The sequence below is a fragment of the Chiloscyllium plagiosum genome, unplaced genomic scaffold (genome assembly GCF_037043375.1).
Source record: "Chiloscyllium plagiosum isolate Xiang-an unplaced genomic scaffold, Cpla_swu_hap1 HiC_scaffold_41, whole genome shotgun sequence".
Lineage (NCBI taxonomy): Eukaryota > Metazoa > Chordata > Chondrichthyes > Orectolobiformes > Hemiscylliidae > Chiloscyllium > Chiloscyllium plagiosum.
In genome coordinates, this window is record NW_028270179.1 from 11,285,184 (window position 1) to 11,357,272 (window position 72,089).

At 43.4% G+C, this 72,089-nt stretch overlaps 1 pseudogene; it reads left to right on the forward strand.

Moving 5' to 3' along the window:
- Nucleotides 1-1,209: 1,209 nt before the first annotated feature.
- LOC148138148 (uncharacterized) lies at nucleotides 1,210-34,652 on the forward strand (annotated as a pseudogene).
- Nucleotides 34,653-72,089: the final 37,437 nt, after the last annotated feature.

Sequence of the window (72,089 nt, forward strand, 5' to 3'; positions counted from 1 at the left end):
GAGCAGTGGTGTTCGGCTGGGATCGGTTCTGGGACCTCTGCTCTTTGTTAATTTTATAAATGACTTAGAAGTGGGTGTTGGAGAGTGGAATCTCAACGAGACATTGACAAGATGCAGAGTTGGGCTGAGACGTGGCAGATGGACTTCAAACCGGAAAAGTGTGAAATGATTCCCTTTGCAAGCTCGAATGTGAATACAAAATGCAAAATTAAAGTAGGATTCTTGGCAATGTGGAGGAACAGTGGGATCTTGGGGTCTGTGTCCACAGATCTCACAAATTTGCTATCGAAGCTGATGGGGTTGTTAAGAAGGCATATGTTGTGTTGGCTTTCATTAGCAGGGGGATTGAGTTTCAGAGCCATGAGGTTATGTTGAAGGTTTATAGAGACCTTGTTAGACCACACTTGGAATATTGTGGTCAGTTCTTCTCACGCGAATATCAGAAGGATGTGGAACCTTCAGAAAGGGTGCAGAGGAAATTTACCAGGATGCTGCCTGGACTGGAGGGCAGGTCTTATGAAGAAAGCTTGAGGGAGCGAGGGTTTTTTATCATTGGAGGAAAGAAAGATGCGAGGTGACTTGATAGAGGTGTGCAAGATGATGAGAGGCATAGATATAGTGAGTAGCCAGAGACTTTATCCCAGGGCAGAAGTACATATCACAAGGGGTCATAATTTTAAGGTTGTGGTTCTGTTCGCCGAGCTGGGAATTTGTGTTGCAGACGTTTCGTCCCCTGTCTAGGTGACATCCTCAGTGCTTGGGAGCCTTCTGCGAAGCGTTTCTGTCATGTTTCTCATGGTGTGAATCTGCCTCTTCCGTTTGGCAGTTGCAGCTGTAAGTTGCAGTTGTCGGTATATTGGGTCCAGGTCGATGTGCTTGTTGATAGAATCTGTGGATGAGTGCCATGCCTCTAGGGATTCCCTGGCTGTTCTCTGTTTGGCTTGTCCTATAATAATAGTGTTGTCCCAGTCGAACTTATGTTGCTTGTCATCTGCGTGTGTGGCGACTAAGGATAGCTGGTCAGGATGATCCAGGTAATGATTACAGATGCACACAACAGACTACACAAATACAGACAAGAAATTGCGCGCCAAAAATGTTTAAGTTCAAAAACCACCAATCAGGAATGGACCCGGACCATAGAACAGGCCGTCACCATAGGACAGAACAGGACTACACACCGCAAAAAAACAGGTACTAAAAGAAAAAATGGCCAAGCGAACACACAACAGAGAGGACACCACAACATATACCTGGGTTAGAAACCTCTCCTACAGACAGCTCACAGACACGGAAGGAACAATACTGGCCAAGAGACTCAAGTATAACTACAGGGACGCCAAGAAAGCAGAGTTCTGAGCAGCACTAGAATGCATACTCAGAAACAATGGACTGACAGAAGAGACACAACAAACAGTGAGACAAAGTATCGTACCCCTGATAACAAAGAAAAGACAAACACACAACCTCAACACCAATGAGAGGGACGCACTAAAAACACAAAGAAATGATAAGAACATAATCATACGACCAGCAGACAAAGGCAGAATGACGGTCATCCTGAACAAAGCAGAGTACTTCCAGAAAGAGCAACAACTACTTGCAGATACCAACACCAATCAAAAGAGAGAGTTTGACTCCACCCCACAGCTCACCAATAGGATAAACAACACACTGAGGAACCTGCAGAAAAAAGCACAAATAACCAGGTTTGACCTACAGAGAATAAAACATGAAAGCAACACCACCCCCAGATTGTATGGACTACCGAAAGTGCACAAGCCAGACATCCCACTCAGACCCATTGTATCGCTACCAGGGACACCATCACACAAACTGGCTAAGGAACTACAACAGAAACTGAAACACCTGATCAGCGGATCCAGACACTCTATACGGTCAATACAGGAATTCTTGGACATCTTCAGTAATATACAAAAAGACAAGGAAGAAACTATGGTATCATTCGATGTAACGGCACTGTTAACTTCTATCGACAAAACCCTAGCCAGAGAAACAATAGCCAACCTGCTGGACATACAGAACAGACAACAAGACGGGGAACCTATCAACAAAGACTGCATACTCAAAATACTGGACCTGTGCCTCACAACACACTTCACATTCAACAACTAAATATGTGAACAAATCAACGGCGCACCCATGGGCTCACCCATCTCTGGACTCATAGCAGAAGTTGTAATGCAAATATTAGAACAAACAGTCTTACCGCAACTTCAACCCAAACTCTCGGTCAGATATGTAGATGACATCTTTGTAATCATTAAAGAGACAGAAATAGAAAACACACACCGGATCATCAACGCCACACTCACAGGAATCCTCACTAGAGAGGAAGAAAAAGACAACCATCTCCCATTCCGAGACGTGATGGTACAGAGAACACCGAACGGAGAATTCACCACAAAGGTATACAGGAAAACCACACACACAGACCAAGTCCTGAACTACGAAAGCAACCACCAGAACACACACAAAAGAAGTTGCATCAAGACACTGTTCAAAAGGGCCACAACACACTGCAGTACACCAGAACTGCAAAAAGAAGAAGAAGAACACCTCTACAATGTATTCGCCAAAAACGGATACCACGGCAATTTCATCAACAGATGCCAAAGGGAAAGACAACGGAATGAGGGCATGCCACAACCCAAAGGACTAGCCACGTTACCATACATCAAGAACATGTCTGAACTGACAGCCAGACTACTGCGACCACTAGGACTCATAACAGCACACAAAGCAACAGCCACTCTCAGACAACAAGTCACCAGGACAAAGGACCCGATACCCAGCATGAGCAAAACCAAAGTAGTGTACAAAATTCCATGCAAGGACTGCACAAATACTACGTAGGACAAACAGGAAGACAGCTAACGATCCGTATCCATGAACACCAACTAGCCACGCATCGACATGACCAGCTATCCTTAGTGGCCACACACGCAGATGACAAGCAACATGAGTTCGACTGGGACAACACTACTGTTATAGGCCAAGCCAAGCCTATCCGAGAATCTTGGATAGGCATATGGAAGAAATTGAAAGGGAGCATGTAGGTTAGTCTGATCTTCCAGTAGGATAAACGGGCGGCACAACATCGAGGGCTGAAGGGCCTGAACTGTGCTGGACTGTTCTTTGTTCTGTGTTATATGGATGTTCTCATAGAGGCGGGAGATGAGTTTTGACGTGACAGAGAGTTGAAAAGCTATGAAGACTTTGACAAGAAAGAAGATTTGAGAGCTAGAGCAGATCAGCCATTAACTTAGTGAAGGGCAAGGCAGGCTTGGGAGGTGAACGATCTGCCCCTGTTTCTGATGTTCTCACATTCTGTTGTTCGAAATTTAGTCGGTGTTATTTTCCTGGAAGGTGTGTTATTGAATCTTGCAGTCAGGGAGAGCAGAGGATTTTGTGAACCATCTCGAGTCGACGTATGGGGGCGGTATTCATAGTGAAACTGGGTCGACAAAATTACCAACAAATGGAGCACACGTTACAGAGAGGGGAAGCTCTGTTTTAAGAGAAATGAGGGGCGTCTTTCATACCCAGCCTGGATTTTCCAATTAAATTTTCCAAACCTCACCAACCGTGCTGGACAGTCATGAGGGAGTGAATGGTCTCCTCTGTTTCTGTGCACCAGGTGATAGCAGTTTGTGGCCACCAATTGCACTTGTCGAGCAGGTTTGAGGGGCTGAATGGAACATGGAAACGTGTGACTAAGGAGCAGGAGTGGGTCATTAGACACTTTGAGCCTTCCCAACAGACACTAAGATTATGACTGATCAAGTTGTGGTCTCAGCCTCACTTTCCTGTCAGTATCACATTAACCCTGACTCACTCTCTGTGAAATCTTTAACGAACTCAGCTGTGAATACTTGTAATCAGAGAGGCACCTCAGAGATCTGGTGAAGAGAATTCCCATTCAGAAAACCTTTTAGAATTTTTCCTCATCCCTCTGATAGAGTCAGAGAATCATGCATGCGGTGGCACGGTGGCACAGTGGTTAGCACTGCTGCCTCTCAGTGCCAGAGATCTGGGTTCAATCCCCGCCTCAGGCAACTGACTATGTGGAGTTTGCCCATTCTCCCCGTGTTTGCGTGGGTTTCCTCCGGGTGCTCCGGTTTCCCCCCACAGTCCGAAAATGTGCAGGTTAGGTGAATTGGCTATGCTAAATTGCCAGTGGTGTTAGGTGTAGGGGAATGAGTCTGGGTGGGGGCGGGTCGGTGTGGACATGTTGGGCCGAAGGGCCTGTTTCCACGCTGTAAGTAATTTAATACATGATGGGAACTCAACCTTTTGTCCAAATTCTCCATACCGATCAGGCATCCTAACCTGATCTAGTCCCACTTGCCAACTTTTGGCCCATATCCCTCTGAAACATTCCTAGAAATGTATCGATCCAGATACATTTTAAACATGTAATTGTACTCACTTTCGCCACTTTCTCTGAGAGCACTTTCTGTGCACCCATCAGCCTCTGCATGAAAAAGTTTCCCCTAAGGTACCTTCTAAATCTATCCCCTGTCACCTTCCACCTATGCCATCTAGTTCTGGACTCCCCCACACTGGAAAAAAGATCTTGCCATTCAGACTATCCATGCCCCTCAGGATTTTGTAAAGCTCTTTCCAGACCATACTCAGCCTCCAACAGTCCAAGGGGAAAAGCCTCAAACTGTTCATCCACTCCTGTAGCTCAAACCCACAGGTTCCAGAAAATCCTTGTAAATCTTTTCTGCACCTTTTGAAGCTTCAGAACATCCATCCTTTAGCAGAGCTAACTCATTTGTAGGCAGTATTTTTAAAGTAGCCTCACCCGCGTCCAGGGAGAAAGTGAGGACTGCAGATGCTGGAGATCAGAGCTGAAAATGTGTTGCTAGAAAAGCGCAGCAGGTCAGGCAGCATCCAAGGAACAGGAGAATCGACGTTTCGGGCATGAGCCCTCCTTCAGGAACTCCAACTCCTATACTTAATATTCTGAGCGATTAAGGCAGCTTGCCAACCACGTTCCTCACCACTCTGTCTTCCACAACTCCACTTTCAAGAACTATGAACCTGCACCCAATAGGTCTCTTTGTTCAGTAACATTCCGCAGGACACTATCCTGCTTTAACTTACGAAAATGCAAAACCTGACAAATATCTAAATTAAACTCCATCTGCCAGTCGTTGACCCATTGATGGTCAAGGGTGCTGTTGTACTCTGAGATAATCTTCCTCACCGTCCTGTGTCCCACTTTTCTGATGTTACCTGTAAACTTTATAATCATACCTCTGATAATCACATCGACGTTGATTATATACATGATGAAAAGCGCAGCATGATTCTTTCAGCAAACCGCTGGCCACGCGTCTCCAGTCTGGAAAGCAATCCATTACCTTCAATCCAATTTTGTATCCAATTGGTTAGAATTTCCTGGATTCCATATGACATAACCTTAGTAATCTCTCTACACTGGGGAACCTTATTAAAGGCCTTACTCAAGTCTGTGTAAGCAATGTATACCATAGTGCCTTCTTCAATCGTGTTTGTAACCTCTTCAAAGTACTCAATCACATTAATGAGTCATGATTTCCATCACACAAGGCCATGTTGACTACCCCTAATCAGTCCTTGTCTTTCTAAATGGATGTAAATCCTATGCCTCAGAATCTGCTCCAACAAACCCCTCTACACTGACGTTAGACTGACTTTGTAAAACATTTCCTGTGTTTTGGATCACTGATTCCTTTTCTCGTCCCTGTCCTTCACTGGCCACAAAAATAATAATTACAACTAGGTTGGTGATATGGCCAATGATATAGTTCTCAGAATGTGTCAAGATCAGTGTTAGGAACAAGTCAGGCAAAGTTCTTCAATCTGCTAAAACAACACGTTTATCACCAAAACAAAATTACTCAAACTATGATGGAAAGAAGAATGAAGAAAGGATATCGCAAATTGTACATTGATATTTCCCTTTGAAAAATACTGTGGAACACACACACACACACACACACACACACACACACACACACACACACACACACACACACACACACACACACACACACACACACACACACACACACACACACACACACACACACACACACACACACACACACACACACACACACACACTCGTATGTTTGTTAACAAAGTGAAAAGGAAAATATCTGCTAAGTTAACTTGAAAGAATGTTGTCTAAATATTATTCAAACTCATGACCAAAGGAAAAATGAGAGTTTGACCCAAATGCTGTTCTCTTTACAGAGTCATCAAATCCTACAACATGGAGAGAACGCCTTTGGTCCAAAATGACCCAAATGTCCACCCACAGTCACCCCATTTCCCAGCACTTGGCCCATAGATTCTCGCCCTTTCCTGTCCATGTATCTGTCCAGATGCCGTTAACGTGTTGTTAATATAAATGCTTTAACCACTTCTGCTGGCGGCTCATTCGCTTTGTGTACAACTCTCTGTGTAAAACAGTTTCCATAAGTTTACCTTTTAGCCCGCCTGATCCCTCGTTTAATACTGGTCCTACTCTTCCGATTTTCCTCCAGGGAAATTGGCTGGGGCACTAATAGATATCGTTGTGGCACGGTTAAACACAGGCGAGCTGCCAGAGGACTGGAAGCAGTTTATGCTGTACCCCTGTTCTTAGCTGCCTGGACCTTATAGACCCTTCCCTTTTCCTTTTGGCTAGTCGTACGATTCCTCCTGTCATCCACGGTTCACGAATCTTGCCCTTCCTATCCTTTGCCTTCAACGTGACCTTCCTATCCTGCACGATCTTTAACCTGCCTTTGAAAGCCTCCCACACATCAAATGTGGACTTCCCTTCAAATATATGTATCCCAACCACATTTCCCAACTCCTGCCTAATTTTGATATAATTGGCCTTGGCCCAGTTTAATACTCTTCTCTTAGGACCACTCTCATCTTTGTCTACGAGTATTCAAAAACTTTCAGAATTGTGGTCACCGTCCGCAAAGAAATCCCCCACCACTACTTCTACCACCTGGCCTGGCTCATTCCCCAGTACCAGGTCCAATATGGCCCCTTCTCCTCGTCAATGTTGGGAAAATTAAAATCTTCCCCTCACCACTACCCTACTTCCTCTACATCTTTCCATAATCTATTTGTTCTTCTACCTTATGCTTACTGTTTGGTGGCCTGTAATACCGCCCCAACTTATTTCTCAGCACCACCCATAATGCCTCACTACTCAAGCTGTGCATAGCATGCTCCTTTAGCCGTGATATCATCTCTGACCAGCAATTCAACTCCAAACCGCCACCCCCCACCACACACATACACACACTTTTACTTCGCTCCCTCTCCTGTCTGAAGCGTCGACAGCCTGGAATATTTAGTTGCCAATCATGCCCTTCCTTCAACCAAGTCTCTGTGATTGCAATAACGTCATATGCCCAGGCACTAGTCCAAACCCTAAGTTCATCTGCCAACACTCCTTGCATTAAAGAAGATTCATTTCAGGCCACCAGCTCTTTTGCGCTCATCTGCTCTCTGCTTACTATTCCCTTTATTCATATTATCTTCATGATTCTTACAGTCACCAGTCTCCACCTCGCTGCCTACTTGTTTTCTCTTCTTCTGTCCTGCCACATTAGTTTAAAACCTCCCCAACAGCAGTACCAAAAACTCCCCCAAAGATCTTGGCTGCGGCCCTAATACATATCCTTGTGGCTGATCAGTGATCCACAACATGGTTTTATGTGGGGGAGATCGTGCCTTACCAAGTTAATAGAGTTCTTTGAGGAAGTGACGAAGTTGATAGATGAAGGAAGGGGTGTTGATGTCATATACATGGACTTTAGTAAGGCGTTTGATAAGGTTCCCCATGGTAAACTAATACAGAAAGTGAATCACATGGTGTGCAGTGTGCTCTAGCTAGATGGATAAGGAACTGGTTGAGCAACAGGAGACAGAGAGTAGAATTTGAAGGGTGTTCCTCGAAACGGAGAAAGGTGAGCATTGGTGTTCCAAAGGGATCAGTGCTTTGCCCACTGTTGCTTGTGATATCCAAAAATGACCTGGAAGAGGGCATAGTTGGTATGATCAGCAAGTTAGCAGATGACACGAAGATTAGTGACGTAGCAGAAAGCATAATGAGCTGTGAAAGAATACAGGAGAATATAGATAGACTGGAGAGTCGGGAGGAGAAGTGGCAGATAGAATTCAATCCAGACAAATGTGAGGTGATGCATTTCGGCAAGTCTAATTCTAGACCGAATTATGCAGTGAACGGAAGAGCCTTGGTAAAAGTTGATGAGCAGAGAGATCTGCGAGTGCAGGTCCATTGTACCCTGAATGTTGCTGCACAGGTGGATAGAGTGGTCAAGAATACATATGGCATGCTTGCCTTCATTGGACGGGGTATTGCATATAAGAGCTGGCAGGTCATGTTAAAATTGTACAAGACATTAGTTCGGCGGCATTTAGAATACTGTGTACCGTTCTGGTCGCCACATTACCAAAAGGATGTGGAAGCTTTGGAGAGAATGCAGAGAAGGTTTATGAGGATGTTGCCTGGTAAGAAAGGTGCTCGCTATGAAGAGAGATTAGGTTTGTTTTCATTAGAAAAAAAGGGGATTGAGGGGGACCTGATTGAGGTTTTCAAATCCATGAAGGGTATAGCGATAAACTTTTTTTTCCCAGAGTGAAGGATCCAATAACGAGAGGTCACGCTTTCAAGTTGAGAGATGAAACGTTTAAGGGGGATACACGCGGCAAGTACTTTTCACAGAGGGTGGTGGGTGTCTGGAACTTCTTGCCAGCAGAGGTGGTAGAGGCAGGCATGGTAGATTCATCTAAGATGCACCTGGACAAATGCATGAGTCGGTGGGGAGCTGAGGGATACGGATGCTTAGGAATTGGGTGATAGGTTTAGACAGATGGTGTGGATCGGCTCAAGCTTGGAGAGTCGAAGGGGCGGGCCCTGGGCTGAAAATGTTCTTTCTTCGTTATTTGTTCTTCTTTGCTCTTTTATTCTTTTCACTCTCACCTTAAATTGATACCCTCTCCTCCTCGAGTCCCCAACTCTGTAAAAAAAATGCTGAGTCAATTCACCCTATCCATGCCTCTCATTATCTTGTACACTTCTCTATGATCCCCCTCAGTTCTCTCCGCTCTAAAGAACAAAGTCCTCGCTTGTCTAACCTCTCCCTATATTTCATGCTGTTGAGTCCCTGGCAACATTTTTGAATATTTTGGCTGCACGCATTCCAATTAACAAAAACATCCTTCTGATCGCAATGTGACGAAAACTGAACACAACACTACAAGTGCAGCATTACCAACATCCTGTATAACTGCAACATAACTTCCCAACTTCTCTCCCCCATGTTGACCGATGAATGCCAGAGTGCCAAAAGCCTTCTTCACTGCCATGTCTACCTGTGACTCCAATTTCAGAAAATGGTGGACCTGAACTCCATGGTCATTCCGCTCAACTGCACTCCTTAAGGCCCTACCATTCACTATGAAACTCCTACGTTGTTCTAAGTTTGCAAAATTATTCCTCAGCCCACTTCTACAGTTGATCAAGGTTCTGCTGCAATTTCTGATATACTTCCTCACTGTCCACGATACCACCTATTTTACTGTAATCTTCAAATTTACTAATAGTGCATTGTACATTCACAAGAATAGCATTGATATAGGTAACAAACAGCAATGGGCCCAGCACCGACCCCTGAGCCACTTCATGTGTCACAGGCTTCCGGTCCAAGAGCATCCTTGCCCTATTACACTCTGCGAACTACCATGAAGCCAATTCAGTATCCAATTTTCCAGCTCCCTCTGGATTTTATGCGATTCTAACCTTCCAGTCCACCCTATTAAAGGGAACATGATCAAAAGGCCTTACTGAAAACCATGCAGACGACGTCTAAAGCCCTGCCCTCATCAACATTCCTCATCACTTCATCAAAGAACTCAAACACATTTGAGAGGCACGATCTCCCACTCACAAAGCTATGCAATATTTCCAGTTTAAAAACAACTATTAGTGATAATTATTAAAATTAATAATTACAAACAATAATGAGATGAAATTTTCAGTGGAGAAGAAATTAACCATGATATATGATATTGGAACGTGCATCATCGGTGAAGGGCAGATAGATTTTGTACCTGTGTCAATGAACTGTGTTGAAATAACAAAGTAATGGTGTTTCAGTGGTTAGCACTGTTGCCTCTAGTGCTACGAACTTGGGTTTGATTCCTTGGTTGACTCTTTGTGTGGAGTTTGCACATTCTCCCAGCGTCTACGTGTGCTTCCTCTGGGTGCTTCATTTTCCTCCCACAATCCGAAGATGCACAGGTCAGATGAATTGGCAATGCTAAGTTACCCATAATGTTATGGGCATTAGCCAGGGGTAAATGTAGGGTAGAGGAATGGGACTCGGTAGTTTACTGTTTGGAGAGTGGGTGCGGCCTTGTTGGGCTAAATGGCCTGTTTCCATACTGCAGGGAATCTGAAAAAAAATTATTTCTAATCAAACCCGTTCTTTCCAAATGCATGCACACCTTATACCTCAGAGTCTTCTCAAGTAACCTACCTACCACTGATAGACTTCGTAATCTATAGCACCCAGATTTTTCTTTGCTTCCCTTCATGAATAATGGCACAAATTTTGCTACCCTCCAACCTAACCTGTGACTAACAATGATGCAAACATATCAACCAGGGTCCCGTAGTTTATTCTGTTCACTCTTGCAGTGTTCTTGGATGCATCTGTTTTAACCAAGAGATTTATCCACCTTTATACATTCTATTGCGTCCAACACGTCCTCTGCTGTGATACTGACTAACCCCAAGATATCCCCACGACCTTCGTTAAGCTCCCAAGTCTTCATGTATTTCTCCACGGCAAACACATAGGAGAAATATTCATTGAGAATCTCGCACATCTCCTACGTTTCTCGACATGCATGATCATTTTGTCCTGGTGGGGTTATGTTCCCATTTAGTTATTCTTTTTTCTTTGATGCACTTAAAGAACCTCTGGATTAAACACTGATCTTCTCAGCCAAGGCTAACCTGTGCCCCCTTTTTGCCCTCCTGATTTCCTATTTTAATAAACTCCTGTATTTTCCTGTATACCTACAAGGGTTCCCTTGATCCCAGCTGCCTGGACCTGAGCCACGCCTCCTTTTTTCTGATCAAAGTCTCAATATTTCCTGACATCCAGGATTTAAAAATGTGTTGCTGGAAAAGCGCAGCAGGTCAGGCAGCATCAAAGGAGAAGGAGAATCGACGTTTCGGGCATAAACACATCTTCAGGAATCAGGGTTCCATATTCCTGTCAAGCTTGCCTTTTATCCTCACTGGAACATATGGATATTGAACTCTAACCATCTCACTTTTAAATGCCTCCCACTTGCCGGCGGTCCCTTCACCTACAAACAAACTCCTCCAACCAACCCCTACAAGCTCCTGTCTAATTGCATCAAAATTCGCCTTGCCCCAATTTAGAACTTGAACATGTGGATCAGTTTGTCCTTTTCCATAAGTGTTTTAAAATTAATAGAACTATGGTTACTGATCCCAGAGTGTTCCCGCACTGTCACCTAAATCACCTGTCCTGCCCTATTTCTTAGAGTAGGTCAGGTTTTGCCGCTTTCCGAGTTTCACCCTCTACATACTGGTTGAGGAAACTTTCCTGAACGCACTTACTAGATACACCCCACCTCAGTCCTTAATTCTATGTCATTCCCAGTCTATGTTGTGAAAATTAAAATTCCTACTATGGCAGTCCTATTGGCCCTGCAAGTCTCCCCAATCTCTCTACATATTTTTGTTCCACTAATTCCCCTTTTAGTATTTGGGGGCCTATAGTACAACCAAATAATATCACCATTCCCTTCTTATTTCTTAACTCCACCCCCCACAAATCCTCACTGGATGATCCATCTATTATTTTTTCTCTGAAAACTGCTGTGATACTCGCCTTAATCAAAAATAAACTCGCCCTCCCCTCCTTCCACCATCCGTGTCCCGCATAAAGCACCTTTATCCTGGTGCATTAAGCTGCCAGTCCTGTCCCTCCTTTAGCCGTGTTTTTGTAATGGCTATAGTATCCCAGTCCCATATACACATCCACGCCCTGAGTTCATCTGCATTACCTGTCTGTCATATTGCATTTATTGCAGCAGCAATTCCTTGCTCCCTGTCATGTTCCAGCCTAGCTAGTCTCTTCACTTTACTGTTTCTGATTACTAGTATCCCAGTTCCATGTACACATCTACGCCCTGAGTTCATCAGCCTTACCTGTCAGTCATATTGCACTGATTACTGTATCTCCTTCCAGTCTCGCACTTGCCTCCCTGCTGTTGAGGATCCTACCCCTCCTCAACCCCAGCCAATCTCGTGGAATCCCTCCTTTACAGCACGAGCAAACCTGCAGACAGGATATTGGTCCCCTTCCAGTTCAGGTACAATCCGTCTTTCCTGAACAGGTCACCACTGCTCCACAAAAGATCCTCTTGATCAAAAAATCTAAGTCTCTGCGCCGTCCACCAACACTTTTGCCACGCATTCATCTGTCATTGGGCCCTCTTCTTACCCTCACTAGCACGGAGCATTGGACGTAAACCGAATATTACCACTCTCCTTGAACATTGTACTAACTATATGTCTCCATCACATTCTCGACTCCATGCCGGTGTATTGTTGCTGTTGTCATGCATAGAATCAATTAATTAACAATAAATGACCCTACTTATTTTGAAGATGTGTTAATATGTGCCTGCATAATGTAAAAATAAACTTTTAATGTCTTCACAATATCTGTGTTAAGACGGATATATTTCATTCTTAAACAAATGCAGAAATTGCTGGAAAAGCTCAGCCTATCTGGCAGCATGTATAAAGAGAAATCAGAGTTCAATTTTTTGGTCTAATGACCTTTCCTTTGAACCTATCTTATTCTTAAATTATTTCCCCAGTTTTATTCTCCAACAGAAGAAGAAATATCCACCCAGTATTCACCAACTACACTCTTCTCAAGACCTTACATGGTCAACAAAACATCTCTCATTCTCAGGCCCTAACAGTTAATTCTTCATAACGTAATGCCTTCACCCCAAGAACGAGTAAAGAGAAACATATTTGAAACGTTTCGAAAGCAATTTTGTTTTTTTTCCCAGTTTAGGCGATTATAACTACACATAATACATGAGCTGTGATCTCAGCAATACCCTATACTTATGCAGAAAAACACATGGCTAAGATCACACACAACATCTGTTGCACGAAACAGAATCACTAATTTTACCTTCCAAATCACTTGCTACAACTTCAGAGTAATTTGATGTGATTCATGTACTAAGACAAACAAATCCCGCTGTACTACTGAGTTCTGCATTCTACTTGCATTGAAAACAATTCTGCTGTTTTGTCTTTTCCCAAACCACAGATTTCCCATCACACACATTGTACTGATTTTTTGTTGTTGAACGTTTGCTCACAGCCGTCCTCTATCTGTATGCCATTGCATCATGCTCTGCCCTCCCCTTGTCTGTGTCCCATTGCAGACAATCTGAACTCTCACCATCAGCATACCATTGCAGACGCTCTGCCCTCCCCTGTCTGTATCCCATTGCAGACGCTATGCCCTCCAATATCAAAATCCCATTGCAGACGCGCTTCCCTCCAATGTCTGTATCCCATTGCAGACGCGCTTCCCTCCCCCTGTCGGTATCCCTTTGCAGACGATCTGCACTCCTACTATCACCCCTCTGTATCCCATTTCAGACGCTCTGTCTTCCCTTGTCTATATCCCATTGCAAACGCTCTGCATTCCCCCGTCTGTATCCCATTGCAGACGCACTGCCTCCCTTTGTCTGTATCCCATTACAGACTCTCTACCCTCCCCCTGTTCCTATCCCATTGCAGACTCTCTGCCCTCCCCTGTCTGCATCCTATTGCAGCCACTTCACCCGCCCACTTTCTGTATCCCATTGCAGATGCTCTTCCCTCCCCCGTCTGTATCCCATTGCAGACGCTCAGTCTCCATTTGACATCTTATTGAATGACTATCCTGGTGCATGAGCAAACTCATCTCCAACCACTTCATCCAATTCATTAGTATGGATTGTAATTTGTTGATGACCTCACATAAAACCCTGAAGAATTCACGGTGGCACAGTGGCGAGCACTGCTGCCTCACAGCGCCAGAGACCCAGGTTCAATTCCGGCCTCAGGCGACTGACTGTGTGGAGTTTGCACATTGTCTGCGTGGATTTCCTCCAGGTGCTCTGGTTTTCTCCCACAGTCCAAAAATGTGCAGGTTAGATGAATTGGCAGAGCTAAATTGCCCGTAGTATTACGTGAAGGGGTACATGTAGGAGAATGGGGTCTAGATTGGTTGCGATTTGGCGGATCAGTGTGGACGTGTTGGGGCGAAGGGCCTGTTTCCACACTGTAATTGATCTAATCTAATCTAATCTAAATTCCACTCGGCTCAGCTTTCCAAACACAAAATGAGTAATGATCTCTACTCTGTATTTCCTGACAGCTACCCGGGGCGCCCCTGCTCCTGCATAACAGCCTGGGGTGGTTATATTGCGCCATCCTGTGCTGTGTAATTTACTGAAATGACTTTAATACTTCATTCTATTTCTCTCTCACCCCATGGAGGGGTATTATGGCCTCCCCCTGCTGCATTGGCTCAATGCTGACTGGCTGAATAGGATCTTTCTCTCCCTCGGTAACAGCCTCGAGGGGTGAATTGACAGAACACCGTGTGAGGTAGGAGCAGCAGTTGACCATTCGGCCCCTCCAACCTGCTGCTCAGTATAGAAATATCATGGATGGTCTGATTGTAGCTGACCACCACCTTCCTGTCTGTTCTCATTAGACATTGACTCCTCTGTGCATCAAAGGTCAGTCAAGATCAGCCTTAAATATCTTCAATGACTCAGACTTCACTGTACCCTGGGGATGACAGCACCACAGATCACACAATCCAAAGGAGAAAGAAACAACATTATCTCAAATGGAAATGGGAGACCCCTTTCATTTTAAAGAGTGTTAACCTCACTGCATGTCACCTCCTCTTTTCAGAAACAAGGGCACAGCAAATATGAACAAACATAGACCATTCAACCCCTCAAACATATTCCACAGTCCCATGTACTGTTCAGTCGAGTATTTATCAAACTTAGCTTCATTGGCACCCTTGGGAAAATAATCCTGATACCACGAGGCCACAGAGCATAGGAAACTGGAATTAGGCCATTTGACCCATCAAGTCTACTTTGCTGGTTGATCCTGCCTGGCGTGTTTCTCAACACAATTCTGTCACCTTCTCACTCCAACGCTGTTTTGTTGTTTTAATCCAACCTTTGTCTCGAAGACATGGTTGTGTCTGTCTGTCTGTCTCTCTCTCCTCTCTCTCTCTCTCTCTCTGTCTCTCTCTCTCTCTCTCTCTCTCTCTCTCTCTCTCTCTCTCTCTCTCTCTCTCTCTCTATTTCTATATTTTGTGTGTGATTATGTGTGTGTGTGTTTCTGTGTGTATCTGATTAATGGCAGTAGACAGGGTGGTCGTGGATGGATGTTTTTCAGACTGGAATCCTGTGAACAGCGATGACCCTCAGGCAAAATTGCTGAGTCCTTTTTTGTTTGTCATTTATATAAATGATTTAGATGAGAATTATTACAGGTGATTTAGCAAATTTGCTGGTGACATCCAGTTTGGATGTATAGTGGACAATGTTTGTGTAATGGTGAACAATTGAAAGTTACAAAGAGATCCTCATTAATTAAATCAATGATTCAGAGAGATGTAACACAGGGAAACAGAGCCTTCAACTCGTTCATGCCAACCAAACTTTTTAAAATAAATCTTGCCCCATTTAACAGCATTTGGCCCATATCCCACTATTCATATAGGTACCCTGTTGCATTTTAAATGCTGTAATTGCTCCAGCCTCCAACCGTTCCTCCGGCGACTTATTCCATAGAAGCACCATCCACTGCAGGAAAAAAAGTTGTCCTTAATTGTCTTTCAAATCTTTCTCTTCCCACCTTAAACCTATGCCTTCTAGTTTTAGACTCTCCTACCCTCAACCTATACATGCCCTTCATAATTTTATAAACGTCTAGAAAGTGCAAACGTGACTCCAATCAACACAAATGGCTGTGCTTTCAGTCATCCTGGGCCTACATTCTCAAATTAAATAGTGATACCTTTTCCTTTTCCATCAAGGCACGATTCCAAAAATGTTTAATGAACTTGTTCTGACATATTATGAAACAGTTCCTTGGGATTTGAAAGTAGAATTTTCGGCGCAGTGATAAGGGACACCACCATCTTCCAGCATTATCACCTAATGCTGCAATATGATGCGACTGTGTGTTTGTTCATCAGCCTGTTGTAACATGCTGTGACATACCTTAACAGGACATGAATACACAACACCTTCTCCAGAGATAGGGGCAACACCAGTCGTTCATGGACTGGAATCGGATCCAGAGTTCTGGTTGAGAAACGTGGGCACCACCCCCTACACAAGGCCTAAACCATGCCCTGAGACTTGGTCGTATTTTAAATGCATGGATTTCTTAAATTCTGATTAACATTATCAAATTATTCAGGCGACATTTCTCATTGAAAAAAAATGTACAAGTTATTAGCCTCAGCTATAGGATGTTGAGTGAATTCGCTGTGCCATTGAGATAAACTATGAATATCTTTCATTGCTTGGCTATGATTTCCAGTTTAAATAGCTATTATCAGTAGACAGATACATTAGGGAAAGAAATTCTGCAACATGCTCTGCACTGTGAAGGATCTCGAGTAGATATCAATACTGAACACCGGAAATGAGGAAAGAGCACAATTCTGGCCCAAAACACCAGTCACTATTTCCAAAATCTGACATGTGGCTTCTCTTTTCCTGAAATCATTAAGTGATACAAGGCAACTGTTAATTTTCCAGGCTCTCCTCATTCGCTCCTCCCTCTGCCTGCGCAAAGCAAACCAAGTTCTGCATTTTTATGGAACTCAAGGCTGCTGTTTGTAGGCCTTCTGGAGAGGGGAGTATCGTATTAATCCAAAGGGGGTTCTTTTGAGGGGGCAGTAATATCCCTCACTATGTAGAGGTGTGGCAGATGGAGTTAAACTTGGATAAATGTGAGGTATTGTATTTTGGTAAATCAAACAAGTGGAGGGCTTATACAATTAATGCGGGGCTTTCATAGCTATGTAGAAAATACGGACCCAGGTACGTTGGAAATGTTCTTTGAAATTTGTGCTGCTGGGCGTTTAAGGTTACTTCATTGTTCAGACCTTTGAGATTAGAAGTTGAGAAGTCATGCTGAGATTGTGCAGGATATTGATGAATCCTCTTCTGTCGTACTGTGTGCAGTTCTGGTCGTCCTGTTATAGGAAGGATATTATTAATCTGGAGAGGGTTTGGAAGAGATTAACCAGGATGTTACCAGTAACCCCTCATCTTCTGCTTCGGGAGCCTACAATCACACGGCATTGACATTGAATTGAACAGTTTCCAAAACATCCCTCGCCCATCTAGATCCCAAATACAATCCTCCAACTCAGATCCGCCTTATCGAGGGGAAATAACTGTCCATCTTCCTTTCCAACGTTCCGTTCCACACTCCCCACAGACCTATCACTATCACCTACTACCTTTGTTCACTTATCGCCTACCATTCCCCCAGCCTCACCCCACCACTAATTTTCTCTCAGCTCTGTTCGCCCTCCCCAGTCCTGACGAATGGTCCTGCCTGAAACGTCGACTCTCTTGCTCCTGATCTGCTTTTCTTTTTCCACCACCACACTTTATCGACATTGAATTCTCCAGCATCTCCCGTCCCCATTGTCTCTTTGGTACAATTCTCTGTTAACATAATGTCGTTGTCTGTTATAACATTTTCTTCTCAGGTCATGGATTATAGATGTTCTCTCAATGTTTTATTGATATTGTAATGTCTGAGCAGTAGTTACAGGATGTACGTTTCCATTTATAAACAGGGAAGCATGTTCATGTTCAGAGAAACCTCCAGCATTACTCTCACATCCAAGGCAGATTGAATAGTTACACTCAATTGATCTACCTGTGCCAACATTCGATCCCACAGTCACCCTCACATATCCCATTCAGAAGGTCTACATTTTAATTAGTATTTTAAATTTTAATAAGACAGTCTTGAATTGAAAGGTGTTAACTGGAGCTATTTGTTCAGCGAATGTGATTGATGTCAGTCTTCGTGGACCTTAAATGTGTTACGGGAGGATTTGCCTCTTCTATCAATTAGGGACTCAGCTCAATGTGTTATCCTATGGTATTGGTGGGAGCATCACTGACAGCACTAACAGGGATCAGCAGTTCCAGAGAGGTGAGGAAGAGATCAGAACCTGAGGACATTCGACTGGAATGTTCCAAAAAAGAATCAGGATCTGAGAATATTAAACTGGAATGTTCCAACAATGGATCAGATTCTGAGAACATTAGACTGGAATGTTCCAACAAGAGACAGAAGTTTATCAGAGGGTCTTTACTGGCGTTCTCAACCTTGGATCTCATTATAATTGCGGATCTATGATGTACTGATGGTTATTAAAAGTGGTTACTATCCCATCCTCGCTATAGTTGGTGTTCCTGGTAAGTCATTCTATCTGTTCATTAAGCCAGGTTAAACTGAATTGCTACTCATATTATTTAAAATCTAGAAATGTCGACGTTAACGTTTTTAATTCCAATGAAATATTCCATTCCTCGCAAATTTTCACGAGCAAATTACTCATGACAAATTACTGACCATTATGTGTGGAGGAACCAGACTGTTCTCAAACTCCATCATCCTTCCAGCCCTACACAGATCTCCATTTCTTTATCTTCCCCACTCACTCATCCTGTCCAATACCACCATCACGATATCCCCATTTCCTCCTCAGCCTCAGTGCATCTTCTGAATAAACCATCAATTGCGCCTTTGCGACATCTGGATACAACTTATCAAGTCCCTTCTACCCACGTATCAATTACACAATAATTGCGCTAGCCTATGTTGAACTTGTTCGCTGCACAGAATCTGTCAGACGGGCAGACACTGCATACTGCTTGAGCCATTGACACATAATCTAGAGGCACAGAATAATAATGTGTTGATATCTCATGAAGGAAATTGATGTAATTGAAATGAAACTATCATCATTTGTGTGAAAAGGTCCATCTGCTTGCTTCAGTTCATTCAGAGAAGTCAATGGGTTATCCTTCCCCAGTCACATCTATGCAAACCCATAACAATTTGTTTTACTCGTTACAGTCCTGTGGAACAGCTGAATCAGCCACTCATTTCAAGATCAGTATAACATGCTGTCCTGGCCCGGGCTGTACACGTCCCGTGAGAGAAGAACAAAAACAAAGTTAGCTCCCTTCCTGTGCCTGTTTTCCTTATTCATACACTTAATTTCCATTCAGGTGGGTGTCTATTCCCTATTTCAAGTGCAACCTTTCTGTCTGAGTCCCTCCCCAAGAGTGATGTTCATCTCCACGGGCACCTCTGGTGCTGGCTTTACTGATGCTGACGTACAGATTTTAAGGAACTTTTCAATTCCACGTCAGTGGCAGTGCACAGAGACGGGACGGGGTTTTACATCATAATAAATGTAGGGAGACCGGTAAGTGTGGGATAGGAATTATTGTGATCATCGCTGAGAGTGTGATTGAGGTATTATTTGGGATATTGTTGACATATTTTTTCTCCGTTAAAAGGATTGATCTCATTGCAACAGAGACAGTGTTAAGGAATTTCATCAGATTAATCCCTGAGCTGATGTTAAAAATGGAGTGAATAAAGGTTAATCAGCAGCACTGCCAGACAATAAGAGATTATTGCATTGCAACTTGATGGTGATGGACAATCACGCATTATGTTCTACACAGACACTGAGAAGATGATAAATTCTATGGCTTGTATTGTTATTATACTCGGATTCATGATTCTGGATATTTACGTGCCTCTGAGGATAAAATCTGTGTTCAATTCCTGCCTTAATATTTGGGTCAATCCCTCTTACCTGAGCAGGTCAGTTAACCCATTTTGTTAATGTTAATAGGTGATGGTGGCTTGTGTGGAGATTGTTTCCTTCCCACAAAGGGTAGTGAATGTCAGCTATTCTCATGTCTAGAAAGTTAGGGAAGCTAGATCACTGCAAGTATTTAAAGAGGAGGCGGATGGGTTTTTGACCTCTCAGAGAGCTGAGGGGTGGGAAAAATTGGGCATTAAAGAGGAGTTAATGCGAACAGTAGATCAGCCATGATCGAATATAATGGTGTGAGCATCCGAATTACTTACTCGTGTTTCTTATGTTCTCATATTCGGTCTTTGGAAAGTGAATGGATGTAATTTTCCTGAAAGTGCTGTTATTGAATGTTGAGGACAGTGAGAGAAAAGTATTTTGTGAGCCTTCTCTGGGCGAGATATGGGCCCGATATTCACAACGAATTTGGGTCTACAAGATGACTAACAAATGAAGCACCAGTTGCAAAGACGAGACACTCTGCAAAGAGATGGGAGGCCTCTTTCGTACCTAGCCTGGATTACATCACATTTTCCAACCCACACCAAACCACACAGTGCTGAGGGACTGAATGATAACTTGGGTTACTGCAGACCAGGTATTTGGAGCAAGTGGTCTCTATCTGCTCCTGCGCAGGAGGGTTTAAGGACTGAATGGAACATAGGAACATCGAACTGAGGAGCAGGAATGGGTCATTAGACACATTGTCATTGCTCGACCAGACAGTTAGATCATGGCTGTTTTGATTGTGGTCTCCGCAGCACTTTTCCCCTGTCTACAATTTTCTTCCATTCACGTGTCTGTCAACTTTTGAACAAACCCAACTTTGAATGAATGCAAACACACCGGCACAATATTAGAAAACTACACAAAGTCAAAGTACATACGCAGCACAACTATGGAAGGCAGCAGGCGTTTATCGATCAGTAGATGAGATTACTTACAGTGAGGAAACAGGCCCTTCGGCCCAAGTCCACACCAAAACGCCACCTAATCAGACCCATTCCCCTACACATAACACTACGGGCAATTTAGTATCACAAAATCTGCACTTTTTTGGACTGTGGGAGGAAACCGGAGCAAACCCACGCAGACACGGGGAAAATGTGCAAACTCCAAACAGTCAGTCGACTGAGACGGGAATTGAACCCAGGTCTCTGGCGCTGTGAGCCAGCAGTGCTAACCACTGCACTACCGTGCCACCCAGTCTTGTGCCCATTCAATTAATTCGGCTGCAGTTTATCATTCTTGATTTGTTCATGGAATGTGGGTTTTGTCGATAGGCCAACATTTATGGACCATGTCTAATTAAGCTGGAAGCTGTGATGTTGAGCTGCCATCCTGGGATGAAATTTCTAGGGAAGAGAATTCGCATTTGAACATCTCGTGAGAATTTCCCATTCCTGCTTTGACCAATGTTGGAGGATCACTGTTTGCTTTGCCAGCTCCACTTCTCCACTGGTTACATCAAATTTGAAGTGTAACCAAATCATTTTCGCGAGATATGTGAGACACAGAGTCACACACGTACAGACACATACACAAACTCACATGTCTTAAGACGAAAAAGAATAAGGAAAGCTTTCCAGAGTTTGATAGTAGTGGAACTCATATCAAATGGAAAAGCAAAAATGTATCCCAATTGCTATTTTGTCTCAGACTTTATTCTCTTAAACAAGCTGCTTGTATGAGATTTCTTTCTGGAGCGATTGGATTTGGCACAATTTCCTTTCCATCAAGCAGTGGAGCGATTCCCATGAATCCTCAACGTGAATTCTCCACGTTTGGTATAGATGACTCGGGATTTTTTTACTCTCACAATTTGCTGTCAGGAGGGACAAAGTAAGAGAGAGGGGAGCACTAGACTGCAGCTTCCGACCATAAGATCATCTGACATAGGAACAGAAATTAGCACATTCAGCCCATCGAGTCTGATCCAGAACTCAATTATGGCTGACAAGTTTCTCAACCACATTGTCCTGCTTTCTCCCCGTAACCCTTGATCCCTTTGTTACTCAAGAACCTAACTATCTCTGTCTTAAATATACTCAATGGCCTGACATCCGCTACCTTCTGTGAAAGTTAATTCCATAGTTTCTTCACGCTCTGGCTGAAGACGTTTCTCCTTATCGCCATTCCAAAAGCTCTTACTTTTACTCTAAGGCTGTATCCTTGGGTACTAGAGTTTCCTACAAATGGAAATCTTCTCAACATCCACACTGTGCAGGATACTCAGTATTCTGTATGTTTCAATTAAATCCCCCCTCATCCCTCTGAACTCCATCAAGAACAGACCCAGAATCCTCAAACGCTCTCATATGTAAAGCTTTTAATTACTGGGGCCATTCTCGTGAACCTCCTGTGATCCCATTCCAAGCCCAACACATCCTTCCTGAGATATGGGGCTCAAAACAGCGCACAATACTTCAAATGTGGTCTGACCAGTGCCTTACAAAGTCTACATACGTACGTCCATGTTTTTATATTCAAATCATTTTAAAATAAATTCCATCTCTGCATTTGCCTTCCTAACTACTGACTCAACCTGCAAGTTCACATTGAGAGAATCCTGGAGTAGAACTCCCAGTTCCTTTGCTCTCTAGACATCTCAACTTTCTCGGTAGTCCATAATAAACTGTACGTTCCCACAATTACACACTTTTTACTCCATTTACCACTTATTTGCCCAATATCCTAACCTATCCCCTGCCTTTCGACGTTACCTGTCCTTATACCTATCTTTGTATCTTCTTCAAACATAGCCAGAATGCCTTCAGTTCCTTCATCTGGATCGTTAATGTATAAAGTGAAAGGTTGTGGTCCCAACACTGAGCCTTATTTGTCATTGGCTATCATTCCGAGAAGGACACTTTTATCGACACTATCTGCAGAGAGCCAAACTTCTATCCATGCTAGCACCTTGCCTCTAACACCATGGGCCCTTGCCTTACTCAGTCGTCTCCTGTCGACACATTGTCAAAGACATTCAGGAAGTCCAGGCGACATCAATTGGCTTTCCTTGTTCTAAGCTGCTCGTTACGTCCTCACGTTTTTCTAGCAGATTTTCCAGGCATGAGCTCTCTTCGATGAAACCATGCTAACTTTGTCCTACTTTATCATCCACGTCCAAGTATGCAGAAATCTCACCCTTCACAATGGATTGCAGGATCTTACCCACAGCCACGTTTAGATTAGTCAGTCTGTAATTCTCCGTCTTTTGCTTTAATCCCTTTTTAAACAGAGGTATGTAGATAATTGGGATTCCTTCAGGGGAAGGTGGGACCTGTACAAGAAGGACGGATTGCATCTGAACTGGAAGGGGACCAATGTCCTGGGTGGAAGGTTTGCTCGACTAGTTCGAGAGAGTTTAAACTAGTATGGCAGCGGGGTGGAAACCTGAGTTGTATACCGGAGGTGAGAGTTGATCCAGACGAGGCAATAGCAAGAGGTAGACCGGCTAGTGGGAATGATTTTCCTGGGAAGGAACCAAGGGATCGGTTAAAGTGTGTTTGCTTTAACGCGAGGAGTATCAGGTATAAAAGTGATGAACTTAGAGCATGGCTCAGTACCTGGAGCTATGATGTTGTGGCCATAACAGAGAATGGATGTTCCAGGATTTAGAGCATTTAAAACGAAGAGGGAGGGTGGAAAGAGAGGAGGGGGTGTAGCACCACTAATCGGAGAGGGTATCACAGCTACAGAAGCTTCCATTGTCGAGGAAAATCTGCCTACCGAGGCAGTATGGGGGAAAATTAGGAACAGCAAGGGAGCAGTCACCTCGTTCGGGGTTTACTACAGGCCACCCAAAAGCAGCAGGGAAATGGAAGAAAGCATAGGTCGGCAGATTTTGGAAAAGTGTGGACGTAGTAGAGTTGTTCTAATGGGCGACTTTAAATTTCCGAATATTGATTGGAACCTCCTTCGAGCAGATGCTTTAGAAGGAGCTGCTTTTGTAAGGTGTGTTCAGGAGGGTTTCCTAACTCAGTACTTTGACAGGCCGACGAGGGAAGACACCATTCTAGATTTGGTGCTCGGAAACGAGCCGCGGCATGTATCAGATCTTGTGGTGGGAGAGCATTTTGGTAATAGTGACCACAGCATTTTACATAGCTATGGAGAAGGAGAGGATTAGGCAAAATGAGAGGATATATAATTGGGGAAGAGGAAACTATGATGCGATGAGACATGAGTTAGGAAGAATGGATTGGGAACAATTGTTCCCTGGTAAAGACACTATAGAAATGTGGAGACTGTTTAAGGAACAGTTGTTGCAAGTGATGAATAAATATGTACTCTGAGACAGGCAAGAAGTGGGAAGATAAAGGAACCTTGGATGACGAGAGCGGTGGAGATTCTCGTCAAAAGGAAGAAGGTGGCTTACATAAGGTGGAGTAAGTTAGGGTCAAGCTCAGATCTAGAGGATTACAGCAGGCGAGGAAGAAGCTGAAGAATGGTTTGAGGAGAGCCAGGAGGGGGCACGAGAAAGGCTTGGCAGAACGGATTAGTGAGAACACAAAGGCATTTTTCACTTATGTGACGAATAAGAGATTGGCCAAAGAAAGAGTAGGGCCGATCAGGGATAGCATAGGAAATTTGTGTGTGGAGTCTGAGGAGGTAGGGGAAGCGCTAAATGAGTTTTCTGCTTCTGTCTTTACGAAAGAAAGGAACTTTGAGGTGAATGAAACCTTTGAAGAGCAGTTGTGCTTGCTGGAATGGATAGAGATAGAGGAAGCTGATGTGCTGAAAATTTTGTCAAACATTAAAGGTGACAAGTCGCCAGGCCCTGACCAGATTTGTCTTCGGCTGCTTTGGGAAACAAGAAATGCAATTGCTTCGCTACTTGCGAAGATCTTTGCATCCACACTCTCCACTGGAGTCGTACCTGAGGACTGGAGAGAAGCAAATGTAATTCCTCTCTTCAATAAAGAAAATAGGGAAATCCCCGGCAATTACAGACCAGTCAGTCTCATGTCTGTTGTCTGCAAGGTGTTAGAAAGGATTCTGAGGGATAGGATTTATGACCATCTGGAAGAGCATGGCTTGATTAAATGCAGCCAACACGGCTTTTTGAGGGGCAAGACATGCCTCACAAACCTTATCGAGTTCTTTGAGGATGTGACTAGAAAAGTTGATGATGGTCGAGGTGTGGATGTGGTGTATATAGACTTCAGCAAGGCGTTTGATAAGGTTCCCCATGGTAGGCTCACTCAGACTGCCAGGAGGAATGGGATACAGGTGAACGTAGCTGTCTGGATACAGAATTGGCTGGCCAACAAAAGACAGTGAGTGGTACTAGAAGGAAAATATTCTGCCTGGAAGTATGTGGCGAGTGGTGTTCCACAGGGCTTGGACCTTGGACCTCGACCGTTTGTAAGTTTTATTAATGACTTGGATGAGGGGATTGAAGAATGGGTCAGCAAGTTTGCAGATGACACAAACGTTGGAGGTGTTGTTGACAATATAGAGGGTTGTTGTAGGCTGCAGCGAGACATTGCCAGGATGCAGAGATGGGTTGAGAGGTGGCAGGTGGAGTTCAACCTGGTTAAATGCGAAGTAATGCATTTTGGAAGGTCGAACTTGAACGCTGAGTACAGGATTAAGGATAGGATTCTTGGCAGTGTGGAGGAAAAGAGGGATAATGGTGTGCAGTTACATAGATCACTAAAATTGTCCACCCAAGTAGACAGGGTTGTTAAGAAAGCATATGTTGTTTTGGCTTTCATTAACAGGGGGAATTGAGTTTAAGAGTCGTGAGATCTTGTTGCAGCTCTTTAAAACTTTGGTTAGACCGCACTTGGAATACTGCGTCCAGTTCTGGTCGCCCAATTATAGGAAAGATGTGGATGCTTTGGAGGTGGTTCATAGGAGGCTTACCAGGATGCTGCCTGGACTGGGGGGCTTATCTTATGAAGAGTCGTTGACTGAGATCGGACTTTTTACATTGGAGAAAAGGAGGAGGAGAGGGTACCTAATTGAGGTATACACGGTGGCACAGTGGTCAGCACTGCTGTCTTACAGCACCAGACTCGGGTTCAATTCCCGCCTCAGGCGACTGAGTGTGGAGTTTGTACATTCTCCCCATGCCTGCGTGGGTTTCCTCCGGGTGCTCCGGTTTCCTCCCACAGACCAAAAATGTGCAAGTTAGGTGAATTAGCCATGCTAAATTGCCCGTAGTGTTAGGTGAAGGGATAAATGTACGGGAATGGGCCTGGGTGGGTTGCGCTTCGGCGGGTCGGTGTGGACTTGTTGGGCCGAAGGGCCATTTTCTACACTGTAAGTAATCAAATCTAAAAAAAACAAGATAATGAGAGGCATAGATAGAGTCGGTAGCCAGAGACTATTTCCCAGGGCAGAAATGACTAACACGACGGGTGATAGTTTTAGGAAGGGATGGAGAGGATGTCAGAGACGGTTTCTTTACACAGAGAGTTGTGAGAGAATGGAATGCGTTGCCAGCAGCAGTTGTGGAAGCAGGGTCATTGGGGGCATTTAAGAGACTACTGGATATGCATATTGTCACAGAAATTTGAAGGTACATACATGAGGATAAGTGGTTGTCACAACATTGTGGGCTGAAGGGCCTGTTCTGTGCTGTACTGTTCGATTTTCTATGTTCTATTAGCGATTGTCCAGTCCTCTGCGAATGTCCCTTATTCGAGGACTCCAGAATGATCACCACCAACGCCTCCACTGCTGTATCAGCTATCTGCCTTCCAACCATGGAGTGGAGTCCATCTGGTCCAGGTGATTTACTTACCTGGAGTGTTCATGCAATAGTGAGAGTTTTGGCAACGAACCTTGTTAGGGGGTAGATGCTATAATAGATATACAGAGAGTGTGAGGGAGTAGAGAGAATACTGGGACACTTGTCCTGGCAGAGCAAGGAAAGTTATTGTTGTTTGCCCTGTATTAATGGGCATTTTTTCAGATCATCTCAGCATTGGGGTGAGTCTCTCCAATGTCCTGTCCATGTCTATCACTAATAACACTACAGAACACACCCCTGAGCTTCTTCAAAATCAGTTTGCGTGGAACTTGCAAACAACAAGGAGGAACAAACATTGGTGCCTAACATATCGAATCCAAAAATGTTGTGCAAATGTTGTGCAATCTATGCTCTGGAAATTAGACATGCAAATATTGTGCATGCTGCGGTAATATTGGATGCTCTAAAATTGCAACTAAACTGCGTAAGCTAAATGAATGCTAATGGTGTGAAAAATAAATTTCTTAAGTGTATATGAGGTAGATTGATGACAATGGTGTGAAACAAACGACAGAGCAGGTTCTTTCGGGTGTGATGTTGTGTGGTCAGAAGAACTAATTACTAATCTTGTTCTGAAGCAGCTTTGGAGGACTAGTGACCTTAATATGTTGCATTTTACACGACGTGTGCATGCAATATAAAATTTTGAACATTACACTCAAATATCATGGAAGCCGGGAGGCTAGACGATCAAGTGAATTGGAAAAATACAATGTGATATTTAGAGTACGACAAACAATGATGGTTATCGATAGAAATACTGCAAAGTCTGAAAAATACATGAATATCACTAAGTTACAACACCAAAGAAAGGGAACATGACTCACTGATGGTTAACGTAAGAAATTAAAGATTGCATTTAATCAAAGGAAGGAGCTTCAGAAGATTTCCAGATATTGTGGAAATCTGAATGTTCTGTGAGATTTATTTTTCCGAAAATAAGGACGAAGAAAGTGTTAAGGAATTCAAAAGGAACATGAATACAAACAAACAGGAAGCACAAAGACTGCTTGAATCTACCAAAGAAAACAAAAGCAAGGTCAAATGTGGAAATTTGCAACTGTGTGGAACAAATAAATGGCAGAGAAACTAACCAGTTACTTTGCATCTGTCTTCATTGAGAAAGCTCCAGGAAATCTCCGTATAAAGCAAGTGATCACAAGGGACTTGTGGAACTAAAGACATAAAGTCAATTCGAATCAGCAACAAGGTAGTTCTTAAAAATGGAGTTATATTGATCATTGCTAAGCCTGATGGGGCAGATATACCTCATATGAAAATGTCAGAAATAAAACAGTATTTTCATTGCACTGTCGGTGACTGCTTTATTTAAGCCATTGTAGACAACTGGAAGTTAGTAAACATGATCCATCTATGTAGGCATGGAAGAAGAGATAATGTGAAGGAATGCAGGCAAATTAATTTGACATCTGTCCGGAAACAGATGGAATCTGTTATATAATATGTGATATTGGGTATTTAGAAATTAGCAGCAACATTGCAGAGAATCCCTATGCATTTTTGACAGAGAAATCATATGTGACAAACTTTGGAATTGTACGAGGTTTTTTTTTTCTTGCGGCATAGACAATGGCCAACCAGTGGAAGTGGTGTGTTTGTAATTTCAGAAGTCTTTCTGTAAGAAATCACACAGTGAGTTCGTAAATGCAATCAACGTGAATTCAATTTCGTGGAATATGTGTAATTGGAATGTTAAAGTTAGGTTGGAGTTAGTTTAAATTAATCAGAATATATGTGTAAAGACATCATGAAGCAGTTGCATAGAGTGTTAGTGAGATAATACCTCAAGTATTGTGTACAGTTTGGTGATCCAATCTAAGAAAGAGTATACTGATCACAGAGGATGTGCAATGGACATTTTCCAGATTAATGCCTCAGATTACAAGATGTTCTGATGGGGACACTTGTATTGCGACCTCTCCAGTTTTAAAGAACGAGAGGTGATCACAGTGAAATTTAGAAAATCTATGAAACATGTGACAAGGTGCAAATAAACAGGATGTTTCTCTGGTTGTCTACTCTACATTTAAGGCAAATAATCGCAGGATAAGAACAGGCCATTTAATACTGCAATAAGGAGGAAATTCTTCACTCAGAGAGGTCTGATGCATGCAGAGACGTGAAAACCTGCTGGCAGGGCAAGATCAGGGAGAATCCCCAAATATTCTACAGGTACGCCAACTGGAACAGAACAATCAGGGAGCAGTTAGGAGTCATGAGTGACTTACCAAGTTGCATCCCAACTCAACTTCTTGGTAGAAGACTGTGTGACTGGAGACCAATGTCCCCTGGTGTACCGTAGATATCAGTGCTAGGTCCCTTATTATTTCTGGCATTCATAAGTGATGTGCATATGAAGTGTGTAGGAGGAGTGTGAGAAGCAAGTTTGTGTTTGACTCAAAGGTTGGCCGGGTAGTTAGCAGTGAGGTGGGAGGCCTTATGTTGCTGAAAGATACAGATGGAATGGTCAGATGGGCAGATCAACGGCAGCTGGAATGTAACCCTGATAAATATGAGGTGATGCACTTTGGAAGAAGTAACCAGACAGGGGAGTACTCAATGAATGGCAGCACACTAGGAAGCTCAGAGAGTGCTTCTCCACACAACCCTGAATGTGACTGAATATGATCATCGATGAATTAAGCAGGACCGTAGATAAAGCCTTTATTCATTAATCCAAAGATTATAAACGTTACATAGCACTTTGGTAAGGCCAAATTAAATACTGTGTGTAGTTCGGGGAGCCACATTACAGAAAGGATGTCACTGTACTGGATGAGGTGCAGAGGTGATTCACCAGGATGCTCCCTGGGATTGAGCATATGAGCTGTGGAGAGAGGCTGGGTAAGCTTGGGTTATTTATTTTGGAACAGAGAAAGTTGAGTGGCTAAGTAATTCATGTTTAAGATTACAAGGGGCATGGACAGGGTGAATAGACAACAGCGGTTCTTTTTAATCAAAGTGTCAGCATCCTTACAGTCTGAATTCAGGAAGTAAAAAATAGAGAACAGAGAAACATGACGCAACAACGTCACTTCTGTCTTCACAGAAAAAGACATAAACAAAGCCTTCCCAGCAATAGGAGAAACCCTAAGTCTAATGAGATAAAGATGTAGAATGAAATTAGTAAATGAACTGATTTGGAGAAATTATTGGAACTGAAAATAATGGGCATAGAAAAAATCAACACACATTGAAGAAATGGGAATCATATTTGAGAAACTGACTGGAAGATTCATTACAGGAAAGCAATAGAGGCACTGAACTTGGATTTTTTGCAAGATTTTTAAATAGATCCCCAAACCTACCGTGCAAAGTAAAAGCACATGGAATAGGGGATAATATATGGACATGGTGTTACAATGACAGAGCTGACAGGAAACATTGTGTAGGAATAAATTGATATTTTTCAGTTTGGAAGGCTCGTGTGGCATCGCAATGATTGGTGCTTGGGCGCCAGATATTCACAATACATCTCAAACGTCTGGTTGAGGGAATCAAATGCAAAGTTTCCAAGTCTGCTGAAGGAACCAAGATTTTGAAAGGTGAGGAAGATGTGAAAAAAACTTCAAGGTGATTGAGAAAAATGGAGGGAATGAGTAAATATGTGGCAGATGAAGAGCAGTGTGGATAGATGTGATGTTGTCTACTTTGTTGGGAACAATAGAATGCCAGCCGACCATTTGAAAATGGAGTGTTTAAGAAACGTCGATCTATAAATGGAACGACACTTTTTTTTTGTTTGGACAGATCTCCGAATTCCAGGCAGGTCAGTCATGTCTGGAGACAGAAGCCAATACTGGGAATACATTGGCACAGAGACTAGTGTGCACAGACCAACCAGGTGGGGAGCTGTAACATTGAAAAGGATCTGGAATCTCCTGGTCCTCAAGTAACTGAAAGCAATATTGCAGGAGCAGAAAGTAGTTAGGAAGATAAATGGTATGTTGACCCTCATTTCAGGAGGACTTGAGTCCAGGAGTAATGGTGTCTTACTGCAGCTGTAGAGGGCCTTGGTGAGACCTCATCTCGAAAACTGTGCAGTATTGTGTGCAGTTTTGGTCTCTGTATCTAATAAAGGGAAGAAAAAAAACATGACATTGCGGGAGTGCAGCAAAGGGTGACCAGACTAATCTTTGGAATGACAGACTTGTGGGATCAGAGTTTCAGGTGACTGAGCCTGTATTCCATGGGGTATAGGAAAATGAGTGGAGATCTCAGAGCAATATATAAAACTCGGACAGGGCGAGATAGATTAGAAGCAGGGATGATAATACCCCTGGCCATTACGTCTAAAACAAGGGGTCACAGTATTAGGTACAGGCACGTCACACTGCATTGAGATGAAAATAAATGTCTGTACTCAGAGACTGATGAACCTAGGGAATTCTCTCAAACGTATGGCTGTGGAAGACAAGGCACTAAATACTAATAAGGATGTCTGGATACTGAAGGGATGGGTGAGAGGGCAGGAGTATAGTGTGGAAATAAAGGGTCAGCCATCATTATATTGAATTGGGGAGCATACTCGACAGACCAAAGGGACTACTGCAGTTCCTATTTAATAGCTTCATAAGGTTAATCACATTAAGGGATGTGTAATCTGTGTGGGGAAAGTGCATTGAGGAGATGTTCAGCCATGAACTAGAATCTTGCAGACTCAATGTGCTGTATGGCCTACTCCATTCCCGATCATTCCGTGCAGTCTGTGGGAAAGCTCTGTAAATGCTGTCACAATCTCTCAGATGTTAGGAAAGAGATCTCTGCATGGTGGAGATGACTGTGTTTCCCATTCTCTATTCCGATACCGAGGCTGGTGCCGGGTATTCTATCCGGGTTTATCCTTTAAGGCCTCTGAGCAGTTTGCCATAATAGAGTGTCTTGCTTGGACGTTTCAGAGACCATTGAAGAGTTTACCACATGTCTGTTTGCCTGGAGTCACTTTTAGGCCAGACTAGGAAAGCTCAGGGGATTTACTTCCTGAAAATACATCGGGGAAGGAAATTCGTGTGTACAATTGGCATTGAATTCAAAGTCACTGTTACTATCACCAGATTTGAGATCTCCATATTGTAATAATTGTTTTTTGACTTCCACCACCTGCCAGAGCATTAGCCTGGTCTGAATTATTAATTCAGTGACATTTCCACAACAGCACCACTGCCACATGGGGACCTATCGGAAATCACACTGAGCTAGTTATTTCTGTGCTGCCTGACAGCTCTGTCAAAAGGAAATTCCACCAATTTGACTGTTGTGATGAGACTGAAGGAGTGGTAATTGGGCAGATTGTAATTATTTCCCACTTAGGAACTGGATATAGCTGAGGAATTTTCCACGTTGCCAGGGAGATGACGGAGTTGGAGCTGGAATGAAAGAGTTTCCCCACGGACACGACATGTTGTGCTGCACAAGTCTTAAGTCCTATTGCAGGAATGGTGTCAGAGCTCATTGCCTTTGTCGTATCTCCTGTTTTCCGTTGTTTCTTCATGTCGTCTGCAGCGAATCGAATTGGTAGAAGACTGGCATCAGTGATTCTGTGGGCATCATGATGAGGGTGAGTCGGATCAGTGACTTAACACTCCTGGCTGAGGATGGAAGAGATACTATTTCCTTGTTTTTTTACACTGATGTGCAACGCTGATCCATTGATAGGATAGGGATAATTGTGGAGCCCTCTCCACCAGTTAGTTGTTTAAACGCCTATCACGATTTTTGGCCGAATGCAGCAGGAAGCAATGATTCAATCTGGTTCTATTGACCTTGCGAGAATTTCCTCCTCTCTATCATATGATTTGATTTGATTGGATTTATTGAAGCATGCACCAAAGTAGAGTGAAACTCGTTGTTTATACACAGTTCGGGCAGTGAGTTTCGCAGCTGACTGTTTTTTTAGAGACATGGAGTGGCCGAAATTTAAAAGTCTACTTCGACTGTCTGTATTTGAAGAGCCACAAGATTGTCAGAATTTAAAATAGATTGCTTCACCATAAGTGAAAAAGAAGCCTTTGAGAAGGGAATTATTCCAAGGCAAAAGAAAGGATAATCTGATTCGCAAGATTCTGAAACATGCTAACGTAGTGATAAAGAAGTTTCTTTGTTTTTAAATTGATGATTTGTAACAGAGCAGTAATAAAATAATTAAATTGTGGCACAAAACCTTATGAAGATTTACTACAAAAGATAACTTATTCTGATCTCATTAAGGATGAATTAAATTCCACTCCGTGCCTGTGTCCTGTCTGCCTCCAGAGTCTTTGCTCCTACAGTAAGCAAGGGCATACAGATCAGAGGGTAAAGGAAAAGCTGAGACTGAAGCATGCAGGCTGCACCACAAAGGGCATGCAATCGGGAAAAAAACGTGAGCAAGATCAGCATTATCTGAAGTTCGAGAATCCATTCCTCAGTTTAATAATGGCTGGGAAAATGCTGTTCATGAGCTGCTGGTTTATGCGTTCAGGCTTCTGTATTGTCTTCCTAATGGAAGAGATTGTAGGAGATCCAGGATTTGATAATGTTGTCAGCCTTTCTGCGGCAGTGAGTTATGTAAATGGAGTCAATTGATGGGAGGTTGGCTTCCGTGATGGCATGGGTTGTGCACACAACCTTCTGTCATTTCTCTTACTATCCTGGGCAGAGCTGTGGCAGACCATTATGCAACGGATGGTTTGCTCTCAGTGGTGCATTTGTAGACATTATTGAGGGTCCTTGTGGACATGCCAAATTTCCTGAGCTTCTGGAGAAAGAAGAGGCGTTGCTGTACCATCTCGACTGTCAGATCTACATGGGAAGTCCAGGACAGGATGTCGGTTATCGTCAGTCTGAGGAACTTAATGCTCTCCACCCTTTCAACCTTAGATCCATTGATGTAGATGGCGGCATGTTCTCCTCCTTTCTTTCTGAAGTCATTGATCAATTGGTTAGTTTTGCTGGCGTGGAAAGAGAGTTTGGTCTCATTGCACCACATCACCAAGCCCTCGATTTCCGTTATGTATTTTGCTGAGGACACATCCTTTGGGATTTCAATGTTGAATGTTATTGTGGAAGAAGCAAGTTACCTATTTTCAGTGATTGCGGACTGTGGATCAGAAAGCTGAGGATTCAATTGCAGAAGGCTGAGCTGAGACTAAGGTCATGTAGATTTGTGATCAGTCTGAAGGGAATAATAGTGTTGAAGTTGGACCTCTAATCAATGAGCAAGAGTCTGACGCAAATGTCCTTGTTGTCTAGATGTTCCAGGGATCAGCACCTGCTATGGACCCATTCCACTGGTAGGAAAATTGTAGGGGATCGAGGTAGGCTGGGAGATTGGAACTGATGTGGGCCATGTCTGGCCTCTCAAACACTTCATGCCCCCCTCAGTCTCCTGTGCTCTAAAGAGAAATGTCCCAGCTTATCCAACCTCTCCCTATGACTCAGATCCTTCAGTCCTGGCAACATCCTTGTAAAGTTCCGGTTTGATAACATCCTTCCTATAGCAAGGTGACCAAAACTGAACACAATGTTCAACTTGGAACTATTTGGAACTGTAAGTTTTACTCTGCTGGCAATTATTGTCCTGCTTTGATATTGTTTATTATTTGTGTTATTCTGAAAACTTAATATTCATTAAATCCTCTGATGGAAGTCCCCTCGGGGGAACGTCCTCCTGATTGCTTGAACTTGAATCAATCTATTTTGTTTGGTCAGATACATTGAGGCCGCTGCATATCAGAGAACAGGAAGAGATGATGGATGATAATGCAGTGTTTGTCCTTTACCAGACTAACCTGTCTCTCCAGTGACCTAAAGCTTTTATTGCGAGTCAGAGTACCTCAGAATTGTTACATCAGAGAAGGAAGCTATTCAGCCCACTGTAGGTCCATGAAAATAGAACATTACAGCGCAGTACAGGCCCTTCGGCTCTCAATGTGACACTGACCTGTGAAACCAATCTGAAGCCCATCTAACCTACGCTATTCCGTTTTCATCCTTATATTTATCCAATGTTCATTGAAATGGCCTTACAGGTGTTGAGTCTACTACCGTTGGGCAGGCAGGATGTTCCACGCCCTTATTACTCTCTGAGTAAAGAAACTACCTTTGACATCTGCCTGAAATCTATCACCCCACAATTTAAAACGATGTCCCCTCATGCTAGCCATCATCATTAGAGGAGAAGGCTCTCACTGTCCACAATACCTAAACCTCTGATGATCTTGTATGTCTCTCAACCTTCTTCTCTCGAATCAAAATAGACTCAAGTCCCTCAGCCTTTCATGTAAACCTTCCCTCCATACCAGGCAACATCCTAGTTAATCACCTTTTCACCTTTTCCAAAGCTTCCACATCCTTCCAAAAATGAGGGGACCAGAACTGCCTTGAATGCTCAAAATATGGCTGCACCAGAGTTTGTACAGATGCAGCATAACCTCATGGCTCCAAAACGCAATTCCTCTAACAATAAAAGCAAACAAACTGGCTGCCTTCTGAACAACCCTTTAAACCTTGGTGACAATTTTTAGTCATCAATGTACATGAACAACAAGATCTCTCTGTTCATCTACATTATCAAGAATATTACCATTAGGCTAGTAATATGCATTCCTGTTTCTCGTTCCAAAGTGAATCATGTCTCATTTTTCCGCATTAAACTTCATTTGCTACTTATCAGCCCATGTCTGCAGCTTATCGATATCCTCCTGTAACCTGCAACGTCCTTCAGCACTGCCCAAGTTCCACCGACCTTACTGTCAACCGTAAATTTACTAACCCGTCCTTCTATGCCCTCAGCAAGGTTATTTTCAAACCGACAAACAACAGTCGCCACAAAACAGATCCTTACATACAACCTTAGTAACTGAACTCCAGGATGAACATTCCCCATCAATCCTCCCACACTCTGCCTTCTTTCAGCTAGCCAATTTCTGATCCAAACCGCTAAATCATCGTCCATGTCTCCGTATCTTCTGGGAGAAAGTAAGGACTGCAGATGTTTCAGATCAGAGTCGAAAGTGTGGCGCTGGAAAAGCACAGCAGGTCAGACAGCATCCGAGGAGCTAAGAGAAAGTGAAGACTGCAGATGCTGGAGACCAGAAAACTGATTCCTGATGAAGGACTTATACCCAAACATCGACTCTCCTACTCCTTGGACGCTGCTTCACCTCCTCCGCTTTTCCAGCACCACACTCTCGACTCCATACTTTCTGCAATAGCCCACCATGGGGAACTTTACTAAACGCTTTAAAGAAATCCATATACCACAATTTGACCTCATCCACCTGTTTGGAGACCTTCTCAATGAACTCATTAAGATTTGTGAGACATGACATACCCTTCACAAAACCTTGTTGACTATCCTTCATCAAATGATTCCTTTCTCGATGATAATAAATCCTATTTCTTATAATCCTTTCCAACACTTTACCCACAACCAAAGAAAGCCTGGTATATAATTACCTGAGTTGGTTCTCCTCCATTTCTTGAACAAGTGGGCAACATTTTCTGTCCTCCAGTCTTCTGGCACTATTCCTGGAGACAATGACTATGTAAAAGTCCGAACCAATGGTTGTGTAAACTCTTACCAAGCTTCTCAGAGAATCCCAGGATAAATCCCATCTGGCCCAGTTGACTAATCTATTTTCACACTCTCCAGAATTGCTAACACCTCCACCTTACGAACCTCAAACCCATGTCGTCTAATAGCCTGTATCTCAGTATTGGCCTCGAATGTATTGTCTTTTTCCATTGTGAATACTGATTCAAATATTTACTTAGCGCCTGTCCTACCTCCTCAGACTCCACACAAAACTTCACACTACTGTCCTTGATTGGCCCTAATCTTAATTTGGTCATTCTTTTATTCGTGACGTACTGAAAGAAAGCATGAGGGTTTCCTGGATCCTACTTGCCAAAGACTTCTGATGATTTCTCCTGGCTCTTCTTAGATCTTTATTTAAGTTCTTCCAGGCAGTCATGTAACTCTGAAACATCAGAACTGAGCCTTCACGCTTCATCTTTACATAAGCCTCCTTCTTCCTCTTGACAAGAGATTCAACTTCTTCAGTAAACCTCAGCACTCTCAGTCGACCATTTCTCTCTTCCCTAACAGGTATAAACTTATCAAAGACACGCAGTAGCTGTTCATTGTAAAATCATCTGAATTGTGCGCAAACCCTGCCGTTTCTTTCCCCATCCTATGCATCTTAAAACCTTTCCGAATGGCATCATAATTGCATTTCCCCAGCGAAATTCTTGCCCTGTGGTATACACCTGTCCCTTTCCATCGCTAAAGTAAACATAACTGAACAGAACTGCTTACCTACCTCCAAATCTAACGCCTGGTATGGTTCATTACCCAGTACCAAATCCAATTTGGCCTCGTTCCTTGTTGGCCTATCTACATACAGTGTCAGGAAACCATTCTGCACACATTGGACAAAAACTGACCCATATAAAGTACTTGAACTGTCGCGTTTCCGATCAATATTTGGAAATGTAAATTCTTCCATAACAACCACTTTGTTACGTTCTCTACAATCCAGTATCACTTTGTAATCCTTTCCCATACAACTCTGGAACTTTTCAGAGGGCTATAGAGAACTCTCAACAGGGTGACCTCTCCGTTTTTGTTTCTCACCTCTTCCATACGACCTCAGTAGACGAGTCCTCATCAAACATCCTTTCTGCCATCGTAATACTGTCTTTGACAAACAATTCCCGACCCCCCCCCCCCCCCCCCCCATCCTGTTTTAGTACCTTCTTTGTTCTTAATGAAGCAACTAAACCCCGGAACCTACAACAATCATTCCTGGCGCTGATCTGTCAATTTCTCCAAAATGGCCACAACATCAAGCTGTACAACTGCACAATTTGGAAACAGGGAGTGATTGGAGGGGTGTTAAACGAGGGTGAGTTGGATAGATCAGAAGACACATGTGGGGAGATAGTCAGGAACAGACAGAAAATGGAAGTTTTATTAAGAAATCCTCACGGACTGCAAGGCCTGCGTCTGGTGCAATACCCTGTGAGCACTGTGCTGATACTGGCTGTGGTCCAAGATCATTAATCTTCTATAATATCACAGAGCTGAGTTGCTGACAGTTAAACACAGTCCAAAAAGCCAAGCGATTTTTCATAGGGAAAAGGTGGATAAATTTAAATAGACTGGGTTAAAAGCAGCAGGTTTCGGAAAACCCCTCGATACTGAGATACTGCGCCAGAGAATCTCAGTGAGGTGGATCACTGACAGAGGGGAAAACATCATCTCAGATGTGGGTCAAATAATGATTGATAAAGTTTGCAGACCACTTCCATCGTTTTGTAATATACATTTCAATTTATGTAGCTCAATATTATGAGTGCATTTTAACTGTTTTATGTATTTGTACTTTCCATAGTTTAGTATGGACAGAAAATCATTTTGTCCCTGTATTTTGTGTTCAATAAACAGATTTCAGTTCTCGTTCACCACTTTAGATGTATCCTTGAATCTGCTCCTCATATGAGTTATAAAGAGTAACATTCCAATGCTGATGACTGGGGAATATTCTTGTCTCTCCCTCCAATCTGCACTGCCATCTCCCCCCATTCTCTGTTTTCTGTTTCCTCTACAATTCCATATCCACACTGTAATTGAAGTCCAATAAATGACACTTTGTCACAATTCGTTAACATAGATAACATCAATAGCACAGCCCTCATCTAAACTTTCTGATCCTGGAGTAATAATCTGAATTGCATTTGTCACGTACAATTTTCTGCCATTTGCCTGTTATAACCCCACGGCGTCTCAGGCGTACGTTCCTCTCAGATCATGATCTATAAAAATTGTCTCAATGTGTTATTGAAATTATAATGCTTGATCGGTAGTTACAGAATGTATGTCTCCATTTATAAACAGAGAAGCATGTTTAAATTCTGATAAACATATGACATTACTCCCATATCCAAGGCAGCATGAATGGTTACACTCAATTCCTCTACCAGCCTCAACATTTGTTTCATGAGTCACACTCACATACCCCAGCCAGAATGCGAAAATGTTAATCATTGTTTTGATTTTTAGTAAAAGAGTATTGAACTGAATGGCGTTAGCTGGAGCAATTTGTTCATCGACTGTGATTGATGTCAGTCTCTGCAGATCCTAAATGTGTCACTGGAACGTTGGCCTCTTCTATTAATTAGGGACTCCGTTCATTGTGTTATCCCAGTATGGGCGGTAGCATCACTGACTGCACTTAACAGGGGTCAGTAACTCGAGAGACTGGGGAAGAGAGGTCAGAATCTGTGAACATTGATTTGGAATGTTCCAACAATAGATCAGAATCTGAGAGCATTCGACCGGAATGTTCCAATAATGGAGCAGAATCTGAGAACACTAGACTGGAATATTAGAATAACAGACAGGAGTTTATCCTGGGGTTTTTACTATCTTTCTCAGCCTTGGACATCATTAGCATCACGGATCGAAGGTATCCTTTGGATTATTCAAGGTGGTTACTATCCCATCCTCGCTATAGTTGGTGTTCTTGGTAAGTCATTCCATCTGACCATTAAATCGAGTTGATCTGAATTGCTGTTCATATTTAAATTTTAGAATTTGGAAGTCATCATTTTTAGATCAGTCAAATATTTTATTCCTTACAAATTATAACTAGCAAAATACTACTCATTACTTACTCAACAATACACAAGGAAAAGCCATACTGTTCTCAAACTCCATGATCTTTTTTCTCCATTCCGATTTACATTTCTACATATTCTCCCCACTCACCAAGCCCAGGGCAACTATCAGGGTATTTCAGTCTCCTTCTCAGCCTCAGTTTAACTGGTGAATAATCCATCGTTTGTGCTTTTGTTAAATCCAGATGTAACTGTTTCAAGTCCCTTCTAACTTTGCTTCTGTCACAAAATATTTGCACTGGAGATGGTTAATTTGTTCTCTCCACAGAATCTGTCAGATGGGCAGACAGTATATTGTGCTCAAGTCTTTGAATCATAATTGAGAGACACATAATAGTCTTTTGGTGTCTCATGAAGGAATTTGATTGAATGCAAATGAAATCATCACCATTTGATTTAAACAGAAGCCTATCTGTATGCCTCATATCCTGCAGAGAAGGCAATGTGTCATCCTTCTCTGGTCAGGTTTCTGTGTGACTGCAAACCCACAGCAATGTGTTTTACTCTTTACTGTCCTATGGAAGAGCTGAACCAGCTGCTCAGTTCAAGATCAGCATAACATGCTGGTCTGACCAGGGCTTCACACATCCCGTGAGGGCAGAACAAAAGTAAAGATAGCTCCCTTCCTCTGCCTGATTTCCATGTTCCTGCAAGTCATTTCCATTCAGGTAGGTGACCATTCCCTATTTCGAGTGAATTCTTTGTGATTGCGTCTCCCTCTGAGAGTGATATTCATCTCCATCGGCATCTCCAGTGATGACTTTATTGATGCGAATGTACAGGTGTAAGAAAGTTCTAAATTTCATATCATTCGCAGAGAGAAGGAATGGCTTTTATGCCACAAGAAAGAAGCTGAGGTGCTGAATTATCGCCTCTTTTAACTGTGGAAAAGTGCAGTGTCTGACCGTGCTAGTACATGAATGCTACTAACACGTTAACAACACAAACCTGAATGCTGTCCAGGTCTTACTGCACATGGACAGAGATACTGGTTCAGCAGCTGAGGGGTGACAAGATATTCTGAACATTGTTTGATCTTCAATGATCACCCCGGCTCTGATCTTATGATGGATGGGGGGCGCCGGGGGTGGGGCCGATTAGACGTTGACGAGGGAGCTGAAGATGTTTCTGCTGAGGAAGTTATCCTGAGGATCTCCTGAAGGGATGTCCAGGGACAGAGAGGATTGTCGACCACTGCCCACAAACATCTTCCTTTGTGCTCTGAAAGACCCCGACCAATGGGGAGGGTACACCTGATTCCCATTCAGCTCAAATAATGAGGTGGCCCCGATGATATCCTCAGTTAAAGACTGTCTTGATATCAAGGCCATTCTCTCTTTCCTAAGCCCTGTGTTCACTTCTTGTTCTTACCAACAGGTGACGGTGTCTGTTAGAGATTGTTTTCATCTCACGAAAGGGAATCAATGTCAGGAAACATTTGGGCGAGAGAGTTAGGGGAGCTACATCACTGAAAGTATTCCAAGAGGCGGTAGATGGATTTTTGACCTGTAAGAGAGCTGAAGGGTGTGAAGAATGGTGCATTAAAGAGTAGCTAATACTAACAGTAGATCAGCCATGATCGCATACAATGGCTTGACCGTCCGAGTTACCTGATCCTCTTTCTTATGTTCTCATTTTCTATAATTGCAAAGTTAATCGTTGTAATTTACTTGAACTTTCTATTATTGAATGTTGCAATCAGAGAGAGCAAAGCGTCTTTGAGTCATCTCTGGGTGAGGTATGGGGACTGCATTCACAGTGAATCTAGGTCTCCAAGATAACCATCAAATGAAACACAAGTTGCAGAGAGGAGACACTCTGTAAAGAGACCAGAGACGTCTTTCGAACCCAACTTGGATTTCCAAATAACATTTTCCATTCCGTACCAATCTGTGTGTGACAGTTGTGAGGGATTGAATGAGATCCTGTTTTACTGTGGATCAGGTATTGGGAGCAAGTGGCCTCCATCTGCTACTGTGCATGAGATATAAAGGGCTGAGACTTTATATCGGAATATGAGACTGAGGAACAAGTGTGGGTCATCAGACAGTTTGTCACTGCTCCACCACGCAGTAAGATCTGATTATAGTCTCAGCAACACTTTTCTGTCTGTGTACCATTTTCCTACATTCATTTGTCTGTCAAATGATTAACATACAGAATGTTGAATAAATGGAAATATCCAGGCATCACAAACTTCGGGGGAAGGGAATTCACACTTTAGCAGCACTTTGTGAATCTCTTGTTCGTGTTCTGACCAATGTTGGAGGGTCACTGATGTCTTTTCCGACTCCTCTACTGGTGAAAGCAAATTTTAATGCAACTAGTTTAGTGACGTGGCCAATGATATAAGTCTCAGACTGGGGAATTTTGTAGAAAAATGTGAGACACAGAAAGTTCAACTCTGACCATATGGTAAAATGATAGAGTGTCCCAACTGTTTTTCTGCCTTTGAAGTTATTCTGCTTACACAAATATCAAGGAACGGGATTTCTTCCCGGAGCAGTTGGATTTGGCTTAATTCCCTTTGCTTCGGGCAGTGGACAGATTCCTATGAATCCTCATCCGGAAACCTGCACGAGTGGTAAAGATGACCCAGGGATTTTCTGCTCTTACACCTTGTTTTCAGGCGGAAAATGTGTTGTTGGAAAAGCACAGCAGGGAACAGGAGAATCGACGTTTCGGGCATAAGCCCTTCTTCAGGAATGAGGAAAGTTTGTCCAGCAGGCTAAGATAAAGGTAGGGAGGAGGGACTTGGGGGAGGGGCGTCGGAAATGTGATAGGCGGAAAGAGGTCAAGGTGAGGTCAGACTGGGGTGGGGGCGGAGAGGTCAGGAAGAAGATTGCAGGTTAGGAAGGCGGTGCTGAATTCGATGGATTTGACTGAGACAAGGTAGGGGTAGGGGAAATGAGGAAACTGGTGAAATCCGAGTTCATCGTGGTTGGAGGGTTCCTCGGTTGAAGATGAGGCGCTCTTCCTCCAACCGTCGTGGTTGAAGGTTTCCGGATGAGGATTCATAGGAATGGGTAAAGGGAAATCTTCAAAATCTTCAAAAGGAATTATATCCATTTTTTAGTTTAGATGAGCAAAACTGCAACCAGTGTATCCGATGTGGTCTCAGCAATGCCCTGCACACATGCAGTGAAACATTCCTCATTAAACCAAATACCCGTTTCCACAGACAGCATCATTCCACTTACCTTCCAAATCACTTGCTGCATCTGCAGACAGATTTCATATGATTCATGAACCAGGAAAATGTAAAACATCTGCATCACAGAGTTCAGCGATCTCTCTCCATTTAAATAGTTTCCTGCTGTTCTATCCTTCGCACCCCAACAGACAACTCTTGTTATATTATTTCTGCTGAAGCTTTGCTCACTAACCTTCCCTGTCTATATCACGATGCAGATTCATTACCTTCATTTGAAGATATATTGAATGATCATCTTGGTGTACAAGGTAATTCAGCTTTGATACGTTCAGTCCCTTCATCTAGCTCTTTGATACAGATTATTGATCATTGCTGACCCCACAGTGATCTCTGAGGCCAAACCAGTTACATGTTTACAACCTGAAAATAAACAATCATCTCTATTCTCTATTCCCTTTTAGCGACATCTTCCCTGTTCCCGTGTAGCAGCTCAGGCGGGTTGAATGGCCTCGTCCTGGGCTGTGCAATGTACTCAACGAGCTGAATTACTTCTTTCTATATTCCTCTGTAACTCCTTCACGAGCCAAAATGATCTCCTCCCGTCTCGTTGTAATGATCCAGTCTCGCTGAATGGGATGGTCCTCTACCCTGGTCCTCGAATTGAGGAGTGGATTGAGGAAATAACACAAGAGGTAGAGGCAGCAGTATATCTCTGTAACATCCGGGAGGGTGGATTGAGGGGAAAGCACATGGGGTAGGAGAAATAGTATATCTGTAACAGCCTCGAGGGTGGATTGAGGGAAAAACACATGAGGTAGGATCAGCAGTTTATCTCTGTAACAGCATCTAAGGGTGGATTGAGGGAACAACACATGGGTTAGGAGAAGCAGTTGGCCATTCGGCGGCACCATTCAGAATGGTCATTGCTGATCCGATTGTGTCTGGCCATCCGTCTCCTCTCTGTTCCCAAAAAACATTGACTCTCCTGTACAGCAAAGATCCGTCGAGCTCAGCCTAAGAATATCTTCAATAAACGAGTCTTCACTTCTTCCTGAGGATGAGGGCACCACAGGTAGCACAACACTAAAGGGAAAGGGACATGCTTAATTCATTGTTGGTCCAATTATTTTAAAAATGTGTGAACCTCACATCAAATCACTGCTCCTTTTCGAATATAAGGATACAATGACTAGGAATAGACATGAACTATCCCGGCCTCCAACCCTGTCTCACATTACCACTGACTCATTCCAATCAAATACGTTCCAAACCAAAGGAGTAGCCATGGACACCCGCATGGGCCCCAGCTATGCTTGCCTCTTTGTTGGATATGTGGAACAGTCCACCTTCCGCAGTTACACTGGCACCACTCTTCACCTTTTCCTCTGCTGCATAAATGATTGTATTGGCGCTACCTCGTGCTCCTACGAGGAGGTTGAACTGTTCATCCACTTTGAACACCTTCCACCCCGACCTCAAATTTACCTGGGCCGTCTCAGACTCCACCCTCCCCTTCCTAGACATCTCCATTTCTATCTCGGGCATCTGACTCAACACAGACATTTACTACAAACCGAACGACTCCCATAGCTACCTAGATTACACCTCCTCCCACCCTGCCCCCTGTAAAAATGCCATCCCATATTCCCAATCCCTCTGCCTCCGCCGCATCTGCTCCCAGGAGGACCAATTCCACTACCGAACAACTCAAATGGCCTCCTTCTTCAAAGACCACAATTTCCCCTCAGATGTGGTCGATGACGCTCTCCACCACATCACCACCACTTCTCGCACTTCCGCCCTTGAACCCCGCCCCTGCAATCGCCACCAGGGCAGAACCCCACTGGTCCTCACCTTCCACCCTACCAACCTCCGAATACATCGTACCATCCTCCGTTATTTCCGCCATTATATATATTTCCCTCTCCACCCCTATCAGCATTCAGGAGAGACCACTCCCTCCGTGACTCCCTCGTCAAGTCCATACCCCCACCAACCCAACCTCCACTCCCAGCACCTTCTCCTGCAACTGCAAGAAGTGCAAAACTGGCGCCCACACCTCCCCCCTCACCTCCCTCCAAGGCCCCAATGGATCCTTCTGTATCCGTCGCAAATTCACCTGCACCTTACACACATCATTTATTGTATCCGCTGCACTCAATGTGGTCTCCTCTACATTGGGGAGAAGGCGGCCCACTTCCAGAACGTTTCAGGGAACACCTCTGGGACACTGGCACCAACCAACCCAAACGCCCCGTCGTTGAACACTTTAGCTCCCCCTCCCACTCCGCCAATGACATGCAGACCCTGGCGACACGACGCCTGGAGGAAGATCGCCTCATCTTCCGCCTAGGAAGCCTGCAACCACACAGGATGAATGTAGATTTCTGCAGCTTCCTCATTTCCCCTCCACCCATCTTATCTCAGTCACAACCCTCCGATTCAGGACCGCCCTCTTGACCTGCAATCTTCTTCCCGACCTCTCCGCCCCACCCCCTCTCTGGCCTATCACCCTCACCCTCACCGCCTTCCACCTATCGTATTCCCAGCGCCCCTCCCTCAAATTCACTCCCCCCTGCCTTTTATCTCAGCCCGCCTGGCACACCAGCCTCATTCATGAAGAAGGGCTTATGCCCGATACGTCGATTCTCCTGCTCCTCGGATGCTGCCTGGCCTGCTGTGTTTTTCCAACACCATATCTTCCAAATATGTATCAAACCCAGCCTCTACTGCTGTCTCAGGAAGATACGACCTGAAAGCATAACACCACACAAGCATTAAAAAAAGGAGCAGACTTAGGCCATTCGGCCTTTCGAGTCTGATATGCCGCTCAACAATTTCTTATATGTTCCTCAACATCATTATCCTAACTTCTCCCTAGAATCCTTGTTCTCCTTATAAATCAAAAACATTTTTATTTGTGTCTTAATGAACTAGTGTCTGTGTATTTATGTGTGTGTGTGTGACCATGCGCTTGCCGTCTGTGTATTTGTGTAACTACGTCTGTCTGTCTGTGTGCCAACCTGTGTGCTTCTATCTGTGTTTGTGTCTATTTGTGCGTGTCTGCATATGTCTCTGTGTACTTCTATGTGTGTGCATGCTTATCTCCTTGAATGTATTGTGCATGTTAGTATATTGGGGTGTTTACCAATGCACCTGTGTATTTCAATGCTTGTGTCTCTGTGCAGAGTGGTATTCTTTTCCGAGTGAGAGAGATGAGGTTGGAACTGACCGTGGGTTTAAAGTGAGAATTGCTCTTTAATGAATATTTCTCCTTATTTGGTTGGTGGAACGTGGATGTTTCAGAATCTCCACACAATGCCTCCTGGTCCTCTCTGGCTCTTTCCAGTTTCCTCGCCACATGTCAGGGTGGTGGGGGGGGGGGGGGGGGGCGTGAGGGAACGGATATCGGGCACCCCACCACCCAGCTTGGCCCTTTCTATCCTATTCCAGTCTGTTTCTCCTGGAATGAGAGAATGGGAAGGAAGGAATGACCGTGGGACTGGATATCCCTGCTGTTAGTGCTGGTGTAAGTGGAGCGGGACGTGTGAGGTGTCTAGAGGGAGTTTGTCCACAGTGTTGTATCCATGCAGTGTTATTAGTGTGCGGGGCTATTGTATCAGTGACAGAAATAAGTGGGGGAGGGAAAGTGCTGAATTCATTTGTGAGAGTGTTCGTGCTTGAGCATTATTTGGAGATAGAGTGTGAGCCTTGTTCGGGGGTAAGTGCTATAACAGATATACAGAGAACCTGAGGGAGCAGAGAGAATACGATGACACTTATACTAGCAAACTGGGGTTGGGGGGTTGCGGTGGAATATCGCTGCTTTTCCTATATTGCTGACCAATTCTTCAGATCATCTCAGCGTTGTGGTAAGCCTCCCTGAACGTCTTGTCCAAGTCTATCACTAATAAACGCCACAGATCATGGACCTCAGATTCGACAGAATCAGTAAAGGTGTAGTTTACAAATAACAAGGAGAAGCGAACGTTGCTGTGCTACATATCTAAACCAATGCTTTACTGCAAACATTTTGCATCATATGCTCTGGAGATTAGATGTGCAAGAATATACAAGGTAAAGCAATCGCCCAGTGGTATTATCGCTGGATTCTTAATCCTGGAATGCAGGTAATGTTCTGGGACCCGGGTTCGAATACTGCCATGGATCGTGGAATATGAATACAATAAATAACTAGAATCAGGAGTCAATGATGACCTGAAATCCATTTTTGATTGTTGGAAAAACTCATCTGGTTCACTAATATCCATTAAAGAAGGAAACTGCTGCCCTTACCTGGTCTGGCTTACATGTGACTCCAGGCCCACAGCAATGTGGTTGATTCTTACCTGCGCTCTTGCAGGGGAATAAATGCCGGTTATCCAGCAACGCCGCCATAGCCCTGCGATAGTCTCATATCCTTCTAATCCTTTTTTTCCCGTGTATTTGTCCAAATGCCTTTTACATGTTTTTATGTACCCGCCTCAACCAGTTCCACTGGCACCTCATTCCATAAGTGTACCACACTGCGTGTAAAAAGGTTGTTCCCTAAGTTCCCTTTTATTCTTTCCCCTCCGACCTTAAACTGATGCTCTGTACTCCGGGATTGACCAAGCCTGGGAAAAAAAGAGTGCGTGCATTCACTCTGTCCATGACTGTCATTACATTTTGCACTTCTATACGATCCTCCCTCAGTCTCTTACACTGTGAAGTAAAATGTCCTAGCTTGCCCAATCTCTCCCTATAACTCAGACAATTGACTCCTGGAAACAGCCTTGTAAATCTCTTCTGCATTCTTTCCAGTTTAATAACATCCTTCCCTGAGCAAAATGAACAAAACTGAACATTAAGCAACAAGAATGGCCTCACCAATGTCCTGTGCAACTGCAACATAACTCCCCAACTTCGATGTTCATTGCTATTGATGAATGCCAGTCTGCCAAAAGACTTCTTCACTGTCCTGTCTACCACTTAATCAACTTTCAGGGAACCTTGCACCTGAATTCCAAAAGTTCCTCTGTTCCACCACACCTCTAAAAGGCCCAACCATTCAACATGAAAGTCCGAATTGATTTGACTTTGCATAATGCAAGATCTCACATTTATCTATATTAAATTCCATTTGCCATTTCTGGTCCTGTGTCCCCAGCTGATCAAGGTCCTGTTGCAATTCGTGATAACCTTCCTCACTGTCCACGATACCACATATTTTACTGTCATCTGCGATCTTACTAATCATACTTGGTCGATGCCAATCTAAAATTATATATAAACAGTAATGATCCCAGCACCGACCCTGAGGTACTCCACTAGTGACGGGCCTCCTGTCCAACAAGCATCCTTCCACTATTACTTTCTGCTTCCTACCATCAATACAATTTTATATCTAATTTTCCTGCTCCCCCTACATTCCATGTGATCTAACCTTACAGAGAAGCGTACCATGTGGAACCTTACTTGAAGGCCTGACTAAAATTCATACAGAGTTTGTATACCATCCTGCTCTCATCAATGTTGATGGTCATTTCATCAAAGTACTCTTCAATTTTTTGAGCCATGATCTTCCATGCACAAAGCCATGCTGACTGCTCCTATTCAAACCCTGTCTTTCCAAATGCATGTGTATATTATCACTCAGAATCCTACCTACGACAGATGTTAGGCTTACTGGTCTATAGTTCCCAGGTTTTTCTTTGTAGACCTTCTTGACTAAGGGAACAGAATTCGCTATCCTCCAGTCCTCTGGTACCTCACCCTGTTGGCCAGAGATGATGGAAAACTGTCAGCCAGGGTTCTGGCAAAAACATCTCTGTCCTCCTGCAGTGTTCTTGGATATATCTTGTCAGAATCAAGAGATTTATGGAAATACAGCAAAGGCTGAAAAATATGACTACTCCGTTAAGGTACAAACACCAAAGAATGAGAAAATGACTTAATGATGGTTAACATAACAAATTGAAGATTATATTAACCATAGGAAGTGACATCAGAAGAATTCCAGACATTGGGGAAGCCTGTGAATCCTCATAAATGTGCAATCTCTAAAAGGAGGGCCATTAAACGGATAAGGAAATCAAAAAGCGAACATGCATCCTAACAACCATGAACACAAAGACTGCACAAATCTACGATCTATATTGCAAAGAAAACAAAATAAAAGCAAGGTCAAATGTGGAAATGTGTAATCGGGAGAGGATACTTTATTGTGGAGAATAGGTAAATGGCCAAGAAAATAACCAATTATTTGCATCTGCCTTCATGGAGGAAAATCCAGAAAATCTCTGAGAAGTGGAGAAAGTGAGGACTGCAAATGCTGGAGATCAGAGCTGAAAATGTGTTGCTGAAGAAGCACAGCAGGTCAGGCAGCATCCAAAGAACAGGAGAATCGACGTTTCGGGCATAAACCCTTCTTCAGGAATGAGGAAAGTGTGTCCAGCAGGCTAAGATAAAAGGTAGGGAAGAGGGATTTGAGGGAGGGGCGTTGGAAATATGATAGGTGGATGGAGGTCAAGGTGAGGGTGATAGGTCGGAGTGGGGTGGGAGCGGAGAGGTCAGGAAGAAGATTGCAGGTTAGGAAGGCGGTGCTGAGTTCGAGGAATTTCACTGAGGCAAGTTGGGGGAGGGGAAATGAGGAAACTGGAGAAATCGGAGTTCATCCCTTGTGGTTGGAGAGTTCCTAGGCGGAAGATGAGGCGCTCTTCCTCGAACCGTCGTGTTGCTATGGTCTGGCGATGGAGGAGTCCAAGGCCCTGCATATCCTTGCTGGAGTGGGAGCGGGAGTTGAAGTGTTGAGCCACGGGGTGGTTGGGTTGGTTATTCTGGGTGTCCCAGAGGTGTTCTCTGAAACGTTCCGCAAATAGGCGGCCTGTCTCACCAATATAGAGGAGGCCACATCGGGTGCAGCGGATGCAATAAATGATGTGTGTGGAGGTGCTGGTGAATTTGTGGCGGATATGGAAGCATCCCTTGGGGTCTTTGAGGGAAGTAAGGGGGGGGGGGGAGGTGTGGGCGCAAGTTTTGCATTTCTTGCGGTTGCAGGGGAAGATGCCGGGAGAAGTATCAAGTAATCATATTGGACCTGTGGAACTACAGACATAAAGTCAATTTAAATCAAAAATAGGGTAATGTTTGAACATGTAGATGGATTGAGCATTGCTAAGTCTGACGAAACAGATATACTTCATACAAAAATGTCAGAAATACAACAGCAATCAAAGCATTAAATGCACTGTGGATGACTGTGTGTTTATCCTGTACATTCTGCAGGGGCCGGAATCCATTGCAGACAAATGGAAAGTAGTTAGTAAATAAATTAATGTGAAGGGTATTTGGAAGAATAAATACAGTGGAAAGTTAAAGATAGGTTCACATTCATTTCAGGGAATCACAATATAGATGGAAGGAAATGTTGAAGCAATTTCGCAGTGTGTTGATATGACTGTACCTGGACTATTCTGTACAGTGTTGGTGACCCAATATGAGAAAGCATATACTGACCGCAAAGGAATTGCAGTGGACATTCTCCAGATTAATCCCTCAGATGACTAGCTTTCCTGTTGCAGAAACTCGCCCTCCGTTCTCTTGAGTTTTAAAGACTTAGAGGTGATCGCAGTGAAACCTAGAAAAGTCACTAAACATTTGACAAGGTAGAAATAAACAGAATACTTCTCTGGCAGTGTACTGTACATTAAAGGCAAATAATGGCAGGATAAGGGACAGGCCATTTAAGACCGTAATAAGAAGGAAATTCTTCATTTGGAGACGAATGACTAACACAGGGGCATGGAAATCTGCAGGCAGGGAAAGATTAGGGAGAATCCCCAGATATTCTACAGTTACGTCGAGTGGAACAGAATAACCAGGGAGCAAGTAGCATCCATTCGTGACTTGCCAAGTTGCATCCAAATCAACTGAGTGTTCGGAGACAGAGGGTGGTGTCAGAAAACTCTTTGTGTGACTGGAGATCACTGTCCAATTGTGCACCACAGTGATCAGTGCTGTGTCGCTTATTATTTGTGATTCTGAGGTGCCGGTGTTGCACTGGTGTGGACAAAGTTAAAAATCACACCACACCAGGTTATAATCCAACTGGTTTATTCTGAGGCACGAGCTTTCGAAGTGCACAACCACCTGATGAAGAAGCAGAGCTTGGAAAGCTCCTGCCTCCGAATAAGCATGCTAGATTATAACCTGGTGTTGTGTTAACTTTTAAATTATCATTAGTGGTATTCATAAATGACGTAGATGTGAATGTGGAGGGGAGTTGGGGGGCGTATGGTAAGTACGTTTCTGTTTGATACAATGATTGGCCGGTTGATGGCAGTGAGGAGGAAGGCCTTATGTTACAGGAAGATACCGATGGAGTCGTCAGATGGGCAGATCAATAGCAGATGGAATGTAACCCTGATAAATATGAGGTGATGTACTTTGGAAGAAGGAACCAGACACGGGATTACTCAATGAATGGTAGCACACTAGGAAGCTCATCGGGTGCTTCTCCACACATCCCTGAATGTGACTAAACAGGTTAATGCACAATTTGAGAAATCATAGTGACTGTAAACATCACTTTTTTTCGTCGATACATAGTTTATAAGAGTTATGTGGAACTTTGGTTCGGCCACAGATGGAACACTGGGAGCCACATCACAGGAAGGATGTAATTACACTGTAAGGGGTGCAGAGGAGATTCACCAGAATGTTCCCTGGGATGGAGCAAGTACAAAGTATTTGGACGGGCATTTGAAGTTTCAGAACATTTTTGGCTATGTGGCTGTCGTGGGAAAATAGGACTAATGTAGACTGTGCTGTATTTCTGACTGTACAGAAGCTATGATTCTATGAGTGTAAGGGGCGGAGGTCAATCATTGAGCAGCTTAAGACAATAATTGATGTGTTTTGGAACAGCATATTCGTAAGGGTTATAAGAGTGATCTTCTAATAAGTTCTAAAAGTATGTCAATGGCAACAGTAAGGGAAAAAAAACGTGCAGCTTCTTTACAGTTTGAAACCAGAGAATGGAGAATGGAGAACAGGGAAATGGCAGAATTATGGAGCAAATGTTTCAGTTATGTCCTCACAAAAGAAAACTAAACAAAAAAGAAATCTTCCCAACTATACTAGGAAACTTTACTCTGGTGAGAAAAAAAGTAATACAATGAAATGTGCAAATACTCATTCTCGAGAAAGTATTGGGACTGAAAGTAATGGGCTTAGACAAGTCAGCGGCGAGTAATCAAATGGGAATCATATTTGAGAAACTGACTTGTGGTAAAATAATGGAGAAAGAAACAATGCAATACGATTGGATTTTCAGAAAGATTATTGATCAAGCCCCAAACCTATTATGCAAATTCGAATCTTATGGAACTCGGACGAGTATATGGGCATTATTTTAGCATGGGAGAGCTGACAGGAAACAGTGACCAGGAATAAATTAATGTTTTTTCAAGTGTGGAAAACTCGGGGGTTATAGCAGGAACCTTGGCTTGGGACCAGCAATTCCCAATATAAACCAAGCGTTTGTTAGAAGGAATAAAATGTAGTATTCACAAGCCTGCAGATGGCTCAAATCGATGTCGGATTGTGAGCAGGATATAAAAAAGCTCCAAGGCGATTTAAGCAAGTGGCGTGTCTGGGTAAATACATGGAAGATGAAGACCAATGTGGAGAGATGTGACATTGCGCCCTTTGATCGGAAAACCAGAATGGCAGCCTACCATTTGAAAAGGTTGGGAAATGTAACTCTACTAAGGGGTTATGCTCCTTTTCTTATTTCTTTCTGTGCAGACGTCCAAGGTCTATGCAGAGCAGAGAGTTATGAAACCAGGAGTCAATACTGGGAATGGCACGCTGACCAATGTACATAGTCCCGCCAAGTGGTGAGCTGTAACATTGAAAAGCATCTGGATCTCCCCGTACAACACTCACTGAAAGCAATATTGCAGGAACAGAAAGCAGTTAGGAAGACGAATGCTGTCCTTTATTTCAAGGGGCATTATGTACAGGTGTAAGTGTGTCTTACTGCAGCTGTACAGGACATTGTTGAGACCCCATCTCGACCTTTGAGCAGTATTGTATGCAGTTTTGGTCTCCTTACCTAATGAAGGACAAACCTGACATTGAGCGAGAGCAGTAAAGGATGACCAGACTGATCTTTGCGATGACAGTCTTGTTGCGGGAGTAGAGTTTGGGTCAACTGAGCCTGTATTCCATGGCGATTATGAGTGAAGATCTCAGCAAAATATATAGCACACTGACAGGGCGACACAGGGTGAAAGCAGGGATGATAATTCCCCTGGCTGGGGAGTCCAAAATAAGGCGCCAAAATATTAAGTACAGATAGGCCACTCTGCATTGAGATGAGAAATATGTCTGCGCTCAGAGACTGGGGAATTCTCTCCCACATCAGGCTGTGGAAGCCAAGACACTGAATATAAGTAAGATTAGATTAGATTAGATTAGATTAGATTAGATTAGATTAGATTAGATTACTTACAGTGTGGAAACAGGCCCTTCGGCCCAACAAGTCCACACCGACCCGCCGAAGCGAAACCCACCCGTACCCCTACATTTACCCCTTACCTAACACTACGGGCAATTTAGCGTGGCCAATTCACCTGACCTGCACATCTTTGTGACTGTGGGAGGAAACCGGAGCACCCGGAGGAAACCCACGCAGACACAGGGAGAACGTGCAAACTCCACACAGTCAGTCACCTGAGGCGGGAATTGAACCCGGGTCTCTGGCGCTGTGAGGCAGCAGTGCTAACCACTGTGCCACAGGATTTCTGGAAACTAGAATATGGGAGGCAAAATGTGTTGAATGGCCCACTCATTTCCTAACGTTTCTGTGCAGTCTTTGGGAAAGCTCTGTAAATGTTGTCACAAGCTCTCAGAAATTAGGAAGGAGGTTTCTGCAGTGTCGGCAGGATTGTGTTTTCCATTCCCATTTCCTGGGGCCTGGTGGTCTGTCCGGTTCTCTCCTTTAACAACTCGGAGCAGACAATACAATTGAGTTTCTTGCTGGGCTGTTTCAGAGACCATTGAAGCGTTTATCACGTCTGTGCATCAAGAGTCAATTTTAGGCCAGACCAGGAAAGCACAGGAGAATCACTTCCTGAAAGGACATTGGGGAAGGAAATTGGTGTTTACAATCGACATTGGCTTCAAGGTCACTATTACTGACACCAGGTTTTAGATCTCGATATTTTATTATTATTTCTAACTTCCACCACCTGCCAGAGCATTAGCCTGGTCTGAATCAGTAATCCAGTGACATTTCCACAGCAGCACCATCTCCACATGGGGACCTATTGGAAACCACACTGAGCAGGTGATTTCTGTGCTGCTTGACAGCTCTGTCAAAAAGAACTCCCACTAATTTGACTATCGTGATGGGACTGAGGGCATGGTAATTGGTCAGAATGCAATTATTCTCCTCTTAACGGGACTGGACACAGCTGAGTAACTTTTCACATTGCCAGGTAGATGTCAAAGTTGGAGTTGGAATGAAATAGCTTTCCCAGTTCGTTGTGCAGCTCAAATCTTCAGTCCTATTGCAGGAATGGTGCCTGGGCCCATTGCCTTTTGTGTATCTGCTGTGTTCAGCTCTTTCTTCATGTCACGTGCAGCGAGTCGCATTGGATGAAAATTAGCATCTGTGATTCTGAGGCCATCAGGATGAGAGTGAGGCGGATCATCGACTTCACACTTCTGGCTGAGGATTTACAGATACTACATCCCTGTCTTTTACACTAATGTGCAGGGCTGCTCCAATGTTTTGCATGGGGATATTTATGGTGACCTCTCCTCCAGAGATTTGTTTAATCGTCCATCGCCATTTATGACTGAAATTGCCAGACTGCAGAACTTTTATCTGATCTGGTTGTCAAGATTAGATTAGATTACTTACAGTGTGGAAACAGGCCCTTCGGCCCAACAAGTCCACACCGACCCGCCGAAGCGCAACCCACCCATATCCCTACAACCTCACACTACGGGCAATTTAGCATGGCCAATTCACCTGACCCGCACATCTTTGGACTGTGGGAGGAAACCGGAGCACCCGGAGGAAACCCACGCAGACACGGGGAGAATGTGCAAACTCCACACAGTCAGTCGCCTGAGTCGGGAATTGAACCCGGGTCTACAGGCGCAGTGAGGCAGCAGTGCTAACCACTGGGCCACCGTGCCGCCAGGTGGAGTAGCTTTAGCGTGTTGTCATCAGGTTTAGATACACATGGTTCTGACCCGAGCATGTCCACCCACACTCGTCTCTGAATCATAGATTTGATTGATTTTAATGGTAGACGGAGGGGTTATCCCGGGATAAAAGTTACAGGTTGTGGTTGAGTGCAGTTCTGCTTCTACTGTTGCTGCTGTGGACAGCAGCACTAAATGAATGCACAGTTTTAAGTTGAAATATCTGCAAAGCAATTCTGTCTGTGCTCCAGTTCACACCGAGACCCGTTAAACCATCAGCTCTGTACGTGGTGACCTACTCTGGTTTCCGATGTTGTAACACTTCTGTTTTCACACTCTCATTCTGCTCTTCCTGGTTTGATGCCTCCAATCTGACAAATCCCTCAAGACCATTTAACTGATTTTAATTCAACTGTTAAATTCATCTGAATGGTTTGCCGTGATTCGTGCCAACTTCTGTGGTGATGTGAATGTGTTTCCCTCTGTTTCCCTCCCTCAGCATGATTAAGAGCGCTGTACTCTCAGTGACTCCAGTCTTATATATTTTCAGAACCAATGAATTTGCACACCTTGCATTATTGTTCACTCTCGGGTGTACGGCGATCTGAGTTGGACAGGGCGTTTGAACAGCTTTGACACATGCCTTTGAAACCTGTTCAAAAACAGAAACTACAGGAGAGACTAAGCAGATCTGGCAAAATCTGTGGAGCGAAAGTAGAGTTAATCATTCAGGTCCAGTGTCATCTACAAACTTACTAACCATTCCTTCTACGCTCACCTCCAGATCATTTATAAAATTGATATACCGAAGTGGCCCCCAAACCAGATCCTCGCTGTACACCACTGGTAACTGTGCTCCAGGATGAACATTTCCCATCAATCACCACCCTCTGTCTTCTTTCAGGTAGCCAATTTCTGATCCAAACCGCTAAATCACCTTCGATCCCAAAACTCTTTATTTTGTGCAAAATCCTACCCTGAAGAACCTTACCAAATGCCTTACTGAAGTCCATATACAACACATCAAATGGATTACCATCACCACCTGTTTTGTCACCTTCTCGATCAACTCAATAATGTTCGTGAGACACGACCTAACCTTCATAAACTCGTGTTGACTATCCCTCATCAAATTATTCCTTTCCAGATGATGATAAATCCTATCTCTTACAACCTTTTCCAATATCTTACTCAAAACCGAAGTAAGGCTCACTGGCCTATACTAACCAAGCTTGTCCCGAATCCTCTTCTTGAACACAGGAAAACATTTGCTATCCTCCAGTCTTTGGCACCATTCTTGTCGACAATGATGACGTGAAGATCGAAGCCAAAGGCTCCGACATCTCCTCTCTGGCTTCCCAGAAAATCTGAGGATAAATCCCAACAGTCCCCAGGGTTTTATCAATTGTCAGATCTTCCATAACTTTTAAAACCTCCTCCTTGTTAATATCAATCCCATCTAATCTTGAAGTCCGCATCTCCATATTCTCACTAACATTGCCCTTTTCCAATGTGAATACTGACGAAAAGTATTCATTAAGGCCTTCCCCAATGTCCTCAGGTTCTAAACACAACAATGCACTACTCTATTTGATTCTCCAAAACTTTACTCTCGTTATTCTTTCTTTTCTGATATACTTATGGAAGGCCTTAGAGTTTTCTTTGATCTTATCTGCCAAAAACATCTCGTGTTCCCTCCTGGCTGTTCTTATCCCTCTCTTTAGACCTTTTTTTCTGGCTAACTAATAATTCTCAAGCTCCCTAACTGAGCCTTCACGTCTCATTCTCACAAAGGTCGTCTTCTTCCGCTTGTCAAGAGCTTCAACTATTTTAGTAAACCATGGCTTCCTGTCTCAACAACCTCCTCCCTGCCTGATAAGTGTATACTTATCAAGGACCCGCAGTATCTGTTCCTTGAATAAGCTCCACATTTCAAGGGTGTTTATCCCCTGCAGTTTCCTTCCCCATCCAATACATCCTAAATCTTGCCTAATCGCATCATATTTGCGATACCCCAGTTATACCTCTTTCGCTGTTGTATATAATTATCCCTGTCCATTGCTATTGCAAACATAACCGAATTATGTTCAGTGTCGCCAAAGTGGTCATCTACCGCTAAACCTAACACCTGGCTGGGTTCATTCCCCAGTACAAAATATAATATAGCATCTCCCCGTGTTGGCCTGTCTGCGTACTGTGTCAGAAAAACCACTTGCACACATTGAAAAAAAACTGACCATACTCTACAAAAATAAACTGGGATATCAGATTAGTCCTGTCGAATCTCCACGGCCACTGTTTCCTATTCCTTTCTGTTTCTTAACCAAGGACATATACATGCTGCCTCTGCCTCTTTAGTTCCAATAAAAGGGCAACTGTAGACATACCATTTACTTTTGGGCTAAGGCTAAAACTCTGAAAAAGGCGTATAAACTGTGTAATAAGATGCTTTAATCTTTAGAAACAAGTTATTGATGTGCATTATGTTAAAGATAAAATGTTGCCTCATTAGAGGATTCAGAGGAATGTCCAGAGAAGTCTGTACTTCCTGTGTTCAGGGCACTTGTGCCCAGAGACAGTTTTTAGACTGACACTTGTTGAGGAAAAGGAGACTTAGTGCAGTAACAGCCTCTCGATTTGCTCTTCAGAGGGTGATTACATAGAACATTGAATGTGGGTAACACAGCAGAGTCATCGAGCCTTTCTCCTTTACCTCTAACAATGTTATAGTAATTGAAGGTGAGCAATAAGACCAATAGCAGGCAATGTCAAAATCCCAACCAGACCAGGTATTGTTGTTACATGCAAAAATGTTGTCGTGAAAGAGGTTAACTGGAGCTGGTTGTTCAGTGACTGTGACTGATGTCAGAATCCATGGATCACAAATGTGTCACTGGAGGGTTTCTCTTTTCTATTAATAAGGGGATGATTTCAATATCTTATCCCATTGTATCAGCGGTCATATCATCCTTAACACCATTGAGATCAAAGCTCCAGAGAGAGGGAGAAAATATTAGACGAGAATGTTTCAACAATGGATCAGAATCTGAGAGCAGTAGACTGGAATGTTCCAACAATGCATCAAAATCTGAGAACGTGTGACTGGAATGTTCCAACAAGTGACAGGGGTTTATCCGATGTTCTTTACGATCTTTCTCAGGATTGGATGTGGTTAACATGGCGGATATGATGTGTACTGATGATTGTTCATGCAGGTTACTATCCCATCCTCGCTATTGTTGATGTTCCTGGTGAATCTATCTCTGCCCATTTATTAAATCTGTAAACCATTGTGAACACCATCGCTATTTCTATTGTCTATATTTGGCACACTCAATTTGATATTAAAATGCTTTGTTCACAGATTCATGTAATCTGTTTCGGCATGACCTGTAACCTCATACTAGGAAGATCACTGTGCTCTCAGTGACCGAGAAGTGACAGTTTCATTGAACTGTTTTGATTCTATAACTTTCCGAGCAGGAGTGGGTCCCCTGTCTATCATCTCCTAAGTGCAGTGCTCCAACGTTTTCACTCCGTGGCGGAGGCCATCGCCGCCCCCGCTGAGGGAAATACATTAGTTCTGTGTCCACAGAGGAAGATACAGAAAATCATTCAGAGATCCTATGGGTCAGAGTGACTGGTGAAATTGAAACTGTGGGGCATTAGAATTAATAAAGGGAAATTACTCAAAAAACGAATTGAAGTAAAGGTTGGTAAGTTGTTGCATCAGATGAGCTCCATCCCTGAGTATTCAGGCAGGTGGCATTAGAGCTAGTGAGAAGTGCTATTCCGTCATGCAGCATGGAAACAGACCCTTCAGTGTAACCAGTCTATGATTACCTTAAACGAAAACTAACCTCGTCTCACCTGCCGACGCTTGGCCCATATCCCTCCAAACCTTTCCAATTCGTGTCTTTCAAATGTTGTAACCACAAGAAATAGTTATTGAATATCTTGCAAAACTGTTTTGACTGAAAATTCTGTTTCCTGGAGAAGGAAATCAAATCAAGTCTAAGTATTGGACAACATGATTTCAGTGCTGAGGAAATTATTCCAATCTGTTATAAGGAATGTGATAAATAGAAAATGTGGAGTCCTGATGTGACTTGGCAGAGTCAGCTTAGCTTCAGGGAAGGGAAATAACCTTTCAGAAATCTGTGGAATTGAGGTTTGTGAGGCCTTGACAAATGAGAACTCAATGGCAGCGGCGTATTTGTATTAACAGAACACTTTCACCGTGGTTGTTGACAGATGAGTGAAAGACCATGTGTAAGGGGTGATGTACTGCAAGGATTGGGAATTCGGTAGTGGAGACAATACAGGAGTGTGCCTGTTCCCGGACTGAAGTCCGGTACGCACGGGGTATCACACGGATCAGTATTTGGACCACAGATATTTGCAAGTTAGACACATGATTTCGATGTGGGGAACAAATAGCACAGATCTCATTTTGTATTGCTTAAATAGTGCGAAGTTGGGAAATGTCATTGTCCGAAAGGACTTGCATGTCCTTGACCATGAGTCACCAAACAGAGTATATCCAGAGGTCTTGGAGTCATCGAGTGTTACAGCATGCATGCGGGTCAAAGCCAACCTGTTACGTTGCTGAAAGCATGTCTGATCACGTTCAGGCAGGGTGTGTTTTGCTGAATATAAAATTCAGCCACAGCTGCCAGCTAATGGTCAAGCTGTTCCAAATGTAACAATTAGCTATTAAATGGATTCCTGAGGTTTAGTTGCTGTTTTGACATTCATTCGAATTTAACCAATTAATTTTAATCATGCCTAGGATACCAGAATACACTGGAAGCTGAACATTATTATTTTGACACCTGGCAACCAATAGAATTATCAGAATTTGATGCGTCATGGGGAGTAGATAACCGGGTACTTTGAACGTTAGAGGGAGAGCAACTCACATCGAACAGCAGAGCAACTGCTGTAGAGACGGAGAGCAAACTGGCCATCTGACATCTTTGTCACAAGGAAAGTAGAAAACAGCCTCTATCAAAGATACCTTTTCATGTCAAACCTACTCGCAGTAAAAAACAAAGGAAATATGATGACCCAGGGAGCTTGAAGAGTGAATGCAGTGAGGAAGACAGAGACTGAGTGTTCTTGAGATTAGGTAGATGTACTGTTTAATAAGTGGGTTACTGAAACAGCATATTTTGAGAGAGTTGGAGTCAGATAGTAAGCAAGGGGGTCCTGTGTGGTGAAAAATTATTGTTTAGAGTTCAGTATTCGAGTTCAGAAAATAAATTGCTATTTTCTTTGAATGGTGGAATTTGGGAATTCTCTGTCATTCATGTTTTAACGGATTACGAGACATAGTGAGATTTTATGGGTGTTTGTTTTTAATTAGCACAGGGGTTCGATGTTTACCTCATAACAGATTGGGAGCATGTCGTTCAGGATTTGGACAGATGTGAACAGATTAGGGGAACAAAAGGTCCCACCAGATTACAACACTTGGCAATTATTGTCGAGATCTTTCAATAAAACTTAGGTCAGAAAATTTGTTTAATTTTGGTTACTCATGGATGATGAAATGAAAAGTGATATAAATGGCTCCTGAAAATTGTAAAGGGGTTCTGGGTTTGAAGATGATTCTAAATTTGCCTAGAAAATTTAGAAAGACAGAACATGGGCATACGCTTACCATTAGAAAATAGGTTAGAAATGGGTTTAACCAGAGACAAAAGGGAAAATGAAATTGTAATGGAGTTGGTCAAGTACTTCGGGGTATCAGAGAAAAAGACAGTGAGTCCAGTAGAATTAGAAAAGTTTAATTGCAATTGAAGTAAAATGAGTTAAGTGATAAATAAAGAGAGAGAGGATAAAGAAATTGAGAGAAGTTTCTTACCTGAGAAAAGGGAGAGAGAAGAAAAAGAGAGATGGAGGCAGAGTAGAAAGAGAAAAGAAGACAGAATTTGAACTTCAGAAATTTCAAATTCATCAGGAAAGTGAAGTGAAGAGGATGGAGATGAAGAGCGAATGTAGTGATGTACACAAATATGTTAAAATATTGCCACATTTTGATGAGAAATTTGTCGAAGCTTTCTTTATTCCATTTGAAAACTTGCAAGGCAAATGGAGTGCTCAAAGAACTAATAGGAAATATTAGTTCAGACTACGCTGATCAGCACAATAAGGGAGGTATTTGTAGCTCTGACAGATGGGGGGTCAAATGTTTTTGCAGATATCTAACAGCCTATTTTGAGTGCTTATGGATTGCTACCAGAAGCATACAGCTAGAGGTTCAGAAACCAGTTCAGACTTATGTAGAGTTCGAAAGAGATAAAACATTGTAATTTTGAAAGGTGGGCATGGGCCATAAAATAGACAGATATATGAGCCTATAAGAAAGATTATTCTGTGGGAAGAGTTTACAAAGTCCCTTCCCGAGATGGTCAGAATTAATGTAAATGCACAGAAAGTTCATAAATGAGAAGAGTGACAGAGATGTTAGGTAAATATGCATTGGTGCAAGAGCTGAAATTTAGCTTCTTGTAGGATTTTCATCCTGTGAGGGACAGAAAATGGGAGAAGGGGAGATCCCACTCTAGAAAGCACAGATTAGAGCACACTGGGAGTAGTTTTACACAGGTTAATAAAGAAGCCCAAGAGGGTTGAAAGGAGATGAAAAGCCTCAGGTGTTTTCATTATAACGGAGTGGAAGACATAGAATTACAGTGTCGGTGGTTTAAGAAGGGCACTGGGAAAATGCGTTTTCACTACTAGCAATTGGAAACGTAAACTCAAGCTAGTCGTTAAAGAAAGGCTGTAGAGGAAAAGATGTGATTAAAAAGACTAGGCCCGTAGCATGATTAGATTAGATTGCCTGCGATGTGGAAACAGGCACTTCGGCCCCAAAACTCCACACCGACCCTCCGAAGAGCAACCCACCCAGACCCGTCCCCCTACATTCACCCCTGACTAATGCATCTAACACAACGGGCAATTTAGCACGGCCAATTCATCTAACCTGCACGTCTTTGGACTGTGGGAAAAACCAGAGCACCCGTAGTAAATCCACGTAGACACAGGGAGATTTTTTTCTGATGCCCCCACACTCTGTCACCCTGATCCACGCACACTCACTCTGTTACCATCACCCTGACACCTCACACTCACTCTGTCACTGTCGCCATGACCCAGTCACAGTCACTCTGTCACTCTCATTAGTGGAAGCAGTATGGGAAACCACAAGAAAAGTCGAGGAGCAGCATGAGGTTTCATAGCCTCGGCAGGAGCTGGTTACGGGAGTTGGTACCTGATCACTACAAAGAATTCGCCTCTGTGGGTAAAGTTTACAAAGAAGAAACAGGGGGAATGTGAGACTGCAGATGCTGGAGATCAGAGTCGAGAGTGTTTTGCTTGAAAGGCACAGCAGGTCAGGCAGCATCCGAGGAGCAGGAGAACAGACGTTTCGGGCACAAGCATTCATCAGTAATGAGGCTTGTGGGCCGGGGGCTGAGAGATAAATTGGAGGGGTGTAAGGGTGCGGGGGCGGCGGCGGAAGGTAGCTGAGAAAGCAATAGGTGGATGGATGTGAAGGTGAAGGTGATAGGTCGGGGAACGGGGATGATGGACAGCTCTGGAGCGCAGTGCCAAATTCGAAGCTTGGGACTGGGATATTGTGGGGGGATGGGAAATGAGGAAACTGTTGAGCTCCACATTTATCCCGTGTAGTTGCAGGGTCCCAAGGTAGAATATGAGGCGTTCTTCCACCAGGCGTCGGGTGGTAACTGTTTAGCGGTGTAGGAGGACAATGTCCTGCATGCCCTTGATGGAGTGGGGACTGTAGTTGAAGTATACCGCCAAGGGCGGTAGGGTTGGTGGTTGTGTGCGTCCCAGTGATCTTCTCTGAAACGATCCGCAAGAAGGCGTTCTGTCTCCCCGATGTAGAAGACACCATATCAGGTACAATGAATTCACAAGATGACATTTGAAAAGTTACAGGTAATTTCTGATAGATGTGGAAGGATCACTTGGGGCCTTGGACAAAGGTGAGGGGAGTAGTGTGGGTGCAGGTTTTGCACTTCCTGCAGTGGCAGAGAAAGCTGCAGGAGTGGGGGGTGTGCAGGTGGGGGGGGGGGGCGGGGGGAGGTGTGGACCTGCCGAGGTGGTTGAGGTCTGGTCACTTTAAGAAAGAACGGGTTCTATTGAATATAAAGTACAGCCACAGCTGCCAGCTCATGGTCAGGCAGTTCCAATGTAACAAATGGCTGGCAAATGGATACCTGAGTTTTGGTTGCTGTTATGACAATAAATCAAATACAGCCAAATAGTTTAAATAATTCCCAGAAGTCAATGGAATTTGAATTTTATTGTTTTGACACATGGAAACCAATTAAAGTATGAGAATTTAATGTGTGATGGGGACGATATAAACTGGTAGTTTGAACACCAGAGGGAGAGCAAATGACATGCAACAGCAGACCAACTGCTGTAGACCTGGAGAGCTGACAGGCTTTCTCAAACATTCTCTATCTAAGATACATGATCATGTAAAACATACTTGCCGTTAAAAAACAAAGATAACCTAGTGAGATCAGCACCTGGAATAGTGAAGATAGCAGAGGAGACAGAGACAGTGTGGTCTTGTTTAATATGTGTGTTATTGGAACAGCACATTTTTATAGAGTTGGAGTCAGATGTTAAGTAGATAAGAAAAGCGGGTCTTGTATTTGTGAATACTTGTTGTTTAGTGTTCAGTATTAAAGTTAAGAAGCTAAATTGTTATTATTCTTTAAATGGTGGAACGTAGCAGTTCTCTGTCATTCATATTTTAGCTGACTACGAGGTGAGACAAGATTTTTCTAGTTGTTTGGTTTAATTAATCTCTGTGTCATAAATGTACAACGCGCTAACCCCATTTCCCTGCAGTTTGTCCATATTCTTCCAGTCCTTTCCGATCCATACATTTGTCCAAATACGTTTTAAATGATGTAAATGTGTCCACTTCAACCATATCCGCTGGCAGCTCTTTCCATATGCGTACCAGCCTCTGTATAAAAAAGTTGCTCCTCACCTTCCCTTTTATTCTTTCCCCTCTAATGGTAAACCGATCCCGTTTTGTCCTCAATTCTCCAAACTTGGAAAAAGACTGAGACGGTGTGGAGTTAGTACATTCTCCCTGTGTCTGCGCGTTATTCTCCGGGTGCTCCGGTTTTCTCCCACAGTCCAAAAATGTGCAGGTTAGTGAATTGGCCATGCTGAATTGCCCGTGATGTTGGGAGAAGTGGTAAATGTTGGGGAATGGGTCTGGATGGTTTGCGCTTCGACGGATCGGTGTGGACTTGTTGGGCTGAAGGGCCTGTTTCCACACTGTAAGTGACCCAATCTAATCTAATCTAATCTAAAGCATTCACCCCATCCATGCCCCTCGTGATCTGATACACTTCTAAAACGCGTACTCTCAGTCTTCTCTGCTCTAAAAAAAGTCCTAACTTGTCCAACCTCTCCCTTTAACTCAGACCATTGGGTCGCGGCACCATCCTTGTAAATTTCTTCTGCACTGCTCCCAGTTCAAGAATATCCTACCTATAACATGGTGACAAAAACTGAACACAATGCTTCAAGTGGGGCCTCACCAAAGTCCTGTATATCTGCAACATAACTTCCCAACTTCTATACTGAATGCCGAGACTGATGAAAGCCAGTGTGCCAAAATGCTTCTGTCTTCCTGTCTACCTGTGACTCCACTTGCAGAGAACCGTGATCTCTCTGTCCACTACAGCCTTTAAGGCCCTACCTTGATTTGACATTCCAAAGTGGAAGACCTATCACTTATCTATCTTAAACTCCATTTGCGATTTCTCGGCCCACTTCCCTAGCTGATCAAGGTCGTGCTGCATTTTCTAATAACCATCCTCATTGTCCACGAGACCACATATTTTAGTGTCATCTACAAATATAATCATCATGCCTTTTAGCTTCTCATGTTAATCATTGATAATAGATACCAAACAGTAATGGACCCAGCACCTGAGACGCTCTGCTAGTTCACTAACATCATTCAGATAAGGTAAGTTTCATCTTTACCTAGTCTGGCCTCCATCTGACTCCATACCCATAACAATGTGATTGTCCCTTAACTGCCCTCTAAGCAATTAGGATGGGCAATAAATGCTGCCCATCCTGCGACGCCTTCATCCTGTAAATGAATAAAAATGTCAGAAGCATCCTTCCACTAAAGCCCTCTGATTCCTAACGTCAAGCCAATTGTGTATCCAATTTGTCAACTTCTTCTCCATTCCAAGCGATATCACCTTCCAGAGGAGCCGACCATGTAGAATCTTATCTAAAGTTATAATAAAATCTTTAGAGACTTCGTCTACTGCTCTGCCTTTGTTAACCTTCCTGATCACTTCATCAACGAATTCAAATAAATTTGAGAGGCATGATCTCCCATGTGCAACGCTATGCTGACTGCTCCTAATTGCACCCTGTATAACTAATGGGTGCAGTAAATGGTACGTTGTTCTTCACTATAAGATGGTTCAAGTACATCAGCAAAACCATCTTCCTGGTGTTGTAGAGCCTTGCTGAGAGAGCATTTGGGGCACTCTCTACAGATTTGATCTCCTTTGTAAAGAATCATCTCCTGACCAAAGACACAGATGTTTGTAGCGTGAAATGAGAGGGAAGCAAACTGAGTGTTTAATCTATAGAGCTGTGAGAGAATAGCGATGATTACACTGAAACTTGAGAATTGGAAGCGATCACTTACTTTCAAAAGAGACATTGATAGAGTGAGAAATTCCATACTTTACCCAGGATTGATTGACTTGATTTATTGGCACGTGTACCTCAGTACAGAGAAAGTCTTTAATTATGAGCAGTGGAGGCGGATCATAGTAAGCATGGCCAGTCAGATCATAGGGTGGAAATGGACTTGGATAGAGTAAGGCATACAGGTTGCACTGCACAGGACATGCACGAGAGAGGATCAACATGAACAAGATCAGCATTATTGGAAATTAGAGACACCATTCATCAGTCCAACCCGGATTTCCTCATAGTGTATATGCCTTAATTAACTCTGTACACGTTAATGTGCAGTCGGTGTGTAACTCTGGACCGACCATCATGTTGTTCACATTCCCCAACAGCAGCCACAATACAGAAGGAGTCAGCCATTTTAACCAACTTCTGCCTTCCATCGAGAATACAAGGCTGTCTTCTCAGAGATGGAAGGTACCTTCTTGGGACTTCACACAAAACATTTTGCTTCCCTCCTCACAGCCAGAAAACCACCTTAAAATCCCACATTTATACCATGAGCAACGGAGACACGAGGAACAACGTGGGGCAGTCTGTCTGTGCAGCCTCTTTTCCACTTGTTTACCATTTTAGGGCATCAATTAGGACAAAGTAAGGACTGCACATGCTAGAAATGGAGTCGGGATTGTGGTACTGGAAACGCACAGCAGTTCAGTCAGTATCCGAGGGTCAGTGGAATCCACGTTTCGAGTATAAGCCCTTCATCAGGAATCAGCATTGATTACATAATTCTGTTCCTGTGTAAATGATTTGACGGGCTGAATGCCCTCTTCCTGTCTCTGTGTAAGAGACTCAAGGGGCTGAAGAGCCTCCTCCTGTCTCTGTGTAAGTTACTCTAGGGGCGGATTGGCCTCCTTCTGTTACTGTGTAAGTGACTCAAGGGGCTGAATTCCCTCCGCCTGTTCCTGTGTAAGTGACTCAAGGGGAAGTATTCCCTCCTCCAGTTTCTGTGCAAATGACTCAATGGGCTGAATGGCCTCCTCCTGTCTCTGTATAAGTGACTCAAGGGGTGGATTGGCCTCCTCTTGTCTCTGTGTAAGTGACTCAAGTGGCTGAATGGCCTCCTCCTGTTCCTGTGTAAGTCACTAACGGGTCTAACTGGTCTCCTCCTGTTCCTTTCTAAGTGACTCAAGTAACTGTCTGGCCGCCTCCTGTTCCTGTGCAAGTGACTCAAGGGGCTGAATGGCTGACTACCGTTCCTGTGTAAGTGACTCAAGTGACTGACTGCCTTCTTCCGTTTCCGTTTGAACAAGACCAAGTGCCTGATCGGGTTCCCCTGTTTCCTGTTACACACCTCGATGTGCTGACTAGTGTGACAATGCTGCAGTTTTAAGAAGATATTTTGTCCTGGATTCTTATAAAATTGAGATTGAACGATAATTACCAAAGTTGGTTAGTTAAGACCACTTGAGTAAACAGCTAGTGGGGCCTTGGGTTTATTTTAATGCAGCCTGAATGGGTGCAGCCTGCTCTCACAGATTAGGATTTATGGGTTTTGGTTTCTCAGTAACATCAGAAGCTATTGCGGTCTTAACAGAGTTGGAAACGGCAGTGAATGTCTCCTGGCTGCTACTCTGTTTGAATTTTCTCCTGATGCTGTTTTTTCCTTCCTGGATTGGAGAAATGTTTGTGACAATTTGGGTCTGAATTTTCCTTTTTGTCAAAGAGCGTGTTTATGGGATTTTCCTATTTTGGAACAGTTAATTAGCAATTCCTGGATCTATTATTCTGTTTAGTTGTCCAATAGAGTTAAGTTCTTTTAAATCCCTCTTCCTTTGGTTTTATTTTATCTATAGCATTTAAATGAATGGTGTTTTGCTTACCAGCGAGTTGTTTGACCAGTCACATTACATCTGGAACAGACACTTTACATTTCCTTTAAAATAAGAAAACATTAGAGTCTAGGTTACCGCCTTCAAATATTTTCGAGGGGCTCTGAATGTTCCATCACACTAGACTCCTTCTCTTCCTGAGTAATAGGCTGGAGGTACTGAATGGGCTGTTCATGTTTTTCTCCAAGTGTCAATGGGCTGAATGGCTTCCACATATTCCTGTGAAACCAGCGTGAGGTGCTGAATGGACTCTTCATTTCACTGTGGTAATGTGCTCAGTCAAGCAGGACTGTTAAAGGAATGTTACCGACCCCTTAAAAGCACAAGCCTGAATGGTGTCCGGGTCTTGTTGCACATGGTTACAGACAGGTTCAGGAGCTGAGGGACGGTCGACAAAGTATTCTGAACATTGTGGAATCTTCAAAGATCATCCCCACTTCTGATCTTATGCTGGGGTATGTGGGGGCGGGGAGACATTGATGAAGCAGCTGAAGATGTTTTTGAAGAGGAAGCTACACTAACGGTCACCCACAGAGATGACGGAGGACTGAGATGATTAACATCCATGAAACACAAACACTTTCCTTTGTGCTATGATTGACTCCAAGCAGTGGCGAGTTTACTTTGATTCCAATTAAGTTCAGTTTCGTTAAGTATCTTGATGTCAACCTTAGTCCACCATTGCCTTGATATCAGGGCCAGTAACTCTTACCTGAATCCTTGCGTCCACGTCTTTTCTTCACATCAATAGATCATGATATAGGAGTAGCAAGTGTTCTCTTCAAATAGAGGGTATTGAATGTCAGGATTTCTCTTCTCAAGAGTGTTTGGAGAGCTAGAAGACTGAGTATTTGAAGAGGAGGAAATTGGATATCGACCTGTTGGAGAAGTGAGGGCTCTGAAGAATTGGGTAAAATAGAGGATTTGAGACCAAGAGCAGGTCAGTCGTGATCTTAGTGAAGGGCAAGGCAGGCTTGGGGGAGTGGTGAACGAACTACCCCTGCTTCTGATGTTCTTTCATTTTCTTATTAGAAAGTCAGTGAGGGTTACTTTTCCGGAAGGTCTGTTATTGAATGTTGCAATCAGGGAGACCAGAGAATTTTGTGAGCCATCTCTGGGTGAGGTATGTGGGCTGTAGTTAGAGTGAACTTGGGTCTATAACATGACCAACAAATGAAGCACAAGTTGCAGAGAGGGGAAGCTTTGTAAAGAGAGATGAGGTGTCTGTTTTCTACCCAACGTGGGTTTTCAAATCACATTTTCCAAACCACGCCAAACCACGTGGGACAGTCTTGAGGCATTGAACTGTTTCCTCTCTTTTTATGCACCAGATTATAGCGGAGAGTGGCCTATAACTGCTGTCTAGCAGTTTTGAGGGGCTGAATGGTACATAGGGACATAGACTGAGGGAGAGGAATGGGTCATTAGACTCTTTCATCCTTCTCCACCAGACACTAAGAATGCGGCTGATCAGGTTGTGGTCTTAACCCCACTATCCTGTCTGTGTCTATTTATCCATGAATTACTTCTCTGTCAAATATCTAAATAACTCAGCTTTGAATCAATGTGAACATACAGGCACAATGAATTTCCAGTAAAGAGATTTCCCTCTCCAAAGGTACTTTCAGAATTTTTTGTCATCCCTATTATAGGATCGGAGAGTTATGCAGAATGGAAACTGACCCGTTAGTCCAATATGTCCACTCAGATCAGATACCAAATCTGATCTCGTCCCATTTACCAACATTTGGCCAATATCCCTCCTCTTTCTGATACTTTTTAAATGTACGATTGAAACCGCCTTCACCACGTCCTCTGACAGCACATTCTGTACACATACCATTCTCTGTGTGAAACATTTACCCCTAAGGTCACTTCTAAATCATTTGCCCTCTCGCCTACAACCTATGCCTTCTTGTTCTGGACTCCCCTATGTTGGGGAGCACAACGTGACTTTTCAGAATATCCATACCCTTGATGATTTTATAAATCACTATAATGTCAACCCTCGGCCTCTGATACTGCAGGGGAAAACACTTCAACCTAATCAGCCTCTCCCTGAAGGTGAAACTAGTCCTGATACATTATTGTGAATAGTTTCTGCAGAAAACCGAATTGTCTGCAATATTCTTAAAGTGGCCTCACCGACATTCTGTACTGATGCAACATGCTACCGCAACTCCTATACTCAATGCTCTGACTAATTAAGGTAAATGTGCCAAATGTGTTCTGAACCATACTCTCAACCTACAACTTCACTTTCAGGAAACTGTTCATCCGCCGCCCTTCGTCTCTTTGTTCCACAACATGCCCCAGGACATTGCCATTACGTGTATAATTCCTGCCCTGATTTGCCTTTCCAAAATGCAAAACCTCATACTCATCGAAATTAAAATTCATCAGTCACTCCTTGCCCCTTTGTTCCATTTCATTGTTTTCTCATTATACTCTGAGATAACCCACTACACCACCTTTGTGATGTCATCTCTAAACTATGTCTCCGATGTTTACATCCAAATCCTTGATATAAATGATGAACTCACTACTGATTCTTGCCGCACACTGCTGGTCCCAAGCCTGCAGTCTGAAAAATAACCGTCTACCTTCAAGCCAGTTGTGAATCCAATTGACTCGCTCCCTCTGTATTCCATGTGACCTAACCTCACTCATCTGTCTACCAATTCGCATGTTATGAACACCTTGCTGAAGTCCATACAGACAAGGTCTTCCAAATTGCCTTCATTAATCTTCTTTGTCACCTCTTCATAAAACTCAATCCAATTAATTAGACATGATTTCCCATGTACACTACTCCGATCAGCCCTTGCCTTCCTAAATGTATGGAAATCCTGTCACTCAGAAATCACTCCAACAACTTCCCCACCACTGACATCAGGCTCAACGGTCGAGAATTCCCCGGCCTTTTGGGTCACGGTTTCCCTTTCTCGTTCCACTCATCTAGTGCTCACCACAAATTTAAACGTAACCATGTTGGTGATATGGCCGGTGATTTCGGTCTCAGACTGGGTCACGGTCAGTTTTAGGAACAAGTCCAGCTAGTTTCTTTAATCTGCTAAATCAATTCGTTTATGATCCAGAGCAATGTTATTCAAACTATGATGGAATGAGGAATGGAAAAGCATTTTCGGTATTTCAAATATATAATCGATATGTTCCTTCCTAAAACACTGACAACCTCTCTCTTTCTCTTTCTGTCACACACACACACACACACACCACACACAGAAACACACACAGAAACACGCGCACAAACACACACACCACACACAGACACAAACACAGACACACACACTGACACAAACACACACACAGGCACGCACACACAGACACACACAGACACGCACAAACACGGACACACAGACACAAACACACGCACACAACCGATAAACAATATCTCCACAATTTCAAGCTACAAGAACTTTGTCCAGACATTAGGTTAAATCATGACAAAAGGAAAAATTGAGAGCTTGTCCAAAGTGTTATTATGTTTCTGAACATATTCTACTCACACAGTCTGCTCGCAATGGGATTTCAGCCTAAACGGTTTGATTTGGTTGAATTCCCTTTGCATTAGGCAGTGATGAGGTTCCCTTTACTTCTGGACAGGGAGCGCCCAAAGGGTAGCACAGTGGCTCAGTGGTTAGCAGTGCTGCCTCACAGCAACAGGGCTTGGGTTCAGTTCCAGCCTCGGTCGACTATCTGAGTGGAGTTTGCACGTTCTCCCCTTGTCTGTGTGAGGCTCTATTGAGTGCTCCAATTTCCACCCTCAGTTCAAAGCTGTGCAAGTTAAGTGCATTGGTCATGCTAAATTGTCCATCGTGTTCAGGGATTTCTAAGTTAGGTGCATTAGTCAGGGATAAATGCAAGGGAACGGGCCTGGGAAGATTACTCTTTGGAACGTTGGTATGGACTTGTTGGGCCAAAGAGTTTGTTTTCACACTGTAGGGATTCTCTAAAAATAGGAATGGTAGCGATGACTGTGGAGCTCTTTTTTAGCTCGCACACATTGCTGTGATGAGGAGCAATGAAGGAGAGAGAGCGCAATAGGCCATTCCTTCTCGGGCAGATTACATTTTCTCCTTCTCTGAGTTGAATTACACAATAATGTCATCCTCTCCCAAATTGGATAATGTGAGGTCTCCTTGTACATTGACCAAACTATGTCTCCATCACATTGCCTGCTCCGTGTAGGTGTGTCATTGCTGCTGTCATACTCAGAACGATATCCTTAGCAGAAAATGGTCTCGGTTGATTTGACGATATGTTTATATGTCCCTGCATCATTAAAGAAAACTGTTTAATGTATTCAGAATACCTGTGATAAATGAATGCACTTTTTAAAACAAAGACAGAAATTGACTGAAAAACGAGGCAGGCCTCTCAGCATCTTTTACATGTTGTCGTATCAGCGTCCACCACTTCCTCTGGCAAGTCATTCCATATGCACACCACCCTCTGCATGAAAAGGTGCCCCTTAGACCTCATCAAAATCTTTCCCCTCTCACTTTCAACCAATGTCCTCAAGGTTTGGACGCCCCTAACCTGGGGAAGAA